Raw genomic sequence first — 72,089 nt, 5'->3', positions numbered from 1 at the left:
CATACCTGATATACAACTTGCTACGTACTATCATAATGGTTGTTTATCCAAATGATTGCTACTATTAGAAGATCTGTACTGTATATTAATGATCAGTTAAATAAAACAAATATAAAAAGTTTGTCACCATGATTTATTTATTTATTTTTCTGTAGGCATGAAAATTGCAGCAACACAGAAAATAGGGCAGCGAGGAGTGTATGACTATACTGTAATATGTCTGCATTTTATAATAATTGTCAACCACTGGAATGTGAAACTTCAACGACTAACAGAAAACCCTTTTCTATGCATATCCCATTTAGATGTTTAATCTAAAAGGATTATCTATTATGAAAAGTTCCCTGAAAGAGAAAATGACCAACAACAATACTTTTCAGATATGCCTGCCACAGGTCAGGTATTTACTGAGCATTTTATGTCAGAGCTGCCAATAGGCCCCTCTGGGGAGTGACATCCTCAGTCCCACCTACCAAGGGATTAAGTAGTCACTCTGCGGAGATCACGTTCTTGTTTTGCACCAAACCCGCAAATGCGAGTGCTGCGACCTTGCAAGGATTGTTGGTCATCTTCTCTTTTAGGGTTACATCCATAACCTATTCAACCGTTCCCTTTCAATTTGAAGACGACCAACAACAATACTTTTGGGAAAGTATACCAAAGCCGTCGCGAGGGAGCGTGAGCGGACAGCAGATGAGGGACGTCTCGCTACCACAAAACTAATCTTTGTGGTGTGAGCGTGGAACCTCAAGGACCCTTGTGCCTAATGAAGGCATAGAGGGATCCACCACATAGAGTCGATAGAACCTGGTGAATGAATGCGGAGTAGCCCAGCTAGCCGCAGTACAGATATCAGTCAATGAGGAAAACTTGAAGATGCTTCCCTGAAAGGTGAAGCGTTGGTATTTCCTGTGTGCGGGACGAATAGGGACGTGGAAATATGTGTCCTTTTAAATCCACAGTGGTAAACAAGTCGCCCAGCCAGACTGACTGGAGGATCTGGCGATGTGTGGCCATCTGAAACCTCCTCTCCCTCAAGAACCCATTGAGGTGTCTCAGGTCTAGGATGGGGCGAAGGCCCTCGTCCTTTTTTGGCACCAGAAAGTATCTCGAGTAGAACCCCTCTTCTTGAGAGGTGCGTTCTTTGAGGCGGATGGCTGGCTTGAGAAGTGATGTTTTTACTTCTTGCCTGAGGGCCAAGACCTGGAGAGGGTCACTCACGGATGTAACTGAGATCCATCGAAAGGAAGGAGGTCCCGTGCGGAACTGTAGCACCTAACCAGTCTGAGGTTTGAGGTCTGAGGTGCAATTGCGCCAGTATTGTAGCTGGTGTTGTGAGAAGGGGTGGGTCTGAGGCTGCAAGCCTTCAGGGGCCCTGCTGGGGCTGCTGAGGCTGGGGTGGAGCCTGTCTTGGAGGCTGTCTAGGGTGGTTCCGTGGGAACTGTCTCCCGGAGCACTGCTGCGTTGGGGCCCCACGTCCTGAGTTCCCCTGTCTTTGCGGGCATCCCCCTGGTATTAGTTGCCGTGGAAACATGTAGGCGGTGCCTCAGGTCGTCTCGCGGCGCAGTGGGGTTCGGAACTGTCTGGGTTACCGTAGATAAGGGTGGATGCCAGCGCTTCATCCTATCCCTCATCCTATCCCATACTGAGGCCATGGCACTCCAAAGGCAGCCCATTTTTGCTCTTCTGTTGATTTCGCTATATATATATATATATATATATATATATATATATATATATAATCTCCCAAACAGTACAGATGCATCTGAATATAACTGTGTTGTTTTTTTTTCTTGTAAAATTGCGACATTTTTAAATCACTAAAAATTATTTTTTTATACGCCTGAAAAATACACATCCATAAAATTATACTCATTGTAATCACATTTTAAAGTTAATAGTCTCTTTGTCCTCAATACTTTTTCACCCATCAGAGCATCCATTAATTCTGAAGGACAGCCTTTTCTATGCCAACTGCCTGGTTTCACAAGATGAGAACAATGGCAGTAAATTTTGCCTTTAATATACTGGAGCTGCAGTCATAACATTCCTTCAGCTCTGTAATCAGCGAAGCACTGGGCTCCCTATTTAACTTTTTATTTCTTTTCTTTTGAAAGTCCACACATGCCCTGTTGAAGTGTTGTGAGAACCTTATACAATGACCCAAGTGCTTTTTATCACCAGTTTTTATAATAGCTAACAATTTTTGAGAACTAGCAGATAGAATGGAATACCAGTAATAACTGCTAGCCTTGTTTTCTGCATTTCATTTTTCTTAAAACTATACAAAAGAAAAAACGCTCACTTAACATTACAACATTAAAAGGGCAGCAGTGTGGAGCAGTGGTTAGGGCTCTGGACTCTTGACCGGAGGGATGTGGGTTCAATCCCCAGTGGGGGACACTGCTGTTGTACCCTTGAGCAAGGTACTTTACCTAGATTGCTCCAGTAAAAACCCAACTGTATAAATGGGTAATTGTATGTAAAAATAATGTGATATCTGTATAATGTGAAATAATGTATAATGTGATATCTTGTAACAATTGTAAGTCGCCCTGGATAAGGGCGTCTGCTAAGAAATAAATAATAATAATAATAATAAAAGTCTTTCCAAAGTCTTCAATGGGGAAATGAGTTGTAGGGTTCTCTTATGTATACAGCACCACAGGGTTTGGCATTGAGCCTACCCTGGTGATGAGGTGTATGTGATGGAGCACTATGGTTCTTAGCATTGTACCACCAAAAAATTAACTATGTGAACTATACACATGAAGAAGAAGAAGAAGAAGGAGAAGAAGATGATGATACTTACCTGCATGTTGGGATGTGGGGAATTATTGTATGTTGTCTGGACCTCAAAAAGAAAGTTAATTGCTGATATAAGAGAATAATGGTTAAAGGTTTGAACTGATAAAGCAGTTATACGAATGGGTGTACACATTCATGGGGATGTTTACAGTATGATTTAAAGTTACATTTAAAAAAAAAACCTTTATTGATAAAACACCATTACCTGAGATTTAAATAGCTAAATGGAGCATTGCAGATTACAAAAAAAAATCAGTTACAGTTATAAATCCTGGTTTATTGGTCATTGCTTCAACATTGCAGTCCTGTGTTTGAATATCTCCAGCAACATTTAATTAACTTCATCTGCTTTCTGTTTCCAGTGCCTTGTTTCTTACAAGTACAGCAGCCTTTGTCTCGACTATGACAGTGTGAAAATCTCCTAATGGTGCCGTTAATAGAAAATTAGTATGTGCTGGTGTTGCAGGTTACAAACATTACCCTGTGCAGCTGTGAGTAGGTCAATTATTTCTATGTACCCTTAGTCACATACACAGAGGGAGGGAATTGTATAATTTATAAAAAGATAAGATGTCATATACAAAGTTAAATGTTTTTTTTAAATAATTAATTTTTTAATGGGCTACCTGTTTTTCAGTTTGCTATTAGTTGCTGCTTTTTTATTCTCCTTTCTTGTAGTGTTTTGTCTGGCGAAGAAATTCAAACAATACTATATTTTCAAATCTACTGCTAGTTGTGCCACTAGCCTGAGCTTTACACTTAAAATAAATAACAGCGACTACTACACTATTCCAGTTAAGATATAGAAGATAGGGACTGGTGTGGCTGTAAAAGGCGACCTCATGCTGTAATGTACAGATATGATTTAGATCAATGGTCATACAAAATAAACCTACTGGTAAAGTTCATACATTTTCAATGCCAAATATCTCTTGAGGGATGTTTAAAGACACTAATCTTAGGAAACTTCGTTCCATTTTGAAGAACAAGCTGGTAGCAATCCCCCAAAAATGTAAAGAGAAGCACAGAAGGCATGTTAATCTTCATGTTCAACTAGTACTGCTGTTTGAATGCCAGATACTGTATGACGATTTATGAAGCAAAGATAACTCTTTAAGAAGGCAATCCTCTGAAAAGTATTTACAATAAAACATTGTCTGAATGTTGACAAAAAGTACCTTTTGGTTGATTCCTTATAAGATATTGGACCGATCTGGCCAAGCCAACCCTGGCTTATCAAATACCTTTATTCTGAAATGCCCTTATTGCAAAATAGGTTGTTTGTATGCAATCCTGTCATCTCTAAAATAATGTTATCATGGTAATTAGTTTGGGTCCTATCTAAATTTGGATTACACATGATATGATCGTTCTTTTTCACACTGTAGCAAGGACATACCTTGTGTTTTCTGATTGATATTATTGTATAGCTAATGCCACTGTAGATGTTTTTACACAGTCTACGCAAAAACCACATACAGTTAAACCTAAAATAATCAAAGGAACTGAACATTTGTGGCCTCTTAATGGGTAAAAGTACCCCTGAAGCTCAAAGCACATATAAAATTCCACTTCCAGAGCACATGGATGTGACTGATATCTTTGGTCTGAGCAGGCATCCGTTATGTTTTTTGTTTTTTAAATTGAGCTTACCTTTTGGATGCTTGACTATTGCCATTGACATTTATTGCAAACTAATGCCAGCAAGCTAATGCCATCTGTTTCAATGTGACTGCCACCTAAGGCTGCCTGCGTCATCCCATCCTAGTTTAGAATGTGCCCTTCAGAGGTAGACAATGCATTTACAGAAGGAAAGTGGTTTATAGTGTAAGTTCTATTTTATTGTTAATTGGTGTCATCAGGGATACACACACTTAAAAAAAAAAGAAACAGCCTCATGGCAAAGATGAAACAAACCAATCAACGTGCTAATCTCCAAGAGAGGACAGACACTGACATGTTTCTGATTGGGTAAAAACAGTGGATGTTGTAATGCGTCAAGACTTTTTTTTGTAGCAACGACCTATAACTGATTCATGACCAAATCAAATTAAATGAAAAAGGAAGTAATGTGTTTTTAAACCCTACATATTGCTGTGTATATAACACTTTAACAACTTTGTTCATTTTAGTGGTGTATTGTACCCCTAGCAAGTTACATTTGTAATCATAATGTCACTTGAGATCTATGTGGATGGGTTAGAAGGTACCAAAAATTAAACAGCATTCTTACATATTGCTGTAATCTTCAACAATTCGCTCTTCAAAGATAAGCACTGGGGATTGAATAGTGTCTGTTTTGTTCTACAATTTGATATGTCAAGGGAAACATCTGGTTTCTTTGTATATTTATCAAGACTAAGGCTGGGACCAAATCAAAACTTTGACAACCCGCTAATCGCACTTTACAAAACTGTATTTAATAGCATTTTATTTTTATGAGTAGAAGAAATAAGATACTTACAAAAAAAAAGAAAATGCTATTAAATACAATTTTATTAAGTGCAATTAGCAAGTTTTTATTTGGTCCCAGCCTAAGTATGTGTGACGTATCTAAATGAACACATAAAGTAAACAATATAATTTAATTCACCATATTGAGGAGGCTTGGTTCAATGTTAGCCCCTGGGCAGTCTCCTCTTAATGTTGCCCAGTGAACTATTCTAAGAATGTATTATTCTCTACTCAAAATGTGCTTCCTATTTTCTTACTTTACTCACACAAGCATATATGTGAAACATTCAGCTGATGTAAAAAAAAAATGTCTATGTTTATCTAGTAGGGCTTTTGAAAAAGCATCACTACACATTTACCTTTACTGTGGTTATTTCATTAACCAAAGTCTAATATAGAATGAGTGGGTAGACTTTGTGAATACAGGCATTCTTTATGTGAAAGCAACATGAAGCCCACATCAGTGCAGTTCTATTGTATCTCTGTCATTGTGACAGAGATACAATAGAGTAGACAATACAACTCCATAATGCCCCCTTCCTTTTACAGATGCAGAGAAGAGGAAACTGTCCTGAAACTGAGGGAGTTTAGTTCAACAGGCTTCAGAATTATACAAAAACTCTAAAGTACACCATTTCCTGTGACAAGGTCAATCAATGTTTTTTAAAGGTCCATTGTAGCCTATGGGCTGAGACACTGTTTTCACATGTCACGGCTGCAGGGGTGCTACTCATCTGGTAAACATTAGTTTTCCAGGAGAAATGTTTTCTATCATGATAAATGACGTTGTAAATCTGTAATAAGCCAAGCTTGTATAAGGGTATGCATGCATTATGTTCTATAGGAGAGCTATTTGGAAAGAGTTACACTCAAATTGTTATGCTCATAAAGGTTGAGAGACTGGTACTGACTACAGTCAGCCATTGAGGCCTATCTAACTTGGGTCATACGTGGTTTTGTGGGTTGTCAGTGGCTACAGTCATTGCCACACATTAGACCTCAAGTCAGCCCTTTCAAATTCGGGAACAAAATTTAAAAAATAAAACAACCTCTGTCCTGCAGTGACAAGTTTGTCACTTAAGAACAACCCCCAGCAAATAATGATTCAATTACAGGTGCATTATCTTCTTCTCCCATCAGCAAGACCAATGCTATACTCTCAAATAATCACCATGGCAAAATCTCTAAGTGAATTTCCGAAGAATGGCTGTGAAATGGAATAGTAATCTGACATTAGTGTCACATTGTAGATTTATGTTGTTCAAGAGACATCAATACTGTCAACTTTCACACTTCAGGGAAATTTAGGCTTTGAAAGAAAGTGAATTAAAAGCAACCTTAAAATGAAGAATGTCTCCAATCATATTTTTATGGGATATGGAAGTGTAATTTCTTCAGTAGATGCTCCATATTTGGGAGCATGCATTTTAAGTAACAGTACCATCTGGGACCCCAGAGTATTCGAAAAAATTAATAAAATAAATAAAGAAATACTTCTAGGGGAAATATTTTACTAACATTATACAAATAGATACTACAGTAGTTATAGCTATAGTACCAGCAATTACAGTATCTTGTAACGGTGGTGGAAAATTATTTTTTCAGTTGGTAATATCTGTAGTTTTTAAAGTAGTTGTAAATAGATACTGTAAATGTATGTATGTATGTATTTTAAAATTTCAGCAAGTCGTCTTATTTCTGTATAGAAAGGGTTAACTCTTAGGTAAATGAATAAGGCTGTTCTTGTCTGTTGGGGCTCTTATTTTATTGTAAGCCAAACAGTAAAAATCTGTAGTACCTAATTAACTCTTTGATTACCACTTTCTATGGACATTCCATTTTAAGAACCTCGAGTGGCTATTTCGCTAAACTGGTAACTCAAATACTTAAATAAAGCATTGAACTAAGGCACAGGCAAAAAAAGGCCTACAATGTGTGTAGCCTAACATAGGAAAGGGTAATTTCTGGTTTTGGGATTATGGCATTTGTCCATAACTGAAATATTAAACATAGTATACTGTGCAAGCAGGCAATTGTGTCCAAATTGACCTGAGTTCAATTTTAAATGTGATCCTGTGTAGCTACAGGAACCAAACCTGGCATATATATATATATATATATATATATATATATATATATATATATATATATATATATATATATATATATATATACCTGGTATCAACTCAAAATGGCATATACTTATTTGTTTACTTTTTATACAAACACATCATTAGAAGTCTTAGTTACTCCATTTAAAAGTTTCAGCCTTTTTGGAGACTGGGTTAATATGCATTTCTTCTAAATATGGCACCTTGCCACAATATGTTGTAAACTAAAATACTACCAGCACCAAACTGGGTTCTTGTGATTAAAAAAGGAAGAATTATCACATTAAAATGTTAATATTGATATAACCTCATTGTAATGCATCCACGTTTCTTCTTCATATGTACAGATGTTAACCGTTAACCATATTGACTAAAGAATATACAAGCTCCTGGAGTTTGACTTTCATGCCCCATTATCCCTTACAACTATTACAACCACTGGTACATTTAAAGGCACAGAGGGCGGTTCATGGTCAGGTAAACTTGATATCCTTAATAGTCTATGGATCCGTGGATGAACAGAAGTTTTAAAGTTTCGTGAGTGCATCCATCACAATAATAACTGTTTAAAGTACACAGCACCCTATATTTATTCTACTGTTAATATTATTAGGCCTGCAACAAAGTGAAATAAAAATACATTCTTGGCATGTCCACCACCCGTTTTCGCCACCTGGATGCAGGAATAGCTTTATAAGCTCTTTGATTAGGAAACCTATTGTCTAGAGTATAACTGTCTAGGCCTGTTTCCAATGGATTTATATATGTTGTGATAGACACTCAAAGCAGGTTAAAAGTCTGGGGGGGAAAAGGAATTGTTTTACAATGCTGTCCTTCAAAATGTCATTCCGATAATTAACATGTTTCCTGGGCTGTTGTGCCATTCCTTAATTAGGATGACCTGTGTGTGGTCATGAGGAAATTAGAGGTTTAACAATAACATATTGAGTAGCAATTAACAGAACAATTTAGAGTTCATTCCCATGTCTTTTGAGAAACAGTTTCACCTGCTAACAATCAAACTGGAAATACACATTGGCTCATTACCTTATTAAATTGGCTTCTAAATGCTTGCATTTTTCAATTAGATTTTAGTTGAGTTTTAAAAAAAAAAAAAATGTAGATCCCAATTCATTATATACCCTGTTGTCTCCCCAGTTTTGAATTGTGCATCGTGAATGTCAGGTCACGGCTGATGGTGGGTGTCAGCCTAATAGTACATAGCTATTATGGTTATAAAGATTTACAATATTAGAAATACAGTACCTTCTGAGAACAATATATAAATAACAACCTCTGATCGTGCGTATATATAACGTATACCATGGCTTGCATACTAATGAACCACTTCACAGTGAATAAATCACTATGCACCACTACATTCTAAATTCCATGACAAACTGCCATTTTATTTGTTATTAGTTACAAAACCACTGCCAAAATTAGTGACATTCTACCTATTTCCTTTAATATATTTGGGGATGAAACTCCAGATAACTGGTACAACACCAACCTTCTGAGTGAAGACAGCAGCCCACCTGAAAAAAAAGTGCACCAGCAACTGTCAAGAGCAGACACATAGCAGTAGATGAGAAACAGCTAAATGAAATAGAAGAAAACAAAGACTGAAAAAAAACCTCACAAAAAAACTACAGCATGGGCTGTTAATGTACTTAAAGACTAAAGAAAAAAATATGGACATTCATTTTAAAGAAATAAATCCAAAAAATCTCAACAACATTAAGGGAATTTTATGCCAGTGCAAGAAGTTTAACTGGTGACCAGTATTCAATCTCCAGTTTTATAACACTGAGCTGGACTAAATAGATATTTTAACAGTAGTAGTTTTAACAGCGACTTTAAAATCATTAATATTGTATTCTGTCAGTCATGAAAACTTTTAGAAAAGCAGGTAAAGACAAGGCCAGACACCACACCCCGAATTGCCAGCCTGGATCTGAAGCATCTGCAGGAAACTGAGACACTGTCCCCTGACACCGCGGTCGGATTGGTGCGTAAAGTCTGGTTTGATCTTCAACTTAATCTGGCACAACGTGGATGTGAGGGTGTCCGACAACTAACAAAAACATATTTTGAGATCCGAAAGGATGAAAACGGACTTGAATATGTGTGCCTCACAAATAACGAGGTCACAAATGCACCTCAAGATCCGGCTTCAGCATCCATCGCAGGGACTCCCCTGCCTTTCTCATTGTCATTTGAAGCTCTGCCCATTTATTTATTGCAATGTATTTTTAATTAGTGAACAATGAATTAAATTAAATGAAATTAAATTTGCGACATAATTATGCTGCAGATGTATACAGAATAAAGGTTTCTGGTTTCAGGTTTATGGTCGGAACAGTCCTGATTTCCTAGCAAATGCCCTGCGTCCCGATGCATAGGAAGAAAGTCCCGATATTTACCCTTAGAAAAAAAAATGTATTCTGCACAGTAGAGTTAGTGAAAACCACACGCTGTGTTCTTCGTGCGACTGATACATCTGCTGATCACTAACTTATACTAAGGTAAAAACACTTCATTATGTTGGTGTGGGATACGTCTATTGCCACCCCCCCCCCCCCCCCCCCCCCCAGAGACGAGCGTCCCGCTGAACAGTTTCCAAATGTTGGCAAGTATGTATATATTATATTATGAACATAGCTTAAACATAAACAAAAAATGAAGAAAAAGTCTGCACTCAGTTTTATGGGACTGATCTAGTCTTTTTTTTTAGTTGTTTAAACCCTACACGTACAACAAAAACAACAAAAATACATTTAGAAGCTAAAGTCAAGGTGATTGTGGGTTTGACAGATATCTTGAAATGGTGTTATTAAGTTGTTAATAATAGAACTCTGAAACAAAGAACAAAACATTTTTTGTATACCAGTAAATATTTTCTCTGATATTTACCCCTTATAAAAGTTTACTACAGTAAAAGCATAGCAAAGTGTAATAAAGCACTGTGAAAGCATGGTAAAACATAAGTAAGCATTGTAAAGAATCAAGGATTTGATAAAGAATATTAATAAACATGGCAAACCAGGGTAAACTATGGTGCATACATAGTATAATACCATGGTACACTTTTATAAGGGACAATATTTATATTTAGATGTCCTTTCTTGTTTGTTAGGGGAACTACCTATGTTATCAATGTGAAATGAATCAGACCTGTGTTTGGAATGGTCCTCGCAGATAATGGATTTTATTATTATTATTTGTTTATTTAGCAGACGCCTTTATCCAAGGCGACTTACAGAGACTAGGGTGTGTGAACTATGCATCAGCTGCAGAGTCACTTACAACTACGTCTCACCCGAAATACAGAGCACAAGGAGGTTAAGCAGCTTGCTCAGGGTCACACAATAAGTCAGTGGCTGAGGTGGGATTTGAACCAGGGACCTCCTGGTTACAAGCCCTTTTCTTTAACCACTGGACCACACAGCCTCCCATTTTAGTTTGTGTAGTGAACAGGATGTTCTATGAATTTTGATTCCCTGCACTGAGGTCCCTGAACGGTTAAAATAAGATGATCCCCTTTGCAGACACTTCTGTTACAAAGATTTCTTACCCAAATTAATTGTCAGAACCTATGTTGTGCATTTGTGTTTTTTTAGTACTCGGTAGAAGTCAGCAGAATTGTCACTAAATATTTGTAATCTGCAAATTGAACCTCGCAGTCACATATTGCACAACTACATTACTAGAATAATACCGGTAATAAAGATCTGCCAGGATTTCATAATTAGAACAAGACATGGTCTTTTTCCAGTATAGGCTGGGACCAAATCAAAGCTTTGACAACCCGCTAATCGCACTTAACAAAACTGTATTTAATAGCGTTTTCTTTTTAGGAGTAGAAGAAATAAGATACTTACAAAAAAGAAGACACTATTAAATACAGTTTTGTTAAGTGTGATTAGCATTTAGTCAAAGATTTAATTTGGTCCGGGCCATAGTTTCATATAAAATTCACATCTTGTTTTATCTAAATCGATTTCCTAATGCTGTACTTTACGGAAATTGTACTATGATAGGTTAGGCTTTTGTTATGATATTGTATTATTTCAATAGACATTTTGTAGGTATTCAGGTATTATACCTTATCTAGGCTCCAGTGTATTTTAGTGCCACTGCTAAGATGTGAACCAGAACAAAACTCACTTAAAATACAATACATGTCCTTGCTTCTTTGCACTGCCAGTCAGTTATACAGTAAGATTGACAGGAAGATCATCCTCTTGACATTTCTGTTTATAGCTATGAAAACATACTGTACATCAATGAATACAATACCTATGCTTGTCCAACCTATTCTTAAACAAACACGCCAAAGCTTTTGAATTCACTGCTTGTTACCAGTGCCTGTTTATTAATAAAACTTGAAAATGTATCATTTTTAATTGAGCTTTATATTGATTTTATGTGAAGATCCTTGGTAAGGTTATGGCTTTAAAGGGTGCTATATGAATCAAATGTTGTTGTTGTTGTTTCTGGGGTTAATTGTTTAAATGTGGTGTTAATTATTAATCTCTTGACATACATGTTGCTTCCTCCATCTACAGCATGTTCATGGTAAAAGGTCTTTATTAACAGCAGTGAAGCAGATGTTAAAGATTTTACTTTAAATGCATGCATATTTAATGTGTGATTACATTTATAGTAGAACAAGTAGAATTTCGTAGTCATGGCCTCTAGCTTGTTTAGAACTGTATAATCAGACACTGGACCAATGCACCAATGTAGTGCATTCTGTCAAATAGCTTTTTGAAGTCAAAGAAGGATGAAGCTGGGAGTCTTCCATTCTAGGTACAGTTCTCTGATGGTATACTCTTTGAAGACATCTGTGCAACCTCTGCCCCTTTGAAAACCTGTTTGATGTCAATAACTTTGTCAAAATGTCCCAGTGGAACACGACAGGAGAGCTTCTCAGTGATGGAAAGAAGTGTGGTGCCTCTCTGGCTGTTACAATGTGTAAGAACTCCGCTCTTTGGGATTTTCATAGAGTCGTTTAATCTAGTGCTTGACGATACTATTTCCTCAATGATTTAGATGGACATTCTGGATCTTCTCTGTTTAATACCTATGGAAAGTGTTTATTCTCCCTCTTTAGCAAGCACTGTTGGAACTCAAAAGCAAAAATAAAATGTTCCCGTTTTTTATGTTAACTAGAGGATAACTGTTTGATAGTAGGATTACATATTTGAGCAGTGGCCTATCAAGGACACTACCCCATGAAAATGTTAACTGTGTCTGATTGACACACAAAGAGTAGAATATTTCCTTTACCACAATCAGATAACAGGGAATACAACATGTACTGGGGCTTTGATAAGTGAAAAGGTGAACATACTGACACAATTATCTCATTTTGTTTCAGTTTTATAGATCCCTTACATTGAGATATTTCACATGCACAGTATTAAGGATAACAATCTTCATCCAAAAACACCAGATAACTTAAGACTAAACATATCTAAATGCATAATGCATGAAATATTAGCTAAGAACTGAAATTCTTTGACAGCTTGGAAATATAAACCTCTATATGACCTCTATAGCAGCCTCTTATTATTCTCCTATTACTTGTACCTTATGAATAGGTTTTTACTGGAGTGACAGTTTCCAAAAGCCTCTACTTAGCAAGCTCATAGCAATTATAACCAAATGTATGTATAGGTATTGTTCTAGCAGTTTAGCTGTAACATAAGTCAATTCCTACAGATGTAAAATCTCATTCAGATCAGTTACATTTAACTCTTTAAGTACTGGCAACGACCTAACAGTCATACAAATGAGCAATTATGTATCATGCATTTACAGTGCCTTGCGAAAGTATTCGGCCCCCTTGAACTTTGCGACCTTTTGCCACATTTCAGGCTTCAAACATAAAGATATGAAACTGTAATTTTTTGTGAAGAATCAACAACAAGTGGGACACAATCATGAAGTGGAACGAAATTTATTGGATATTTCAAACTTTTTTAACAAATAAAAAACTGAAAAATTGGGCGTGCAAAATTATTCAGCCCCTTTACTTTCAGTGCAGCAAACTCTCTCCAGAAGTTCAGTGAGGATCTCTGAATGATCCAATGTTGACCTAAATGACTAATGATGATAAATAGAATCCACCTGTGTGTAATCAAGTCTCCGTATAAATGCACCTGCACTGTGATAGTCTCAGAGGTCCGTTTAAAGTGCAGAGAGCATCATGAAGAACAAGGAACACACCAGGCAGGTCCGAGATACTGTTGTGGAGAAGTTTAAAGCCGGATTTGGATACAAAAAGATTTCCCAAGCTTTAAACATCCCAAGGAGCACTGTGCAAGCGATAATATTGAAATGGAAGGAGTATCAGACCACTGCAAATCTACCAAGACCTGGCCGTCCCTCTAAACTTTCAGCTCATACAAGGAGAAGACTGATCAGAGATGCAGCCAAGAGGCCCATGATCACTCTGGATGAACTGCAGAGATCTACAGCTGAGGTGGGAGACTCTGTCCATAGGACAACAATCAGTTGTATACTGCACAAATCTGGCCTTTATGGAAGAGTGGCAAGAAGAAAGCCATTTCTTAAAGATATCCATAAAAAGTGTCGGTTACAGTTTGCCACAAGCCACCTGGGAGACACACCAAACATGTGGAAGAAGGTGCTCTGGTCAGATGAAACCAAAATCGAACTTTTTGGCAACAATGCAAAACGTTATGTTTGGCGTAAAAGCAACACAGCATCCCCACTGTCAAACATGGTGGTGGCAGCATCATGGTTTGGGCCTGCTTTTCTTCAGCAGGGACAGGGAAGATGGTTAAAATTGATGGGAAGATGGATGGAGCCAAATACAGGACCATTCTGGAAGAAAACCTGATGGAGTCTGCAAAAGACCTGAGACTGGGACGGAGATTTGTCTTCCAACAAGACAATGATCCAAAACATAAAGCAAAATCTACAATGGAATGGTTTACAAATAAACATATCCAGGTGTTAGAATGGCCAAGTCAAAGTCCAGACCTGAATCCAATCGAGAATCTGTGGAAAGAACTGAAAACTGCTGTTCACAAATGCTCTCCATCCAACCTCACTGAGCTCGAGCTGTTTTGCAAGGAGGAATGGGCAAAAATGTCAGTCTCTCGATGTGCAAAACTGACAGAGACATACCCCAAGCGACTTACAGCTGTAATCGCAGCAAAAGGTGGCGCTACAAAGTATTAACTTAAGGGGGCTGAATAATTTTGCACGCCCAATTTTTCAGTTTTTTATTTGTTAAAAAAGTTTGAAATATCCAATAAATTTCGTTCCACTTCATGATTGTGTCCCACTTGTTGTTGATTCTTCACAAAAAATTACAGTTTCATATCTTTATGTTTGAAGCCTGAAATGTGGCAAAAGGTCGCAAAGTTCAAGGGGGCCGAATACTTTCGCAAGGCACTGTATACGTGAAAACAAATTAAATGTGTATTGTATGGGTACCTTTTGAAAAGACCCCACAATAGAAGAAGAAGAGGAAAGCATTATGAGTCACTTGATTTATTTTGTATTGTTAAACTTAAGAAATATCTTTCATTCTTTAATTTGTATTGTTGGTCATCATTTAAAAATACAAAATAAGATGAGAAATCTGGTGAAGCCATGTTATCTGCTGTATTATACTGTAATGTTAATATACTTTAATAGTTTATTACTGTGTTAGTACTGTAGGGGCATTGGATGCCTTGAGGTGAATACTGTACATTTTAAATATTCATAAAGTGTTTTGATGCCTGGCATATGGTTGTTTATTTGCTATGTTAGGACAAGTCACTGTCACTTCAGTTCCCTATAGCATTATATCTCACTCAAAACATTTTCCAGAAATGACAGAGATGGGTGAATGAATCCTGGGTTTCCAAACACATAGGTAATAGGTATGGTTTGAATTGCTCTTTCTCTAACATATTTTAGAGAAGCTAATGGGACTAGCAGTCACACACCTGACTGATTCTTGTAGAATCACTTGAAAAAATCTCAAAGGAGCCAGTCACATGGAAATTTAGTGCTGCTGTTATTTTAACTGCAATTGCTATGGTTGCACCATCTGAAGAGTGCATTTCCTAGTTATATTGAATGAGTTACATGAATCAGTGATAACCTGTCTGATGGACCTGAGGCACCTAAGGCATTGCCACACATTGAAAGTCAGGTAGCAAATTATTATTCTGTAAGCCCCTTTCTTTCCAATGTGGTCTCCTTCCCTGTGAATAGGGAAAGGCAAACATACTGAAAAGCTATAGTTTCTGCCATTACTAAAGTGTGCTTGCAGTGAGTTGTGTACTATATAGTGTGCTTGTACACATGTCCTACATCAAGATAATTCCCCTAAACAAAACATGAATTATTGGATTGAGTTAACATAATTTGAACCTCAGTTCCTCCTTCTCTTTAGTGTTGTTCATCCTTTTTATTACTATAGCATTTATTGCATACTCTTTAGTGAGCAATCAGGATTTGACATTAACCTACAGTACATCCCTTGCCACAGCTAAAGCTATCCGTATAATGAAAAGGTTGATGTCCATGGTATATATCAACAGAGCGTGCACAAAATAGTATAGAATATAAATGACCACATTTCATGACAATTTAATAAGCAATTATTCAGATCTGTAGAGAATGTAAGTGTGACACACAGACAGGTGGATAAAAAGTAAATACAGTACTAAACAAAAAGATATGTTAAACGGTGCATCACAATTTAATAGTTTCTCTTTTGCTGTGGCCTAGAAACAAAGTCTAAGCAGGCATTAAATATTTCCATTACCATACCAAGAACTCTAACACTTAACCTTTCACCTTGCAGCAAGAAATCACTGCAATAATGATACAATGATAAAAGAGTTATGGACTTTTCCTTAACTGCCAACAAGACAGTAATCACTTTGTTATGTGTAGCTGACTGCACATTGTTGCAGGTATTAAATAAAATAGTGTTTTGCCATCTTCATATTTCCCATTTATTGTTTATTTATAACACTTTGAAGTCTGATAACTAATGTATGGTGTCTGTTTGATGTGAATTTGCTTTTAGTATATTTCACCAAATCTGAGGAGACCAGTTATACATTCATTTCACACCTAATGCTTCCCAATAATATCTATGGCATTTGTGTCCTTGTTACACGCAATGACTACTTAAGTTATTTTGTACTCTAGATGTATGAATGAGTGGTTTCACCTTTTTCTGTCCTCCTATCTTTAAAGTTCTTAAATATTTGACCCTTTTATTTCAGGCAGTTATTGCTGCTGCACAAGAGTCACGTCTGCAAGCCTTTAAGTGGTTTGTTGTTGCAATCTGTCCATTTTATTGGGTTACTAATTCAAACCTACTAACTTTATTAATTATTAATGTTCAGAGCAGACCAATCAACCGCAAGCATTGCTTTTTTAACATGGAACAAGTACGGTACGTTGATTTTATTAAGGTTGTATCACTTTAGGATTTACAGTAAATGTATAACTATGGTACTATGCATCATACTGTGTTATAAATTATGTCATCATGCTTAAAGAGATCTTGCCAGCATTTGTCCATTTCTGTGAGCTGTAGGGCATGTAACAATCCTTCTAAAATACACACAATCTTTAGTACTAGTAAGTGATGCAATAGTCTCCCTGTTTTACAACCATAAAACACCATACAATATGCTACATGTGCCCACAAAAGCCTTGATTAATTTATTTGCTTTATCTTTTCTCCATTATACTGTCCCAGTAAGCAGTTTCTTCTCAGGTAATTTCTACTCAGTAATAAATTATCCTAGAAAAAGGAAATGTGACATCTGAAAGGGCTTAACAAAAGTCTATGAAGCTTTAGCTCTTTAACTTCTTTGTTCACAAAAAGAGAGAACATCAAAGCCCTGGAGAGTCACAAGGTACTTCCTAATGCTGGAACAAGAATTCCTTGTGGCAGAAAAAGTGACTTCCTTTTGAATTTAGAAGTAGTAAATGCACATATACTGTATGTATTAAGAAAGTAAATACAGAAATAAAACCTGCATTCAGAAAACCTAGGAACCTGTTAAAGCCATGATGAAAGTACTGCTGCATAATAATACAATACTTTTTTATCCATCCTTAAAATATGGGACATTCTAATAACATTTTTGGGCTGTGGGCAAAATATTCACTTTTATTTTGTAGATTTCTCTGAATCGTTTGTTTTTTAATTTGGTTTTGTTCTTCTCTATTTTTAATGTACTGTTTGGCACAGTTGTGCCTTCCTTTTAGGTCATTCATTTTATGTGCTAGTTAATGTTCCCTGTGGAAGCCAAAACTACCTGGTGGGTGTTCTACAAGAGATACCTTAATAAACTGAATTGTGCCACTGCTGTAAAGTCTGCTTTCTCTAGTGGTTTATCTGTTTAGCAGTTGTGGAAACCCATCCAAATACGACACTCAAAAAATAAGTCCAATTGAAAGTGAGGTCTGTACTCTCTTTTGTGGTGGTAGCTACCCATTACAGAAACATTACTGGTTTCTATTTTCCATTCTAGTTAAAAAGGTCTTGTTTAATACCAGTCTTGTAACACAATCCCATTCACCGTACAATGATGCATTTCTGGTAGTTATCTTAATGGTTCATCTTGTCCGAGGATATCAGAAAGCAGCTAACGCTTCACTAGGAGACATTTTTCTTTCATCACCTGCTGAGAATGTTTTCCCTGTGAAGTTGCAGCTGGCAGAGCGAAAAAAGAAAACAAGAACAGTCCCTTGTCAACAGAAATCTTGGTGACAGAAAGTCGCTTCAGGATATAGATTATGCACATCCATGTCTACAGCGATCAAGGTTTCATTGTTCTGGAAAGAGTACATTTACTTGAGAAAATTGCTGTGGTAAAAAATAGTCTGCTTAAAAAGGAAATTAGTTATTACATACACACACTGTTTAGATTTCTATCAATTTTTACCAAAGGCCACATAATCCTGAGGTGATCAATAAAATGTCATGATTCGTGACCCTTATTTAACATGGAATTTGAAGTGGTTATTATCATATACAGTACAGTATTTGGTGGTTTAGTATGGGCTAGTGAATAAACCAATACCCCGGCATGTGGTAAGGGACAGCAAACTGATTAAGTGTCATTTTATTTTTTTTATACTATATCATTTTTATATTTATTTAAACAATGCCATTCATCATTCAGTGCAACATTATTGGTCTTCAGGTACAAAGTACCTCCAGTTAGCAGCAAAATTCATAGGCATGTCAGCATGAAATGATGTGGGGTGGGAATACAAGTGTTTGCCGTATTTTAAACTGTTTTACAGCTATGTGTAGCAGTGCCTGTAGTATATGAGGAAAACAATATATATCGCAAAAATAGTTATTTCAGGTTTGATATGTTGAAGAAAGGCTACAGTACAGCACACATTAAGACAATAATTAGGTTTATTTGTTATCAAAGTCCTTCAACTATACAACCAACTTATGTATCCTGTAGTTAAGCATGTACTTTAATTATCTTGTAGTACCTTACATAAATTAATAATGTTTATTCATAAAGCACCTTTTTATATAATTAACAATACAAGTAGTTAGACAGGCCCCACACCAGCACTTACAATAACATTCTCCAATTTATATTGTCTTTTTTCTAATAATGTCTGTATAAACTGGATCCACAGTGAGGTTTCATTAGATGGTGCTGTTGATTACCAACGTAGGCACTCTGACTGCTCTAGCCTGTGTTACAGCTCTAGCTGGCAATGAGGGTTGAGGAGCAGATTCTCAGCTTCTAAACCCAGATGCATATTACTGTATGTTCTGATAATTTGAGCATAATGCAATTACCTAATGTTGTAAAACAAAACAGTAATTGCATGTAAAGAATGTTTATATCTATGCAAACACTGTAAGCAGCTAGTGGAATAAGGAATAATACAAAAGAACACCTAGTTACAAGATTTATGTCAAACATCCTAATATTCAAACACAAGATTCATTATTCTTTTTTGTGCTAAAAACGTAAACAGTACAAGAAACCTGCTGGGTTGAAGACCCTTGGACTTACCAGTGTAAAGGATTTGAATTGCCTTTTAGGAAAGGAAATGACAAATTATTTGTTCCCTTGGATTTGAGAGGCTCATATACAAGCTTCTTAACTTTATCCTCTTGCCAATCTAAATCTAAAAAAGCAAAGATTTGAAAAACCATTGCCCTGCCTTTTAATCATGTTACTTTGCTAATCTTCTTTTCATGGTTATGTAGAAAAAAGGTTGAGCCTTTTGAACAAGCCAAATACTACTATAAATGGTCATTGTGGTTTGGGTGCAGTGCTCTTATTTTAATTGAATAGGACATTAACACGATTCTCTGTGGATTGGTCTAGACACTAAAGATACAGATTAGACACATTCAGAAATGTCACAGATAATACTTTGGAACGGCTGTTGTTTCTCTTTATTTATACAGTCTATTATAAACCACTGGCGATTCAATCTTTGCTGCAAATACTGTGACAATTTCAAAGAGGGAGGTTTGTGATTTATCAGACTAACATCAGTGCTGATACTGTGATTCTGCAATTAGGGTATTTGGAAACCAGAACTGGTATCTTATCCAGAACTGTATATTATATTTTGTAATGTTGCTATGGAGAGAAAACAAAAAATAAAAACATTGGTAACAATTTAAAGAACGCCATTTGATTATGTCCCTGTCTGCAGGTATTAATATTGTTTTGATGATAGATCCCTTCTCAGAGAAATGGCATCCATATTTAAAGGTTGCTGTCATATATAGTTCCTTCACCTTCCAATTATCCTTGTTCAATTGTCTGCTGATTTCATAACCATCCAACACATGTCAATAAGGACATATGAATAGCTGTGGGTGACAGAATCCTACGTGAACCTAACCTCAGGCTCTTGGCAGATCCACTTTAATTTTTTAATACATCTCACACCTGAATATTAGACCATATCATGTCATTTTCAATCACACTTCACTATAATGTGGAAGCCGGATTGTGGGCGGTTCATGATTAAATCTCACAGTAAACATTGCCTCTACTCTAAATGTAATACTGTAAAAATTAAGTAACATTTTTCTCTGCACAAAGTTATTGGTTTTTTTCATAATTTGTGACATAAGCCTGTTGTAACTCAAGATTACAGGTAGCAATCTTTCTATGCAAACCATTTCTTATATAAAAAACAATGCTTTCAGATAAATCTGTTGCACACATTAAAGCCATTTTCATTGACATACCATGTAAACTGTTTAAGAATTCTTTATTCTTAAAAACTATAACTTGATTAGTTTATTTCTGTCTACCAGATGAGTATCAATTGTGGGAGTTTATATGGTCCTAATACAGGTTTTGTAACTAACAGCTTTTTAATCTATTGTTCACTTCTAGGTCAAGCCTAAAATCAGTAAATACACATTTAGCTTACATCAGAATTATCTGGGGCTATTTGGCTTTGGCACATGAGTAGGTCAGTGTTTGATAGATGTTTCAGAACACCCTTGTATCTCATTTTCAGATGTTCTTGATTTATAGTAATTAATTAACCCCTGTGTTGGGTACTCTCATATCATTTGAGAAGTAGCAGGGCTTCACTGAATCAAAAATTGAAAAATTGCCAAGGCTTTCTAGATTTTCCTCCTTTTTAAACATCAAGCCAAGTGAACAAAAGTCTACATGGCCTGTGGACAGCAAGTGATAGATTAGCAGGATGCCTTTCTTGACAGGTGGAGACTTGACTAACCATAACATTTTGTTAGCCAAGTGTGTGGTCCTACCAGGGAGAACACAGTCTACAGGACCACCCTTCTGTGATCATTGGTTTGGTTTATTTCACCCCCAAACCCCAGTAACTTAAATCGAGATCAGTTATGAAAAGGGTGATCTTTTATGCACTATTCCGATATAGCTAGCATGTTGTTATACAGATATTTCAAAGGATTTCTGAAGGAGACATTTTAAATTAGGGATTCAATTGCAAAAGTATTGTGACCTAAAACATTCCAATAAAGCACATTTCTGAAATACTGTAAAAGCACAGAATTAATGTGGTTGTTGGAATTTGGATAATTGTGTCTGTAGAGCACATCTTTAAAGTCTTAATGAAACTAAATACAATAAATTGCAAACTCAAATCATTGCTTAAACATAATTTGAGAAATGGGTTGTCTAACATCATGCCTGTTTTCTTTGCAATTTAACAGATGCCATTTTTTTATATTATAAATATTTCAGAACTTAAAAGAGCTTTCCCTGAATGTGATGATGCAGTTTTAAAACTTTATTAGTGCAAATGGCACTGTTATGTTCTTATGTTTTTATGTTACTATATCCGTTGAGTTACAGATGTCAGGGGGAAAAGATAACTTTAAGTGGAATGTCATTATGACTTTTAATTGATTTAAAATACTGAATGTGATTCTGAAGCAAACATTAAATTTAGGTTGTTCCTAATGAGAGACAACTATGTGTAACAATCAGACTTTTTTGCAGGCACAAAACTTTGCAGTGAAATGCTTAATTAACGGATTAGTGACACCTAAATGGGTTTGCATATAGATTAAAGCATTCCAGTTCATCGCAACTCTTCTGCAAATCATCCATCACTCTGATTGAAGTTTGCTCTCCTGAGACATGTCAACCCTTTTTTGTTAGAAATCAGATATGTGTTGTATTACCATTCTGGATGTTTGCTAATTTTAAAAATATTATTTATGACTTGCATGAAAACATTATATGCTGTTTATACATTCTCGGTGCCACCATCACATTGTTAGACAATAATGATAATATAAAGAAAAATAAGAAACGAACTTCCATGAAGATAGCCAGTAATAAAGTAAAACAAAATCATGTCACAGTCACTGTGCACACTGTGTTTTTGTTTGTCTGTTGTGAAGCTAGTCATATACTGGTATTCATTTACAGTATTTGATATAAACCCAGTCTCTTTTACAGTATTCGATTAGAAATACACACTGTCATGGCTGCACTGGGAAGACAAATATCATTAAAATATATAAATACATAAATAAATATAACATTATTACTTATGTTTTAATTGGCAATTTGTTTAATTTACTACCAAACCGTTATATGCTAAACCACAAGTTACAAAAGTGTTGGTTAATTATACAGAAAGTTGCATAGTTATTATTATTTATTACTATGGCAGACGGCTTTATCCAAGGCGACTCAGGGTTACATTTACAGTAAAAGCACAGTACAATTGTAAGGGATATTATCAATAGGTACATGGATCACTGGGTTTCATTCACCATACTCAAAATAAAGAATTATTAAAGTGACAGCATTATCATGGAGCACTTACTGTCTTACCTCCCACGTGTTTTATGTTTTGGCCATTCTTGCGTTTTATGGATTTCTTTATTGCAACTTTGCACATCACTGGCCTGGTTAGGTAAGATTGCGGTTTATTCCTTACTCTGATGTTTGTTTTTTTTGTTACGTATTTTAAAACAATTATAAATCACAAGGTGATCAGCAAAACATTTAAACAATTGTTTGTGACAATGAATAGTTAACTCAAATTTTACGCTATCTATACATTATTGTTTTTAAAAATAATTAAAGAAGCACCAGCGGTTGATTTAAATAGTTTGAAAGTTATAATGTAAAGTTGTGCCCAGTGTTTATAGCGTCACAAATGAACTGCATTTTCTATTGAATATTGTGTCAAATTTGGTGAACATGCATTCTTATTGGACACATACGTGTGAATAGTACCCTGTGATATTGATAGAAAGTGATGCAGTACAGTAGTCGGTTGTCATATTCCACAACTGAAACCAATACAATATATCTATCTGTGTGTCTTTTTTTGGGCCCCAGGAGGAATCAATCATTCATTGTCAAGATGCATTATGTTTTGTTTGTTTGTTTGACAGAAGGGCTGTACGGTAGGACTTAACCTTGTTTTGTTATTTGCAATTGAGAATTTAAATGTTTTAAAGATTACATTTCCAGTTTTACTTCCAGGTGCAGAAATGCTGACATCTCTGAACACATTCTCAAGACAGCTATTTTAGAATTGACTAAGCCACAAAAATGATTATACAGTAGTTGCTGTATTACTGTCTGTGTTTGTTTGTTTCCATTACCACAAAATAATAGCCTAGCTAGCCCCATTGGAACACCGAGGTAGTATCTATAATATACCTTTTTTTTTTTTTAAATATATTGTAGGTGTATCAATTAAAAAAAAAAAAAAATCTGGTGCGCATATATATGATGTATGTCTACCAACTACACTATGCTGCAATTTATCTTTTCATTCAAAAACTGACAGACCCAGTTGGAATTGTTTTCTGCATGCTATTCCCCAGTGTAGAAGCTGCTTATCTGATTTCCAAGGTCTTTTGATCCAAGGGAAATGTACTTTTAACCATTTTTTGTTAACTTTCTCATTAAAACACTTTTTTTATGAATAACAAATGGCAAAAGATGCAGTTTCACCTCAGGAAGATGGATCCATGGAACAGCTGGAAAAGACCTATACAGTAGTTTCATATTCCGGTTCAATAGCTTTTGCAATTAAAATGTGCATGAGAAAACAAAACGTTTTGAGCCAAAACATGTTGCATGCTAAAATAATCAATAACCCATAGTTAAGGATCTTGTAGTTATGGTACAGAAACACTTTCAGACATGTCATTTAATAAATAAAAGCCTTGTGGGTAACATTTCAAAAATATATTGGAGGCTGTAAGAATGTATTAGCACTTAAATGTTGAGTGATACCTGATACATTTCATTGGTTCCTTTTTATCTGTATGCAGTATTGTGTATTGGGTTAGTGAGAGTGCAAAAGTAATTTTACAGTACAGTACATTTGGAAAATAGCTCATTGGCCTGTGTCCTTAGAGATGCCTTATGTCTTCTGATGTAAAAATGTGCTGTACTTTTCAACCCTTTTCAACAGCACAGTAATTGTGGTGCCCAGTCTCATGAAAGAAAAAAAAAGTAATTAAAATGGTCATTCTCTTTTCACACACAAATGGGAAGTAACCAAAAAGTTTGTGTCCCACAATATTTGTCATTTGTATGCAAAAATATGGTTTGCTGTTTCCAAATCTTTAATTTAGCTTTCTGTGCACTCATCAGAACTTTTCTTTTCATTAAAACTTCTTTGCATCGCTCAGAGGTTTTATGTACACAAGTTACCTTTCTCAGAAACTGGTTTGCTAGAAATCAAACAGTTACACTCTTGCAATTATTGAAGAGATATAAAACTACAATATAGTTATGAAAGAAAACAAAAAGGGTTCGCTGAAAACCTGAAATGTACCTTTAGGGCAATTGAATTCAGAGTTGAAAATCAAAGGCTGTGTATTGTAGCTTTGTAGAGATTCTATTCCTGATTTCCCTAAACTAAGTTTAAGCCTTGCATAGCTTGCCTCCAATGACATTCAAAAGAATCAGCAAAACTATCACACAGCTGTAGAAAACACAAAGGGTCATTCTGATTAGTGATGTTATGCTTATGTAGGTCTGCAGTGTTTCCTTGATTGAAACGTCAAGCACAGTTAAATAAACACACCGATGAAGGAGTGACACTGACCAGAACATGAGCTTGGTTGTTATCTCCATACAGTTAAGCTAAGTAGAAAACTAAAATACATTTGTCTCAAAGTTTCATGCAAAAGTAAATAAGTAGGTTTTATTTTATTGTTTGCTTGCAAGCTGAAGTGAAATAATAAATACAACTAAGAAAGGGGTAGTTGTTTCAAAACAGAACCAAAAATAAAGAAAGAATTAAGAACTCACTTATATCCAGAAAGACTATATTATATAACACACATAACATTTAAATTAATAAGAATGTAAACAATACAAGAACATAAGAACATTTTCAAATGAGAGGAGGCCATTCGACCCATTTACTGTAAGCTTGTCTGGTTCATATTGCAGTGGCCTTTTTGTCCTTTTCCCAATACGACTAGGGCAGTTGAGACAACAGTTTATGACTTTGAAAAACCATGGTTTAAATTACCAGGGCGCAGTCCAATGTTTGGATTTTGCTGCTGAAGCTGCGATGTTGATAATCTGTCTTTCTATGGATATACAGTAACACAGGCCTTGACTTTGTAAATGCTTTTTTGAGGTGATATTATTTTTACTCCAACTTGTGCAACTGCTTGACGAAACCCATCCAGAAAGCCAAGAGGTTTGGAAAGCAAATTCTTTATAACTGGCGATAGCTCTAGACGACTCACTTTGCTTTTGCTTTTTTTGTAGCATGCACAAAGAAAACAGTTTCTTGTTATACAACCTATACTCCGCCTTGACCCGTCATTTAGGTTTTTGCTTAATCCCCACACCTGTGAAGACGGGTGCATTTATAAATGTGGCTTAATTGCCTGATTAACACTTCTACCCCTGACCTCTTTAGTTGCCATGTTTACTCAATCATGTCCACCTGAACCTGTAGTTGCTCAATTACGTTAAATTAAACTTGAAAACACATTTATGTTAATTATTAACGTAAATGCTTATTTTAACCATTTTACAGCACGCTATGTGTTGCTTATGTTGTCATGCATACAGCTTACAAACCCAATGCTCTGGTGAAAGCCATGGGTGATTCTCATCCATGGTATAGACTGTTGATACTTTTGGGTGTGCAAACCATTGTTTATTGTTGATGCTTTAGCTATTTTTTTCTGGATCATGGGTATATTAGTTGTTTAAGTGCATATATATATATATATATATATATATATATATATATATATATATATATATATATATATATAAAATACAATAAACATGATAGGAATAGAATTAAATAAAACTGACACATTCCATGTAATAACAAAATTAAGAATCTACCCTATGTCAGTATCTCTCTTTTGAAGCTAATTTATTGTGGGTAAAATGGGCATTGAAATCCATCTTGTCAAAGTTATGACCTGAGGTATCATGCTGCAATATGATCTTGACCTGATAATAAACCTTCTCACACAAGCCACATGAAGTGGGTCATTATTCTTGAATAACACAGACAATATTATTGCCATTGTTACTGGTTTTCTGCTTGACATTGCATTGTATGCCAATCAATTTTTTTACCCTGATTGGAAAAACTGAATGAAGATGATTGTTAGAGTGAGATTTTAATGTATTTAATCACTTAAAGAGCTATTTTCTATGGATGTTATTATATTGGTTACCTTAGCTACTGTAATGCAAACCTGCCCATTGCAACACTGTCCCTGTGGATATGAGAGAAATATACTATATCAACATATATGTGCCTTTCACTGATAATATTGGAATGAATAAGTAGTAAATTAAAGCACAAGTTGAACAGGCCAAAACAAAAACATTTAAGACTATTTACTATATGCATATTTTTAAATGTCCAAGCTTTTTAAAATTAAATTGTTCAGAGTTTATGTTATATAATGTTACTTTCTTGAATGTTTTAATTAGGTGCCAGGCATTCTGCTGTCATATTGGGGGGGCGAGTCTATTAAAAAGCTTTTTATAAATTATTCCTGTTTAATTATAACCTCAAAGTTTCATTTATTTTTTATTGCAGCCATTTTATTTTCAGTACAATTTGTACTGTGCCTTTTCATCCTGCTTTCTACCGTACTGTCTGCAGCTTTGAACAGAATTCTTGAGAAGATCAAACAGAATATAAAATGTAAGATGATATTTTAACATATGCAGAATAACACAAAACATTCCATCACTTAAGTTTGATTCAAACTGATGCTGGATGGATAATTTACGTCTTTGTAGCATGAAGCCCTAACATGTACTATTAGATTGTTGTATTATTGTAAGCTTAAGTTTATCCCTGTTGACATCAGTTACAGTCTTAATAATAATTACCATATTCAAACACATGGACTGATGCTTCTGATGATGCAACAATTCTCTACCTTGCATGACTATGATAGACCCTACTTACAGTACCTGTTCTTTCACAGTGCTTTTGCATAGTACACACATTATAATGGGAGTATTGCAAATCTCATAATGTAATGATGAACGCAAAGCAGTCGCCATCCATTCACATAATAGTAAAACAGAGGGCTGTCTCATGTCTTTATTTTTCACTTCATTGGTCTGGCAGAATTACATTATATAGAATTCCTTGCATGCCATTGAAGTACACATTCATTGCATGAGCTGGCACCAAACCTCATCCTTGCAGCCATCAGCTGTTTGAAACTACATGTGCTGACAGCAATGCGCATAATGAGTCCTCTCCATCTGCTGTTCCCTTTAACCTGCAATGAGATTTAAAGGTTTTTCATAGCGTAAAGTATTTCTGAGCCATTTTTTTGTGCTGTTTACAAACTCATCTCCAAATCATCCAAGGCATATTTTTCATATTATTATTATTATTATTATTATTATTATTATTATTATTATTATTATTATTATTATTATTAACAGATATTTTTGTTTGTTTATTTATTAGAAATATGAATTGAGTCATCTCCCTATTAAAGACACATTTTGTTTGTCACTTGACTGGCCTTATTGCAAGGTTTTAGTGTACATACTTATTACGGCTGGAGTATTGAGTATTATTGCCAAATAAACTAAACCCATGTTTCCTCAATATATTTACACAGTATCAAAAAAATTGAAGACCATGTTACAGTCTTGGTCATGTCATGAAAGCCAATGTGAGAGTATATGAAAATACAAAACATACTACAGATTATGACGTGCAGTGCATTAGTTATATGCACATTTCTATTATTGCATATAGAAATATGCAAATTACCTTCTTGAATATACAGAAGGTTAAGAGAACAGCTCCCTGCAGATTAATTGGTTGATTTATGATTCTAACTGCAGTACTTTTTAAACTGGTTAACTAGAAGAAACCCTTGACTTGGGAAAAGTATTAATTGTTTTACAGCTACTTGGAAATTTATCTAAAAGGTGTGACAGGATAGTAAAAAAAATAAAATAAAAGGTTCACAAAACCGAGGTAGAATACCAGTATAATATAAACCACAATGAACCTGAACTTAAAATCATGTTTTCCATGTTTAAAGGTGTTTGTCAGATATTAAGATACTGTACCAGTGCCGCAATGGGATTACTATAGCCACAGTTATTATGGCTCAAACAAACTTAACTGTCAACCACCCGATTATTTTTCAGGATCTGCGGCATTAAGGTCATTTTACTGGGTAGAAACACAAAACCACTGTTATAATTTGTTACTGTCAATACCCTTAGTCATTTTGAATATTAAACACAAGCTTTCAGACTCTTGACACCTCCTCTTGACCCAGACCTGAGTACGTGGAGGAAAAAAAATAGTGGTTAAAATGACTAATCTTCGGAATATGAAAACGTCACAGCTATACTGCTTCAAGAGCTGTCAATCTCTATGAATTTTCTTATTCCCACCCTCCCAAGCCATTGATTTATCAACATTCAGACTGAACCTGCCCCTGGGATCCATAGCAAACAGCTATTAGTTAGAAAGCCGAGTAAACTCATCAAGTCTTCCGTTCGTTGTAACGGCAAATGCAGGTGTCTGTCTTTGATACTGAATAAAGTAGGAAAGTTAGACAAAAAACAAAAATGCTACACAACAGGTTTGAAGTTGCGTGAATTTGCCGAAATGCCTGGCAATCGCAGTGCTGAAAAAACAAATCATGACTGGAGACAAAACAAAGACAAACTTAAATATGGCGAAATAAAAACGAGCTGATAGAGGAGGAATGTGTTTATGGCCCGATGTAGAAAACATTTAGTTTGAATGGAGTACAGTACTTTGAATGACTTTAATACATACTGTAACTTGTTCTAAACTTCAGTACAACACATTGGTACACTTGTAAAGTATGTGTGTGGTTATGGTCCTGATTAACAAAACAAAATGAATGTATGTGTACGGCTGGAATGAATGCAATTGTATTGCAACATATGCAAGATGCTTTGTTTGCTGGTTATTAGATGGCGCACTGTTGTTTATTGGTTTTTGTTTTAATTGATGCAAGCATCACTGTTTAATACTTTTCTTTTAAATTTTAATTGACAACGAATTTGTAAAAGCCAATGCTCCTGGAACTATTGTCTAAGTATAGTTTTGGAATGAAATGTTCAGTAAAGCAAAGACGATATGTTCTTGAATTTGTTTGGGTACTTGATAAACTAAAATAAAATAGGTTATATATGGGATGTGTAACTTGATTGTACGCTCTGTTAATTAAAAGTATTTTAAACACAAAAAGTGTTTTCCTAAAATTGAAGTCTCAAAAAGGGGGGAGCGACTTTTACGCCAGTGCGACCTATAAAATGATGTTTACCGTACATATCAGTTCATAATACTGGCGGTAATCTTGCAACCCCCCCAGATACTCTCCCCGCTTCCTGGTGTATAACAAACCAAATGTACTGAAGCCAAAAGGGACAAAACCAAGGCAAAGCTGTAGACTAACTTTAAATAATTACTTGAGAAATCATGCCACTTTTCTGGGCTGCCATTAAAAAGAATTATAAGCAAAACTAAAAGACTCAAGTAGCGTTAAAACAAGGCTGAAGCACTTGGGAGTGGACAAGTCCAAACATTTGCCAATGGCAAAACTAAAAGACCAACATCTGTGGGGAGCTATTTAGAGGCCCAAGTTCAGTTAAAATGTTTTACAGCAAACTGTTGCAGATTCAGACTGGATGTTGTTATACATCTTATGCTGCAATGTACAAACATTGCGCAAAAAATAACTGGGTGGGAATTCTGCGGTCCCGGAGGGTTATTACATTGCAGGTTTAACAGGAAATAAATAAATAAATAACTTCTGACTGAGTCTGGGCGGAGGCGTAATTGTTTTGATTAAACTGTTTAGAAAATAGATGGAACAAAGAGCTGGACTGGAAGTACTCCTGTTCTGTGGTCTACAGTATGTGGGTCAAGTGCATTGTTTACAATGGACATGAAAGTTTACTAAAGACAGCCTTTTACACAGAGCAATGTCCCATGTCCCTGCTGAAGGGATTGGCTCTTTACGGCAACATATTTGTAACACACACTTTCCCTGACAGGTGAAAAAACAGGAGTAGAGCATACAAGAGAGGGTACACAGGTGCATTTGTTGTTTTTCTAGCTATTGAATGTTTGAAAGCTATTGAATGTTTGAAATACATTTGTTAATCTGGTTCTTAGAAAAATAAAAACGCCATCAATAGAATAAAATAGTTAAATAATACTTTAATATGAGGTGTTTGCCTATGAGACGAACAATGTATCTTAATATAAAATAAACTTGATTATACTGCATTTGTATTTTTAGCAGTATTAGCAATAAATCTTTTAAAATTTATCCCACAATATCACGATATGGAAATTATTATCAATATTGAACAATATTGATATCATATCAAAATATCGATATTGGTGCCCACCCCTACTTAATAGAATATAAAATAAATGTACATAATAGGAGTAAATTGCACACCACTTAACAGAGAGACACATTTATATCCAAGATTTTGTACACACACACACATGCACAGATGGTTACAAACAGAAGGCCAAGATGGTATTTCGTCAGCAAAAAAAAAAAAAAAAAAAACTTACTCAGAACAATACATTCTAAATAAATATTCCTAACTTTTATATTGTTAAAATAGTTATAATCCTTTAAGAACATTTCTTTACAAGCGTACTTCAAAATGAGGCACAAACTGTATAACTGTATATACCACAGTAGTTGAAGTGCAACATAATACAAATTCACTGTCATAATTACCAGTAAGACAGACTGTAAAAACAACTTGTCACCATTTGGCCCTGCTTAGTATATAGACACAGAAAGGGAAACGCTGTTCTGTCAGACAAAGTGACAAAGGAGTAAAAGGTTAACTTAGAAATCTGGGTTCTGTCTTTAGTCTCATTCTGCAGCAGTGAATCCTCTAGTGCAGCAGTCATACATTGTTGCCTTTGTGACTCTTGCCAGGAAGAGCTCAAAGTAGAAAACCTCACATGTCAGTGTTGGCTTCAGGGTTAGCTGAAAGCGCACTGCATCAAATGGTTTTAAAGGACCTGTTATGAAAGTTTACATTTCTATCAACTTGCCTGAAAGGCAGAGATCCAGTCACTGTTACCAGCATTTTTACTGTGAACTGTTGACAATGTTTCTGAAAATAACGTCACTCTTGTATAATCTTTTACATATAAATAAGTCTCTGCTCCACTCCCCTAAGTCTTGTTGCAATGTTTTCATTCTTCAAAATGAAATGTTAATTGGAAATCCTGTCTACTTTGTGGACAATAAAGATCCCTGTTCTTTTCCAGAGTAGTCTTTAAACGCTGTTTCATTACATGTTGGCAAATCATTCAAGCTGCAAAACAAAGTACTGCCTTTCTCCCAATTTGTAAGTGTAATTTAAGATTCTCACTGTTTATTGTAACTCAAATGTGCTGTGTAAATGACACCTGAGAATAGATTTCAGACAGAAGTCTAATTAATTGCCATTACGCAGCAAATAAATAAACTAACTGATCGTGGGAATTATACATTTAAAATACAGTATTTATAACTGAGAACTTCTGATGGAACGAATATATATATATATATATATATAGAAAGGTATAACGCATTTAACCAAATATTCACCATCCCAATAATAGTAAATATGGCCCTAAGGGGTAGTGTCTCCTTCGGATGCCGATGAAAAATAAAATACTTTGTGTCGGGGGTGGGGTTGGCGGGGGAGGGGGATAATCTACGGCTCCTGACCAAGTTCTTCGACGCACATTCTGCAGCCCTGGTCTATGTCTAGCTGTCTTTTGTGTGTTGTGATTGAATGTAGTGGAAGTTCACCTTCAGTTACTTTGATAGTTTCATAGGGCGTGCTCCGTCACAACTCAAAGACATTTTACTCTTGATAATTTTAAAAGTGAAATTCTGCCACAAGAATCCTTTCACATACTGTGCTAAAATGTGTGTTTTTTGCTTTTCTCTGAGACAGACAGAACATTACTGACTGGCCCCTGTTATCTGTTGCATGTAATAGTATATCTTCCTCAGTTCCTTTGTCAATTTAAATAGGTGTTGAGATTTTCATTACAAATCCTATAGGGTTGGGACCATCAGTACAATGCACTGAAAACTGAGCCAATGGAGGTAATAATAAGCAGGCCAGGTTAAAAACGTGTACTATAGTAGTCCAAACTGATGCAATTTTTGTTCCACTTTTTGGAAGTACCATCATTGTTGATATTTAGTGCTTAGGAGTGAAGCTGCTTTGCAATCCAATTGTATTTGCTGTAGTTACCTTTCAATTTTAATCAAGAGTTATACAAGTTAGATTCAGTGAATCTCTGTTAACTTATTACCTTAGTTATTATTATTATTATTATTATTATTATTATTATTATTATTATTATTATTGTTATTATTATTATTATTATTTGCAGCTCCAGAGTGTTACCCAGGTGGATATCAAGTCCTACAGAATCCTTACCGCAGATGAGCAAGTGCGGAACCCAAGCTCCTGTGTGGCTTTCTTTGAAAGAGGCCTCCCTGCCTCGCCCTGGGGACGTGAAGCAGCTGTCAGCCTGCGCCACATGGCAGTTCTTCCCGGGAAGCACCAAAGACTGCTGTTTGTTTAGAATTCCAGTCTATGTAAGAAACTGTGGAGAGTTCTTTCTTTATTTTTTACAACCAACTCAGGGATTCCAATGACACACCCTTTTATTCTTACGTGATCCAATCACCTTTAATCCTAATTAATGGGCCCACATATTGTTTGCCTCCATTTTATTTATTTTTTTGTTTCATATATTAACAAAAATGGTTTATCTCCTTGTGATAAACACTGTACTAGTCCCTACAGAACAATTTGACCCAAATAGCGTTTCTGTCAGTTTTTAATTTTATTTTTTGAACTGAATCCAGTGTATCCTTAATTAATGTACGTTCATCATCAGCTAACAAAACACATTCTGGACTGCCCCAGCTTGAGACAGATGTAACGTTCAGCACTACATTAGTTAGGTGTTTAAAAAATATGTCATATTTTCTCCAAAGGCAGGGCAGAAACTTGATAATCAGTGTAATTATTTTCGAATCTTAATGCTGCATACTAATTCACTGATGGAATATTCATGAAGGTTTTCTTTCCACTGAATGAGCTGATCTGAAATGAGTTACCCAAAACTGAGATTACCTAGAGTCTTGCTGGGGCTCTATCCTAGCTGTTGATTTGAGTGCATGGAATGTAGATGGCAGCTCAGAAATGTCACCGCTGCCAATCATTCTTCAGCACTTCATTTATGCCACACTCCCCTGTTGTGAAAATATCAAACAGCACAGGAGAACTATAAGGGTTATGGATTGGCAGATGTTAGAGTGGCATGACAAAGATGTTCCTAGCAGTGGAGTATTAACAACGATTAAGGAGGAGTAGTAATAAGAAATATATAGAAGAGGAAAGCATATGTTTAAATGCGCCACCCCCATATGATTCAAACCATGGACAAGACACATGTCAAAGCTATACACTGCATTTTCATGTATAAAGTCATATATACAACCAGTATATGCTTTAATTAGCAATTCAATAAGAGCAACAGAAATACCTGAAATAACAAGAGAAAAATAATATTACAAAATCATATTGTTTTTTAAATTTGTTTTGAGGTTTTAGATAAGGTTAAATTCAATTAACCTATTTTGGTTGCCATGAATGTATTCTGTATTGATGGACATCCCTAATATAGACAAAGTATATTATAGTGTACGCCCATAGCTCCATAACTCTTAAACGACTGCAGGCTTAGAATTACATTCGCATTTCTTTACTGGTCCTTTCCAGATTAGCATATGGGGTCTCCTGTGGAGAAGTGGCGGTATTAGCGAGTGTTTACAAAGCAGTGCTTGTTTTAATTCCCTTTTCTTTTAGCTGTTACAGAGGTTAAACCTAAAATCTGCCCTCCAGGAGAAGTTGAAGTTAATGGTGTTTGCCAAGGTAAAGTGATGTTTCAGTAACACTTTAGTTTAGGTAGCCGTAATAAGTGGTTATAAACAATCTATAAACATGTTATTAGCTATGTTATTAACCAATATAAAGTATGATTGGAACTAGTAAGACTGTTATAATACACTTTTGCCGTTTTTTTCTTTTCTGCAACACGTTATAAAAATGTTATAATATAGATTATAACAGTATGCATAATGTCATATATAACAATATCTTGTGAAAATGTCAAGGTCAATTTACAAAGCTATTTTAAAGTATCTTATAAGACGTGATAATTACATATATTATAAGTATTCTATTATATAGGTTATTGTATGTTTTATAAATTACTTTATTACAACTATATATAAATATATTAATCACCCCAAGAACTTTTCATTCACTATTTTAAAGCATGCCACAATGCACTTTGGTTTCCTACCTTTATATATAATTTGTTCCCATAGCTGCCAATCTGAAAAGGGCACTTTTTAAAAATAATTATTCACTGATGATATCAATGAAAACATACAGCCTTTTTTTGCCTGTTTTCATACCACTTTTTTTCTGATTCAATGTCTGTTGATGTATATTAAGTATTGCCATTAACAATAATTGTGTTTATCAGAACATAATCTTAGAATGAAAATGACCAATTTGATCAACCCTTAGAACATACGCCATGGCAAGAAATATCTGTACTTTATTATACAACACAAAGCTTTCCACTGCCCTTATTATTATTCATTTCTTAGCAGGGCAACTTACAATTGTTACAAGATATCACATTATACATTATTTCACATTATACAGTTATCACATTATTTTTACATACAATTGCCCATTTATACAGTTGGGTTTTTACTGGAGCAATCTAGGTAAAGTACCTTGCTCAAGGGTACAACAGCAGTGTCCTCCACTGGGGATTGAACCCACAACCCTCCAGTCAAGAGTCCAGCGCCCTAACCACTACTCCACGCTACTGCCTTGCTAACATCTCTCAAATTCTTAATCACACATTTACAGATTCTTCCAAATTCTAAAGAAAAAAAGTAGTATGAAAACAGGCAAAATAAGGCCTATTGTCAAATAATGTAATATATTTGTGTTATATATTATTTTATATATGCTTAAATGTATTAAATCTACATACATACATATGTCATAGACTTATTCCCACAAAGCTGTTCCGTTTGCGATTGCATGGAATGTTTTTGAAACATTTAAACAAAGATCATGATCAGGAATCAACATGAGGTTAGGGAAGGAACTTCCTATGCCATGTGGAAGATACAATCTCAATCTCTTTTGAAGAAGAAGGTTGTTAACCCTGGGATCCTAAATGAATGCCAGTGCAGGTGCAAACAATGAAAGCCTGTGAAGCCACACAGCCCCGGTTAGTTTACGATTCATTAAGGATATCTGAAAGGCTATCACTGACTATTAGATCATCTTCGCTGGGTGTCATTGTGCAGTATATGAAATAACATTGATGTATTCTTTTTATGTCAATTAATTTTTTCAAGAAAATCAGGCTCAGTTCACTTTTAACGCATAATGAACAATAGGTAACTAGAAAAAACAATAAATAATAAATGGAGTATAACTAACAGGGTGGATCAACTGCAATACCTGTTCGGTTTCAGTATTATTGGTGATTAAACCTTAGCTGCAGTTCTAGCTCATTATGTCAACATTACATAAGCAGACCTACAGCTGAGTTAAATGTAGTGATAGGAACCTTGGCAGTAGTCTAAGAGGTGGATTAAATTAAGAAACCACTTCATAGCATCCTTAAAGTGATTGATTTTGATGGATTAGTGGCTTGTAAAATCAACAGCCCAAATTATATTTATACCAAGCAGCCTCGGAGAAAATAAACCCAGTCAAATTGCTGTAAAACTCAGTTATCCGATAGATTACTGTGTTACTGAAATCAATCATATGTGTTCAGTATAATTAATTATGGATATTATAGTCTGTTTTAATTTTCAAGTCATGTTTATTCAGGTTTCTACTTGTTTTTTGACATGTCCAAAGTAATATAGGTGTTTGTATGTCGAATTTAGCAAGTGAGGCGTGGAGTAGTTCATTTGTACTGAATTTCAACTGACAGCCTCCAGTTTAATCAGAGTGCAGATAAATAGCAGTGGAGCTGCTGCTTGTGTGAACTACAATTTGAATGTATTAAGGTGACATGAAAGCAGCACTTTGAGTAATCTTAAATGTACAAGTACTGTAAGATTTATGGCTGTTACATATCTGTTTTAATTGACAGATAAAGAATGCAACAACGATGGAAGCTTTCTTGTGATACTACAGTTTGGTAATCTGGTGCATTTAAACAAGGATTTCTAAGCTTTATCTAATGATTCAAGTTTTTTTTACACAATTTACATCAGTAATATCCAGTATCCTGTGTATGTGTGTGTGTGTGTATGTGTATATATATATATATATATATATATATATATATATATATATATATATATATATATATATATAAATCAGTGCTTAGAAATTCTGGTTAAAACCCCTCATCACAGGAGGAAAAATAGCTTGAACTATTGCCCTAACTTTTTCAAAGGAACGCCCTTCACCTCGACTCCTCACAACAAGAGAAAATGGCTTAATGTGAAAAAAACTACTGAACTACTGAGCGATTCTGTGAATTACAAAACATATTACAAAAGAAAGATGCTCCAAAAACTAAAATGGTGATTAAAACGCCACTTTTACTGTTTTCTGACTTTCTGAAATTCAAACAAATTCAACTCAACGATGTAAACAAATATGACGGCAGGGACCTACACTGTATTATGCAACAGTCAGCAAGCCAGACTGAGAGCTGTATGCCAAAAAGACTTTGATAACTATGCGGTATGAACTTCAGAAGCATTTTCTGTTATTTATTTATGTTATGTTATTTATTTATTTATTTATGCTGTATTTGCATAAAATATATTGTATTGTGTATTGTAGAAAATAGAAATACTGGTGCTACAAAGATGCCTCAATCAATTCCAACACAAAAACACACACTCACACACAGCAGAAGCTGAAGGGTTAGGGTTTTTATGGGGGCCGCACACCGAGTGGGCGAGCCGAGCCAATCCAGCGGAGTCAACTCAACTGCGGGCACGGCAGAGCCGGGTCCCGGTGGAGGAATCACGCATCTGTCTTTACTCTTTTTCTTTTTTTTTAGCTGCAGAGGAAGAAAAACACAAAACAGCAATGCTGCAAGGTTAGGAAATCAGACTACAATCGCAAGGCGATGTAGGCTGTTGAAAAGAAAAGGTTACACTGGAGCGCAGCTGTGCAGCGTTTATAACTCAGACTTATTTAAATTTAATATAAAATACCTACAAATAGCTGGAATATAAAAAAAAAAAACATGGCTTTTTAATTGATTAGTAGAAATTGATTAGTATTCATGATAGTCTGCTATAACAGTATTATCTTAAATAAAAAGCAACAATGGCATTTATTATTGCTTAACCTTTAAGATTATCATATTACATAAAAAATATGTATTGGCTGAAATTCCAAATCAATTCCAGATAAGAGGACTCGTTATTTAATTCACTCAAATCTAAACATAGTTGCTGGCTTTTTTAAATATGTTTTCTATTTTGTCAGGATACCACCTGGGGAGAGTTTATTTGACATAACACCGCTAGCCACAGGAGGGAAAAAGAAACATTACTGCAGGTGCCAGAAGGAGTACCAGTGGGGGGGGGGGGGGTTATTTGACCACTCACCTTTATCTTACTGCTTCTCAAGCGACAATGTGGATTACACCTCAGTCATCCAATTCCTTGACGTTACCTCTGAATATATCAATACTCCTACAATCGAGACTGACATTCTGAAACGTGAAGCAGTACAGACTTTAGGAAGCCTAACCAAGGTCATCAGAAAATGGGACAATGTGATGCCATCCCGACAGCAGCAAGCCATAGGATGTCCTTCAGAGGATCAGCATATTCAACAGCCATTAGAAAGAGATTTTGATCAAACAGGAACAATTAATAATAAAACAGGGCCGGGCATTACATTAAGTTGAAGAAGAAGACAAGATTATTATGAATACCTGCCAATCTTCACACTCCAGAGTTTCAGTCAGACTGATGTGGAGAGCTTTATGTATTTCTTTCCAGAGGAGCCCTGCGGCTCAGCCATCATGGCCTACTCCAAGTGGCCTGACATCAGCTAAAGCCTTGGAGATACGCCAGCAGGTCCTTGCCAACTCCACCATTGGGGTTGTTTGCAAAGACCTGTTGGGAAGAAGACTGGATGAAGCCATTAACATGTGCATGTTAGACTTGCAGCTGAAGGATGATCTGGCTTGGGGGGAAGCAATGGCACCGTTTCTTGAAAATGAGTGTGAGAGAAGGGTTTTGGAAAATAGGACAAGGCAGCCCTTCATGTTAGGAGGATCAACTTGATCTACCAAAGAGGCCATCACTGCACTGAGGTGTCCTAAGTTCTGTAATGGGAATGGACTCTGTACTGAATGGGTCTGCCAGTGCTTTCCCAGGCACACTTTACATGACTGCAGTCTTTCCAGCAGTAAGGAGAAAGTTCTTCAGATTGGATTTAACCTTTGTTCTAGCACTTGGGTTCTATACCTTTGGGGAAACTTTGTTTTTCTGCATTGCGGTACTTCTTTCATAAAGGGGGATATAGTTATAACTAGTGATTTAGTGGAGCTGGAACAAATAATTGAGCATGTTGGACAACCCTAGTCTCTGCCCCTGTTAGGCATTTTAATGCACAGTGGTCCAGTGATTTAATACTGACTGTCAGACATTGGCATTGAAAGTACTTCATTCACAGAGGATGGTATAATCCTGGGGCATTGTAGGTTGTACTTGGATTCCATAAATAACCCATAAAGAGAAAGGTCTAATGTTTTTTTTTGTTTTTTTTCTAGAGATATCTCTCCCTAATAATAGTATATATCTAAGCATGACAAAATCATCCTGTAAAGATATGATGCAGGGTTATATAAACCCTGCAGGATAAATGTGTCGGTGACCTTTGCGTTGACATCTGACCCAAATGGCTGCCATAATGAGGTCATGTTGTCCAGTAAGCTTTGGTTTTTGAAACCGATTTAAAGTTCAGTTTTACACTGTTTAACACAAGGACAATGAGTTAATAAACAGATCACTCACATTTTTTTTAGTAATACCTTTTTATAAGGACCAGCTTTTGAGATGACAATGAAGAGATTGTCTAAAGGTTTCTTTATAATTGGTTATTTAAGAAATTATGCTGTTCATTAGATTTTCAATTGAAAAATGTTATCTCACTAAACTAAACCAGCACCCATTTTATGTGATAAGCACAGCTGGCTAAGTACGACAGCTACTATTTACCTCTAACAGGTAAGCAGATGGTACTGTATTTCCTGTCTGTGTAGTCATGGATGTGGATCTAATTTCCTCTAGAGTGCTCTTTGGAGCAAACACCTTCTTAAAATATGGCAAGTCTTAACAGGTGTTCTTGGTTCAGTTAACATTAGAAGGTTTGAGGAGATTTGAATGCACAGGCGAACAAATCTGGTACTTGACCCAGTTGTGAATTGTTTACTTTTTTCAATGGATAAAGGCACAGGATACATTATGAGCATGCATCTTGTACAAGGTGTTTAATACCTTGGGGTGCCTTTCTACTAAATATGTTTTAACGTAAATTAGAAATCAAATTAACACCACTGTGATGTGGAATGTTATTCATCATTGTGGTATATATATTTCATTATTTATGTTGGTTGGAACAGGGGGATGAGCAAGAGGTGGATTAATAAATTGGTATATTAGCAGGATCAAAAAAAATGTATACTTTATTCAGCAACCCTCTTTATCTGTATAGTTGTTATACAGTAACATTCTCACTACCTACTTTTCTTTTCTTTTCTACAGTAATTGGTATACACACTAGAGCCTTGCTACCCAACCTTATCCAGACGGGACCCGACAATAAGTGTTAAGTTCAGGTCGGGTCGGGTGTAGTTTGTATATTATAGTTCGGCTCGGGTCTGGTCAGTGTGTTATCAGTGAGTGGATTATGGTGTTTTTAAATTTTAATTGAGGGTTTTTTTTTTCTTCATCTGTGTGCAAGTGCTTCCTAAAACTCACTTCCTGCTTCCTTTTTCACCAGTCTAAAAATATCTTGCGAAAGTGAAGTGCTGCCATGAGTGGCAAGGACTTCTAGTGTGCATGTCAGTTATCCAAAAATGTGTACGGAGGAGAGATTCTCTACATTAAAAATATTGAGGCTGATGTAGTAAAAAAAAAAAAAACTATCAACAGGAGAATGTGTAGCAGTGGAATGTTCCGTTGCTGGGAATGGTACGTCTAACGCCACTGTTTGGAAAAATTACAATATTGTAGTATTCAATAATAAAAGTCCATGTGGCTTTGTACAATGCAGCTCTTGCAAAATATTACTGAATATGACAGAAAGAAGACAGGAAATTCATCAATGCAGCGGCACACTGAAAAGGGATATGTTCATCCTGAGGCTGGACCAAGTCAGTCGTACATGACTTCTTGTTGTCCAAAATGATTACACAAATTTGCAAGAGCATCTTATTGTGTGGCTATTTATGGCAACAAAGTTTTGAATAAGTCTGTTGCTGTCTTCTTTTAAATCAGTGTTGGATTATTAGGAAAGGAAGTAAATTATTCATTTTTTATTTATTTATTTATGTTTTAACTGGAAATCGGGAAGAACCTCTACACGGAAGGTACTTAGTTTCAATAGCGTATGTTTGGAATTATGATATTTGTGGAGGTGGTCGGGTCAGGTCGGGTATGCAAATATTTCAAAGGGCTCGGGCTCAGGTCGGGTCTGGATTTGTTTGGTTGGGTCGGGTTCGGATCAAGTTTTAAATTTAGGGCCGAGCAGACCTCTAATACACGGCCTTCATAATTTCTGAGCCAAAGCAAAGTTTATCACTGTTGGAGCCTTTTTTATTTCCATTTATTATTTAACACATGTGTGGTAAAAAAAAAAAAAAAACTACATTTATTTGAATAAGCAGAACCTTCACAGAATTCACAGACAGTATTGACAACAAGGGCATGGAGGAAACACATTAGGTAATAATAACAAGCGTTAAAAGTACTTATGTTATTTATGTAATGCCTAGTTCAATTTCACCACACAAGTGTTTGTCCAGAATGTGCATTCCTTGACAGTGGTACAGAAGTTAGGATCTCTAGCCTTACAGAAACATGTGTATCACTGAGATAAATAATATTAAAATAACTACTGTACCATACCAGCAATATAATGGATTTGAAACTAAGACACAGATAAGGGTGAACACTGGCACAGATACCATTGTACAGTACTGCTCTATATAATGATTATGTTTAAATATATTTTCTTTAATTTGATTATTTCAAGTAAATAATCTGAGTGTTTTAAATACTCTGCACATGGGACAGATATTAAGAGCGTAGGAGTGCACAGATGACTGTACTATATGCCCTTTGATTGTCTACAGAAAACAAAACAGGATGAACAGCAATGGCTTTATTAATGTGCAATTAAAGATTTATGGTCAAATGTTAAAGCAAGGCCATTTTCGTAACAACTAGCTCCTGTGTCAAAATGTATCCCTTTCTGTTACTTTCAGATGGGCTATTTTTAGGTTAAAATTAAAAGATGTACTTAAATAGTGTATAATGTACTTGTTTGGCGCCATATGAACAGTTTTTTTTTTTCCCCTGGTCTTGCATGTAAGCCATTTACATTGTGATAGGTAATAAAAAAAAACACACTTCAGCGTGAAGTACATTGCTTTAGTGTTAGTGACAGTTTTTTTTTTTTTTTTAAACAAAAAATCTGTTTTTCTATGAAGACAAATATGTTAAGTAGATAGTATAAGGCATACATACTCAGTGAAAAACATGATTTAGGATGAGCCTGTGCAGTCTCAATTGCTTTGAGTATTTATCATCTCCAACGCTGACACCATGCTGTAATTTCTGAGCTGTCAGTACAACTTTGAAATTCATTCTGTTTACTCCCAGTAGCCCATGAGAAGTAGAGCAGAAAGAGTCCTATTACATGATGCATAAAACAAAATTACAATTACAGAAAGCCCTATATTTACCAGAAGAACAACACGGAATGACACCAGTGTACTAATTACCTGCAGACAGGGTCGAAGTGGAAATATGATATAATATATAATATTAATAGTTTTGTATTTCCTGTGTAAACAGGAAAATTGGACTCAAAACTTTTAGCACGCATTTAGATCTGTGACATACCCATGATTTTGTTTTTTTTGTAAATCTAGTCCTTTTGGTATATAATGTCAGCCTAGGTAAATAGACTAAAATTAGATCAAAAATTGGCACTGGAGAGGAAGGGATGTGAACAATTGCTTATATTTACAGTACCTGTATGACCTTGTCCTTTTAGTGCTTGAAGTCAATAATCTTACAGTGGAATGCCATCATTTTACTGAAACAGCTCTTTGAGGTTTGAATAAATTAATCTGAGGGTAACAAATCTTTAGTGTGCGTTATACCACCTGAGATCAGTAGGGATTCAGATGTGTAATAATGACTATCAAAGTTTACTGAATGCTTGATTTATAGAACTGGAAATATTCTCATATTTACCCAGGTGACCCTACAGCAGGTCACTCCTTCTGATTTGTATTGTATTATTTATGTTGTTGTTTGCTTTGTTACTTTTATTTGTTTAAGGGGGGGGGGGGGGTCATTCCTTCCACAAAAGCAGCTACATGACATGCACTCATATTTAACATGTGTGCGTAGTTATTTCTATTGTTTCTCATTCAAGGTCATCCCCCAGAACTAACAGACCTGGAGAACAGTGGTCTGTGTGACATACGAGTGTACGAGTGCAACAGTGTCCGTGTGTTTGGTCTTGGCTTCATGGACTTTGGTGACCAGATTGATGGTGAGTTACCACCAGAAACTCAGCTCTTGGGTTCATAATTAATATGGTAATTACACTGTGAAAAGATTTGTGAAAAAAAAGTTTATTTAACCCTTTGAGGTCCATTTATTCAGTGCCTGTCAGGCGCGTCAGGTCTAATTTATTTTCACACAAGCTTTTTATTTTACACGCACTGTTAAAAGTAATTTTATTCACAGCAAAACAGGTTTAAAAAGCACTGCATATCAACATGACGCTCAGTACTGCATCTCCAGCCCTGCCCCACTCCTTGTTCACTGTATTTATCACATATCTCTTCATAGTCGTGCATACTGATAAATCATCTCTTGATCACTCGAATTATCACCAAACTCCTCAATAATGCTTTCCAAGTCATTATTTTATTACTATAACATCTCAAAAAGCTTGGCAAATGTCTCAGCCATTGAAAGCTTTTCTCTGCTTTTTCTGGAGAAAAACCGACTAGGGACCTGTGATTGACGCCTTTTTGATGATGTCGGACCTGGTCCAACATAGGACTGCAAATGGTTTAGGTAAGCTGTTGTAACACCAATTGGTACAAATAATTTGGTAACTGGATTATGCAAAATGATGATATTATAAGGCACAAGTATTTCATAGCTCATAGTACTTCATAAATATAAATAGAAAACTGTGCACTGCACAGGCACAGAATTAATTATATATATTCTACATACTTTGCCCATACTTTGTAAGCCTTTAACTGTAGTTTTATGCAGTATAATTATTGTCAGCTGGTATTAATCAAATATGTTGCATAATGGCTTTAGGTGATTCTGAAATCTGATAGCTCTGTTGTTTAGTCCATAATCAAAAAAATGTCATCTCCCCAGATGTACATGTATTATTAAAAGTATATATAATAACAAATCCATGAAAGAAATGAGAATGAAAGGGAGCTAATAATGAATTCCAGGATGAAAGTAAACCTGTATCACAGGGTGAAATCGTTGCATTTAGTTATTAAACTTGTACCTTCTCTTTTAGAACTGTTTAATTCTACCCCTGCAGTGATAAGGGATGCTAAAATTATTTTTTCAGTTTCTCGGTAGCTTCCTGGTGACATTTCAGATATTGTATGCTGACACCCTGTGGTTAGAAAACCTGTAGCACACCAGCTTGGTGCAGGTATTATCCTGAACAGGGCTAATGATACAGTCTTTACATGCACTGAATTAGTTTTTTAACTTCTGACTGCTGCCTGCCTTCAATTAAAACTACTGCTTCTTGTACTTCACAGTGGTATAGCAGCTTAGCAACATTTCCCATGCTGTTTCTAGCAGACTTATACTGCCCGCAGTGTCAGATCCTCATCCATCAACAAATGATTTTTTTAGGGTTATTTCTATTTTTTCTCTTGCTGCATTGTGTAAAGCAAACCTCTGATATCTTGCGAACTGAAAAGAAAAACATGGATTAGTATGTATTAAAACACATGAGAGAGGTTCCGCCTCTTCAAAGGCCCAACATGTAATAGTAGGGGGTTCCATCGCTGAGGAGATCCGACAAACAGGAGGCCTTTCAGGTGACCCGACATACGAAGAGGGATACCGTCTCTGAGGTGACCCGACATACGAAGAGGCTAGCAAACCAGAAAGAAAACAAGCCCAACATAAAGAAGAGGGGTCCCACCGCTTGGGGGCCCTGAGATAAATAGAGGCATCAGAACCTGAAGAGAAGAAAACAAGGGATCGTGCATGCTAAAGGCGGGGTTTGCCCAGGGGTCACCTCTGCCTCATGGAGAACCCTCCTCTAAGAGGTAAATGAAGGAAAGCTTACAAAGGGTTGGAGAAAGTGGAATCACTAACCCCCCAGAGCAGACCAATGCAAAGGTGGTTGAGATTCTAGAGGAGGAGGAAACGAAAAAACACAAGACAGCTAGATAGGAGTGACTGATGGCTAAATAAGGAAGATTTAATTGATGAAGGAAGATGATAGGATGCAGGGGGGCCTAGCTCCACTCCCCGAACCACAGTTAATAGGTTAACATTTATTTATTAAGTAACACTAATACTCATTTTTCAGTTAATTCTGTTTATTTTTAACACATAGGTGGGAGAGAATGTTGATCCAAGTTAAAGCACCTATTTGTAGTATTTTTCCATGTGGTTATGTACAGTTGTGCAACACACTTGGAAAAGGGTTACTCTCTTAATGGGAAAAAAACAGGTGCACTGTAATGAGTGACACAACTAATTTTTTATTGAGCCATTGATTAATAAGTCTATTTTATACAATCCTAGCTGTGGCATAGTCATGTTGGGTGTAACAGGGCAGACTGTGCTGACTATCTGGCGCATGCGTGGTACTGCAGGAAGGGGGCAGCAGCCTCGTAGATCCGCCTGTCAGTCATGGCAGTGACACGGAGAGGTGGGGAAGAGGGTGTGTTGGCTTTCCCTCTCTCTGAGTGGCTGAGAGGCGAGCCTTGGGGGATTGCTGGGCCCATAAGTACTGCGCTTGGTTATGCATTCATTATTATTTTGAGCACCTGTGAGTGCGCCAGCTTTTAATTATTACCAGTATTGGTATTCCTGTGGTCCTGTGTACCGTTGCCGGTACTCAGGCCACGGACAACAGCGCCCTCTATGGGCTAAAAGAAAAAAAAACAGCTAAAATAATAAAACTGGGCACCAGTGCAGTGTTTTCAAATAAAACGTCTGTCTCCTGTGTGTGTCAGTGAATTGCCCACCACCCTTCCACAGTGGGATATAACACTAGGTTGATATTCACATGTAAGTACGCTACGTGTCTATAGACTATCTATGTGATAGTCACAAAGCCTACATATATCTCAAGTTTCTTTTGTAATGTATCAATATTGCAAGTCATCCAGGTGCACGAAGAACTTACTACTATGTGATTCCAGTTGTATTGGAAAGAGGCCATTACACGCTGAGACAGCCCATAATTGAGCTTTGCCAAAATGAAACTGGTTTCTTATATGTGTCTTTCTATATCCTTCGGATGAGATGTAAAACTGAGGTCCTATTGTAACTGTCTGCAGCAGCAGCAGCAGTTATTGATGCATAGTTCACCCCCAAGTCTCTGAATGTTGCCTTGGATAAAGACGTCTGCCAAATAAATAAATAATAATAATATAAAACTCTCACTGAACAATTACTTTGTATACAGTGCTCCTTCAATGTTCAGACACCCAATCATTGATTTTTAGATGGAATAGACCTAGTTAACAAAATATATGAAATCTTATAATATCTACATCAGCAGATAACGAAAAAATGAGCAAAGGTATTGAGACAGAACAATACAGTCCTGCTTTGACGCTGACAGACCTTTCTGAACAACACAGATTACGTTTTCAATGATCATTCTGTGTCATCTTATACACAGTATGTCAATGGTCACTGGACATTGGGGGTCCAGGAGATCACTTAGGCTACATTCCTCAGTTCCAAGGCCCTGGACTGTGTACTTCCTCCTTTAAATAACATAGCCAGCGAGATGGTTGACTTCATCGTCGATGACAAGCCATTTGGTCGATGGGCAGTAAAAGTAAGTCATAGTTAAATTAAATTTGAATATTTAATCATTAGGATCTTTTTTCATAAAGATTGATGTATTATACAGGAAAAGGGTTATTACCTTACACATTTGTCAAAGGATAACTCGGTATGGTTTACCAAGCCAATGGGTCTTATCACCTTAAACCTAAGATTGTATATGATCAGCTAGTTGCTGGTCTAGGCAAAACAGCCCACTATATGTCCCAAGAAAAACAAGTTTGAAATTAGGAGGGACAAGCAGTGTGACAATGCCTTGTATTGGCCATGCCAGTTATAGATTTTCACAGTCAGATAGATTATATTTTTGTATTTTAAAACTGCATCTGCCACATAAATGTTGAATAAAGAAGTGATACATCTTGCTCCAGTGTGTAACTGGCTAGTTGCGAAAAAAGAAAACGCAACGGCAGCAGTTTGTCTGACACTGTGTTATCTATTTAAAATTGACACATTTTTAAATTCTAGGCAGCGGTATTTGTTTATGCATTTTTATGATGTGTCCTAAAAAAAATATTTGTGTGCCTGGGTTCAGAATGACTGTAGAAAATGTGAATGTTTCTTAATTATTATTTTTTTCTTTAAAATGATGATTAACAATGCAGTCTGGTTTTTAATTTCATGACTGTGTAAATCATACAACATGGTTCACCAAAGAGATATTATAAATTGTGTCAGCTTTCCAAAATACCATTTGAGTCGAAAGTTTGCTTCTGTTATTAATGAGTATTGTCCAGTTTTTGGTATCTAGCAATTTGTTAGCTTGCCCTGAGTAACTCACAAGAGGGTTCTTTATTATTTTTTTTTGGATGGGATCTGCATGCTGATTTTGGCAGGCAGTACATATATGAAAATTTATAACGGAAAACATGGCTTTCAAAACTTTATAGATAACTAATGACGGCTCCCTGAACAGTGACTCCAAGGTGGTAACCTTATATGATGGTGTGTGTCGGGCCTGTGACTCATCGTTAACTAGACTTTGTAAGTTAAAGGTAATTTAAATGAATGAGGGATGTGAAATACAACGTGTTAACGTAAATTGTTTTATTCTGTTATATTTGGTTTGCATTTGCATTTTAAAGTAATAACAAAAGTTGAACAACTTCTGATTCCTACAGTATTTCCACCAGTCGTCCACAACAGTCAAATTATGCATGTCTGAAATATATATAGCATGTTGTCACCCTGAATTTTGGGTGTCTTGTGAACCAAATATTTCCGTTGACAATAGAAAAATAAATCTTTAGAAAGAAAGCATAACTAAAAGCATAAGATGTCCTTTTATCATCAGTTTGTGTGTGAATGCAGATGTACATGTGTTGGGCAGCGGGGAAATGATATACAAACAATCTCCTGTATTGCAAAAACAGAAAACCCAGAACACAGCTCTTGAAACTTAAGCAATTCTCCAAACACTTTACAGCCAGCTTCAAACACGGCACACAGTGTAGTTTTACACTTCAAACACCCAGGGAGGCATGTTCAAGCATCCAGCAATAATCAGAGTGGTTATTAATAGAGATGTGTGTTCACAGATTGTAGAATTCACACAAATGTCTACGGTGGTAATACTCCAATACTGCTGCTCTTGAGTGCAAGAGTATTAATAAACTAACATTGAATCTGGAGGGAACATTTCAAACTTTTAATATTATCTCAATTTCTAATGCATTTCTGGGAGAGTTCAAAGAGAGGTTACTTGGTGAGGTAAGGAAGAATCAGTCTGTTTCTCATTCAGTCATCTGAGTGTTTTTCTGCACATGAACATAAACCTCTAGAGATTTTTACTTATTATATATTGCATTTATGTGGTGCTTTTTATACAAAAGTATCGCAGAGCACTGTACAGTACATAGCAGAAAAAAAGAACAAACCACAATACATTTGTATAGCATGTCACACATACAACTGCCATAATCAGACCATTTAAATAACATATTTAAATAACAGTATACACATAATACAAAAACAGCCATTTTAAAGTTACATTAAAATCCACTAAGATAAGAAAGCCATTTTATATAAGTGTGTTTTTAGTCTTGACTTGAAAACTGTAACAGTCCCAGCTTCTCTGACAAACGAAGGCAGAGCATTCCATAATTTAGGAGCTCTACAAGAAAAAACCCTACCTCCCGTGTTGCTTTTATTGACCCTAGGAATAACCAGCAGCTCTGCATCCTGTGATCTCAGAGTGCGGTTTGGAAGATACGGGGTCAGTAATTCCTGCAAGTAACTAGGTGTTAATCCATTCAGGGCCTTGTAAATTAACAGCAAAATCTTAAAATCAATTCTATACTGCACAGGGAGCCAGTTTAAAGATTACAAAACAGGGATAATATGGTTTTAGTCAGAATTCTAGCGGTGGTATTCTGAACAAGCTGCAAGCTGGATGGCACACATTTTGGGACACCAGAAAAAAGTGCATAAGATGCTAATGGACTGACAAAAATATATTTTGTTTATCCTGTTATTGAATATACAGTACATTTAGTGGCAAAGTAAATGTTCTACAGAACCACTTATCACATGGGGAATATTCTTGGTTTGCACATGTAAGTAGTTGATTTTACACTGTATATTCTTCAATGTGTTCTATTTTGACTTGAATTTTCATGCTCCCACAGCACTGCTTCTATTGCTTTTTAATTATTTAGTTATTTTTTTAGGAAAAGACATGTAATATAGATGGATTGTGTTATGGAGAAGGGGATTACGCCACCAGCCCATGTCTTCAGTGTAAGCCTAGCATTTCAAAGTTCACCTGGTCTGTAAATGAAAGTAAGACAAACATTTTATTTATTTTTTTTTTGGGTGGTGTAGTTTATCTTTTTAAGTTCTCAATATCATCTGTCACCAGAAACTTCTACAAACTACAGGGATTGTATGTAATTGGAAAAACATAGTGTGTGAGTACTCCTTAGCACATGCCCTTATTCTTTATATACTACAGTAAGGCCACCTATGTAGTGTTATAATTAGCACTATAGTACAAGGAGAAATGCAGCTCTGTATAAATAAATTAGCCAGCAGGGAGAGCGTTATCCACACTACTTTCAGTAGGGTCAATTATGGCTGAAGTCAGCTTTGAATGACAACTGAGATGGATCCCCTGGGAAACATGGGTATTTTCATTATTTGCTATACATTTTTTATTTGATAGGATGTTTTGGGCTATATCAATCACTAATAGGCTTAGATTTCTGGGATTTCAGATTATTTATATTATTTACTATGTCTTTCTCTTTCCAAACGATCTGACCAGTTTATGGTGGGGCATATTATTAATTAATGCTTGCCTTTAATAATATCACAGTATTTACATTTAACCCTTTGCTTACCACCATGTGAATTGTTGTGGCTCCATAGTAGATACTTTTAAATGTTATGTCTTGTTCTTTCTGGGTAGGTCATTTTCTTTTGTAGGCTTTTACCTTCGTACAATATGTTTTCAGTTGCTATTATATACTGTGTAGGTTTTATATACCAAGTTTATATGTATTATATTGTATATTGAATATGTGCTGAAACAGCTGTATGCATGTAATGTAAGCAGCATACAATTACAGTAATTAACCTTCTGCCCAAGTTTGCTAACAATCCAAACTGTTTTAATTAATCATCACATGTAAAGGATATAGGACCAGCTTTACCAAGGCTATAATTATGCAAGTTATTCATAACGTGTCTGGATGTTACCTCATGCAATCTTGTCTTCTTTCTTCTTAGACAATCGGCCTCCTATGTTCCTATTGCAGACGTTTTCCGGTGAAAACTTTGTCTACCAGTTCATAGCCGTGGATCCCGAGGGCTCTGCCATGCTGTTCCTGCTAGAGTCAGGGCCTCAGTATGCTTCTCTCTCCCCTGCAGACCTCCTCATCTGGAAAGTCCATTCGGAAGAAACACAAATCTTTGAATTTACAGTGTCAGATGAATGCAATGCACAAAGCAGATACTCTGTAGAGGTAACAACTGACAGTTCTTTCTTAGTCTCTTTAATGTCTGTATAGCATGTGTGGCAATCATAACCAGCACATGGACATTCATATTCGGTAGCTTCTGAACAGTCATTTTATATTTTTTTCAAGTGTGTCGATCAAACGTTCACACAGATTTGAGTTTACAGTATCTGCAAGTCAATCAATAAGACATGTTATGTCTCTTTTTTTTTCAACCCAAAAGACAAGATACAGCTTGGGGTCTATTTATCATGACCTCATTACACTGTATTTTTACTGTGTGTAGTAGTGTTATTAAATAGGTCAATAAATCACCATTAGGGAGAAAAAGGGGTAGGAATCATGTTAATATTAATGAATCCTACTAGTTTAAAAGGTCTCGGCATGTACATATTGCTCTGCTTAGATCATCAAAATAAGTCAGAGATGTCTATATGGTATCATAGACCTCTTTAATCAAGAGAGCATTACCAAAATGAAGGGCTTTGTATTCACTGTTGAATAATCATCATGATAATGATCTGTTATTGTCTCTGTTTGACCAGAATACCTGTTAATATAGATTAGGGCTGATCAAATGAAATTCCTGGCATAATAAAACATCTAAATAATTACTGTTAATTATTATTTGGATATTAATTACACAGTAACGGTACCATGTGAAATCTACCATTCCAAACCTAAATGTTCCCATACACATATTTTACACAGAGAGAAATGTTGTACATCAGGAGTTGGCTTTGACACATCCAGTCCAGGTTAATTACTTTACAATATTATTCAACCAATTAAACCCCTGACTAGGTTCTAGAGCAGTTAATCCTAATTATATCTATTAAACCTGGAATGGAACAACCCTCTCTATGACCGGAGTAACCTAATCCTGATGAAGAATATAATTGGTTTGCCTGGTTCTGAGAAACACATTCACAGAGAAAGTAATACTGTGTATAATTCCATACTGTCCATAATTTATATGATAATAGGATGAATTTTATGTACCTATAACTTTTTATGATACAGTTTTTATCATACTTTTCCACAGTAATTCCCAGAAGTTTATAAAATCCCAACATGTGAAAGTTTATGACATTAAACAACTTGGAGGATGACAATTAATGTACATGTATCATGCAATAAATAAAAAGCAGTATTTCTTTTTAGGAAGATTGAGATTTAGCTACTTTATGTGGACACATTTTAACTACTTCATACAATATATTGTCAAGTGCACTAGTATTTAACAAAAAAAGCCTACATATTTATCAAATGTTATGTACAGTAAAACGTGTTTCAGATGGGTGATTGCAGTAAATCTTCCTTTAGCCTCCAGATGGGAGGCAAACAGATGCTTTTATTCTGCTAACAATTACTTAATAGGATTCCCTAATAATATTCTGTTGCTGTTATGAGGATTTAAAAAGGGAGTATAATTACCAATACCTGATCAGTCTATTGTTATTACAGTCAAACAACACCAGGTCAGGGTTAATGATATGCATTTCTAGTTATAACTGCCTGTAAAGTTTGTGTTTTCTCATGCAGTTTGCAGTGAAGCCATGTGGTTGTTTGAATGGTGAAACATGTGTTACGAATATCAATTTCCCCCCAGGAAGTGGTGAATATCTCTGCATGTGTCCCCCAGGATTCACAGGAGATCTCTGCCAGGAAAATATTGATGAGTGCATATCAAATCCATGTGGAGGAGGCACCTGTGTAGATGGAGTCCATAGTTATTTGTGTGAATGCCCAGCTGGTCTCAGAGGTACTCCACCTTCTTACATACACCAGTTATTAATGTTTAACAGTCAGTTGAGATTAATTTATGGTAATCATACATTTCCACTTTCATGTTTAAAGCAGTGTTATATGCCAAGTCATAAAATAGATACACATGTAGTAGATTTACATTAACAAAAAATTAAATTGGAGAATTTAAATAAAATTAGAAAAAAGTTCAGTGCAGCTATACAGAAACAATCAATCATTGTGAGTTTACAAGGGGTATGATAGTGAAAACACCGCCTGAAAATACAACTGCGGTCGCTAAAGCCTACTGATGTGTCAAGCAACAGACTTGCTTCAGAAGCAGAATCACAAATAGATTCTGAAAACATTTAAACTCTCAAGTTCATTGTTTGTACTTTTTTGTTGTTTGATCTTTGGGATAATACCATCAATCTTTTTCTAGAGTGTGTTAAGGATACAGCTACCGTATAAATACATGTTGTTCTCTAATCTCTAAACAGAAAGTGATCAGAACACTGTAGGTAAGAATGTACAGCAACAGTAAACTGAAATTAAGTACTTGCCAAATTTGAATAATTTAGGATAAGGATGCATCATCTCTTAAAGCTGATGTGTCATTATGGCTTTACACATTTCGAAGTCAGCACTGTTAGAAACTCCCAAAAGAAAGACTTGGTAAAATAAATATTTATGGCTACGTTTGTTGCCAAATGTTTTTGGGAATCTGAAAAGTCAACTCAGATTAACATCTCAAGTCAAAGGTTTTGGTTTGCCTTCTTCAGTGACCTGAGGGACTGTTGGAAATGAGAGGCATCACAGTGTGTCATCTTATTCAATAGCTTTGTTGATAGCTTCACTTGGGTCGTTCTGTGTTCAACATTAAAGTAGCGTAATATTCAGACACACAAGGCAGAAACATGATCGTCTGTCTCTTTTTTTTCTGCTGCCTCAGGCCTTTGTATTAAAAATTTAATAAAATAATGAAATGATTTGGCATCCAGCCGTCTTACATTGATATCTCTTATAAGTATGTTGTAAATATTACACAACCTGCTGTAGCTGAAATGAGGTACTGGTTTTGATTTTAATATTTTACACAAGTTTAAAGTAAGTTAGCATAATCATTAGCTGAAAAAGGGTAACCTCCTATAAATATACACTACCGGTCAAAAGTTTTAGAACACCTCCATTTTTCCGGTTTTTATTGAAATTTCCGCAGTTTAAGGTCTCAATGTACTCTGAAATTAAAGCATAGAACAAATAAACAATTGGAGATAAAAAAAGAAATCATGGAATCGTTTTGTTTAACAAAATTTAATCTACATTTTTGACTCATCAAAGTAGCCACCTTTTGCAGATATAACAGCTGAACACACTCGTGGCATTCTTTCTACAATGGAAATCAAATATTGTTCGGAAAGTTCTTCCCAACACTGTTGCAGAAGTTCCCATAAATGTGTTGCACTTGTAGGTTGCTTTGCTTTCACCCTTCTGTCCAGTTCATCCCAAACCAGCTCGATGGGGTTTAAGTCTGGAGACTGTGCTGGCCATTCCATGATTTGAAGCCTACCGTCTTGTTCTTTTCTTCTAAGGTAGATCTGACATAGCTTGGAGGTATGTTTTGGGTCATTATCTTGCTGTAGGATAAACCCCTGACCAACTAGGTGTATACCAGAGGGTATTGCATGGCACTGCAAAATGCTGTGGTAGCAGTTTTGGTTCAGGGTGCCACTCACTCTGTGCAAGTCGCCAACTCTGGATCCAGCAAAAGAGCCCCAGACCATCACGCTTCCTCCTCCATGTTTGACAGTTGGTGTCACACACCGAGGAACCATCCTTTCGCCTACTCGACAGCGTACAAAAACCCTGTGTGATGAACCGAAGATTTCAAATTTTGATTCATCGGTCCATAAGACCTTCTTCCAGTCTTCAGTAGTCCACTGGCGGTGCTTCATGGCCCAGGCAAGCCTCTTTTTCTTATTTTGCCATCTTAGCAATGGCTTTCTTACTGCCACTCGACCTGTCAAACCTGCAGCTCAAAGTCTTCTCTTCACAGTTGAAACTGAGACTTGCTTACTTCGACCAGTGTTAAGCTGTGCTTGAAGCTGTTGTCCTGTGAGCCGCCTATCACGCAAGCTGTTGACTCTCAGAAACTTGTCTTCTGATTCTGTTGTGGCTTTGGGTCTGCCAGACCTCTTCCTGTCAGAGTTTCCTCCAGTTTCCAAGTGCCTTTTGATGGTGTAGGAAACTGTACTCACTGACACCTTGGCTTTCTTTGCAATTTCTCTAAAGGAAAGACCTACACTTTTAAGGGTTATAATGGTCTGTCTGTCTTCCTTTGTTAATTGCCTTTTTCTCGCCATTATGAGAGCAATATACTACTTCCTGCAGTACAATACTGTCCAAATAATGCTTAAGAGGGTGGAGTAACACAGTCTGTTCCAACACTGCTTTTATACAGACAGAGGGTTTGTAAGTAATCAACAGAAGTTGGGACACCTGTAGGAATTGTTAGCATCAACTTTCAAGGCTTAATTTACTTCCATTGCTGCAGAACAGCTGTAAGTTGTTAACCCATTACTTGTTCCCTGAAAAAGGCCTTTTTGTATAACTCTGAAATGTACATTATTTTTCAGTTTTTGGTAACCTAAACTTTTTTTTTTAACCTCTGGCAGTTTACCGCTTACCTTTGTACCATTTCAGGTTATTCACTGGACTTGAACTGCTTAATTTCCATTGCAATGTGCTGATTCAGAATGTTCTTACTGTAATTCCACCTCAAAGTTTACTGAAGTGACTTCTGTTTGTATTCCAGTTTGGTTTACTGACAAAACATGGCTTTATATTGAGCAGTCTAAAATAAGACAATGACAAAATAATTAGTGTACAGAGTGGTGTACAACTGCTTTCACTGCTGAAGCAATAGCAAAGTGCATTAATGAAACTGTGTTGTCCACCGTGTCATTGATTTATTAGCTCTTTTTAACTTCACAGACAGTCAAACTACCACATGAATACACAAATGCCTAGATTAATACATACTATTGGAGAAGATCCAACATGTAATTTTGGCGTTGCTACAGAGTAGTTTATCTTCATACAGGAAAATAAATTGCAGATTTATGTGTCATGCAATCAAGATCATAATCTTGACCCAACGATGTGACTTTATCAAAATTAAACGTAACATTATTTCCCATGAATTACTCTTCAAGATTGTTTGTTTCCCATCAACATGCGGTGTAAATTAACTACTGTACTGTAGCTTTGTTCTAGTGCTCACAAGTGAATATGGTTCAGCACTAAACTATGATTGCAGAACTTGAATGAAATTATCTAGGTCTTTGGGATTGAAGGATTTTCGATAAACGTTTAAAGGCTGAATGAGGTCAATAACATAAAACGTTGTGATCTCCAGTTAAAAATAGCCTAAAAACCAATTTAGCAAAATAGGTAATCTTTCCGAAACCTTTGAAAATGCAGTGATTGAAGTTGTATTGCAGTGGCACTCGGGTTGATTGATTTTCACATGTCAGGCTTTGTCACTGCTTCATATTCAAGTGGTTGTGGCATATGTTCACATTACCTGCATCTTTTCTTTTCCGTTCTGCTTTTTGAGACCTCCATGGTGTTTGAAGAGTTTCAGCTGATTGCTTTTCTGCTTTGCTTATTTCAGTTTCATGGTTGGCTTCCAAGGCATACACTTTTTGGTTTATTTGAGTTGCCATTTTTGCAGGCTACTCTCATCAATCACAGCTTCACTCCAGCTTTATTCCAGCTTCGAGGGGACTTTCACTTTAGTTCAATAGCTTAAACTTCTGAAGTGGAGGTGTAAGGCTGTTCTCTAAATCCATGTTGTACATACATTTTCTATCTATCTATCTATCTATCTATCTATCTATCTATCTGTCTGTCTGTCTGTCTGTCTGTCTGTCTGTCTGTCTATATATATTGCACTGTGTACCCTGGTACCAGGTATAAAACAATGTAACACAAGAACATTTTTTTGTTTTTACCAATTTCAAATATTTTACTTACTATTGATAAACCAGATCTTTCTGAAACTAAAATACAGCTGTGTCATTGATATAGCATGTGTGGGTATAACACAGTAGAAACTGATATCTTAAGGGAAACATTTTTTGCAGGATTTCTGAAAAATAAAATTAAAGAAAATGTGTTCACAATGTGGCAGAATGGTATGACCACCACCAGGTGGCCAAAAGGTGTAATTCTCAGTTTTTGACAATGTCTTAACCAGTGGTTACCAGTGGTTTCCAATGACAGTTCCAAGTGCTCTAAATGAGATAAACCAGTAACAAAAACGTTGTTAAAATAACGTTAAGGTTGCAGGTCAAAATCACAAAAGTCAGGAATTGGGACGTTAAGGTTGCATGCAACCTTAACTCACCCCTATTATGCCTATGCTTCGCATCAGATATGACATCATACATGACATCAGTAATAACATCAGCAATGACTAATCACATAACAAATGCTCCACCAAGACTGTCCAGAAGGACATTACCTGGGTGTGTTTATTTGTATGCAGAATATTGTTTAGCTGTTCTTAGAAACTCATATGACAATAACCAGACAAAGAAGCACAGTTTGGTCCTCATTCTCCATGGCACTGTTCTAGAAAAAAAACAAAAAAAAAAACATTCATTTTGCTGAGTGAGATATGTATTCAAATGCATTTGGTAAACCAGTATGTGGCAATGCCATATTGCATAGTGGCAACTGTGCCAACTTTTGCATTGGAAGTAACAGTAGTAATTATGCAACACCTGTATCACGTCTATAGACAGTAGTGCAAAGAGTGACCTGAGTGACAGTGAGCACAATGAAATTGCACTTGTTTTGTCTATGATTGTATGCCAAGAAGCATGATAGCTACAGTCCAGCACAGAGAATTTTTTTTCCAGTGTAATGTCCATCTGGGCAGTCTTGGTGGAGCATTTGTTATGTGATTAGTTATGTGAACATTCATGTTAAATTTAATGACAAAAACAAGAGACATATTCCTCTAGACGATTAGAATTGACCTGTGACCTAAGCAAAGACACCTTTATATTGTCTTTTTTTTTAACATATACTAATATCCAGGTATTATAACAAGGTCTCCTAGTTTATGATGACATCACAGAAATTCTCCAAAGGTTATTATTTTGTTAATGTCGTTCTGGGCAGTCTTGGTGGAGCATTTGTCATGTGATTAGCCATTACTGATGTCATGTATGACGTCATATCTGATGTGATGCATAGGCATAATAGGGGTGAGCTTTTTGTAGGCCTAATGTAATGTAAATAATCATTTTAGGCCTATTATTTGAAATGTTTGGCCGTTATTGATAGCTGCTCTCTATACTCATTCACCTTCTCTCACTGACTGGCATGGTTTTTATTATTTATTTACTTGCTCTGTACAGTACAATATGATTCTTTGTTACGCTTGTGAAAAGCTTGAAATGTTAGTTATGATCTGCATTCGGTGTGCATTCTGGGAGTTGTAGTTCAAACTGGAGAGTGTTCTGATTGTATTGTTACCGGTCCAGGCAGAACTACACAAAAACAGTTACCAAATCGTACAACTGTGTATGCGTAGCATTCGTTTTTAAAAGTATTTTTTTATATTAAAATACACATTTTTAAAGCTCCCCATCCTCAAAAGGCACTAAAGACTACTTCGATGCAGTAACTTGCCAAATGGGAGTAGTAACTGTCCAGTAGTTTTTTTACCTAGAGGTGAATAATAAAAAACGCTCTCCCAGCACCAAACTTACACGAAAAACCACCTGTTTTTAAAAAGTGCTGTAGCTCAAAAACTACCAGACAAGAATAACACAAAACTTGTAGAAAAAATTCAGCCTACCAATCAGACCTGAAATCCAGAACGGCAGGCAGATTGATTGAACTTAACCCCAGTTTTGGAGCGGCACAAAATAGGGACTTATAATGGAAAGAACATTGCAACCATAACTACTGTCCTGCCATATTATATATATATATATATATATATATATATATATATATATATATATATATATATATATATATATATAAATGCTGTCTAAATGCTGGGTTTATTTCGTGCAGTCAGCTCCCTGTGAAATAACTGTCCAAAAATCAACTGTAGTGTCATTGTAGCACATACAGTACCACATTCTTCATAGCACATTTTAATAATACAGACCAACTTCATTCCCTGCATGGCCAACTAAAACACTAATAAAGGTGACATATAAAACGTTCGCCTAGGCTTTACTTCATGCTTTAACTCAGAATATGTGCTTAATTGTTTGATGTCATAGATGAAAGCTGTGTTAATACCCTGTTGCCACACACAGGTGTGTTCTCAGATGGATTCTTGTTTAGCAATGTGCACGTTTATCATACAAGTAAAATAAATTGTTTCCACCTGCAGTAAAGCAAGACTTGTATTTAATTAGAAATGGGTTCGCCCACGACAGTGAACTCACAGCACATCGGTCACTTACAGACGACCATCACAAACTCCAGCGAAGTACTTATTACTAATTTCTTTAGATAATGTCATGTGTCAGGATGTAGAACATGTCTTATAGAGACCTTATTCAAGTCTTTACATCCAGAATCCAGTGTTAAAAGTGACTCTGGTTTGAAAAGTGAACACCATAGAACATTTTCAAGGAAAGACATCTGTAAAGACATCGTTATAACTAAAGAGAAGTTTTTTTACATGCTCAACAGTCATTGCTGGAATGTGTAGATACAGCTCAGGTTGTATCGCTCACTAAACACAGGAGCAGATTACACTTTCTGTAGCCTACACCATAGCCTTCAAATTCTAGAGTTGTTTCTCGGCTGATAACATTGACTGCTTAGTTAGCCCAAGACAGTACTGTCAGCACCGCTTATTGCTACATCCTAGATGAATAATTGAGTACACCTGCACTTTCTACCCTTTTATGTTGCCTTATTACAGTTGAGAGCCTTGCTAACATCACTGACACTGCAGTTACTGATGCCCAGAGTGCACCAGATGTGTTATCCGGGATGGAAAGTGTCAGGCTTCAGCCTCCAGAGAAATCAAAAGAGGCTGAAAAGGGTCCATTCGTGGTTAATGCTCCAAGAACAGGCAAGTGTATCCCAAGTGTTGTCATTATTTTCTGTGTGTTTACAGGGGGGATCATATTCATGCTGCAAGCCAAATAACAAACAAAGCAAAATGAAACAGCGCAACCGACAACAGTTTGCTATATGAAAGGTTCTTTTGAGTTACTGTTACTTCAATAGCAGTTACTGAAATATTACTGCTTCAGGGTTTTCTTTTTTAGTTCTACTGTCTTCCGAACACCAGAAGTAGACATTTTAAATTGGCTATATTATGATTGTACTTTTAACTTTAATGATCATACAGTCCTTCGGGATTTAATGTAGTTTAGAAGACAATGGGTATGATTTAAATGGTATTATTGTGAGTTTCTGAAAAGTTGCTATCCATATGTATTATTCTGTGGACATGTTCTATAGATTTAAATGAGTACACAAATGTCCATGTGTGAAATTAACTTAAGACAACATTCTGGTGGACTATATTATTATGTTATTGTAATATGTTGATTTGTTTCTTTAGCTGATTTAACACCAACCAGTAATTCAGATCCATTGTTTCATTTTCTCAATCAGTGAATGTAACCAGTGGTAAAATGGAGCACCAATTTAAATGTTCATCCTACTGTAAGTTTGTCATGCAACTAAAAAATCTGACTCAGATAAGATTGGTTCAAAAGAGCTGATACTTACTTTTCTGTAGTGCATACTTAATTGTGGACTCAACCCATCATGCCACCTACATTACACTTCTAGAACAGATGCAAACAGAACAAAAATGTGGCCCAGTGAGTGCTACCAAAGACACTGTGATACAATTCACAGCTTGCAAGAAGAGACTGTTTATAATTGTTAAACAAAAGAATACATGCTTTTAAAAAGAAAAACATACTTTCCCAGTACATAACCATTCCTATATTGCAAAGGTCTGAAACAACTGACTTGAGAGGTGTTGGATTTTTTTCATTATGAAAGTTACTTCACCATATAAATTGTACTAAATCTTCAAATATTCTACTTTTATCTGCAGCTTAATGTACTCCCACTTTACTGTGGTTATAATGGTTCTTCTGGCAGGATTCCTAACATAATCAATAAAACAGCACTACAGTACCTGTCAGAGGGCCTCATTCGCTAAACAGTGCCCGCAGTAAGTCCCTTTACTGCATGATTTCTACATCTGCTGTATTCACTAACCAGTGGCAGGCAACCTAGTGCATGGAAAAAAACGTGTGGAAAATGTACCACGTCATTTAAATATCATGAATAATGTTAATGTGTGGAAATGTATGCAAATCACATCATAAAATACCGCAAGGGAGGCATTTGATATGAAACCATATTCACTTAAGGGCGCTAACTTTACTAGGAGCCTCAGCGTGTGTTAAAAGTACCGCTTATTGAAACCAGGCAGTGTCACAGAACCAGCAGAAGAGCTGCACAGGACAGCGAGAAGAAATCAGGGAGAGAGTATTTCGGACCAGGCAGACGTTACTAGGGCTGTGTGAGGAGGAGGTTATAACTAGATTGAGCACAGATCATACTAGCCTTATATGTAGGGCCCCGGAAAATTCACGACATCACAAGAAATGCTTACCGTGAAAAATATGCATTTTATTTTCCTTACAGTATTTTCCATCACTCTTCACCTCCCCTGTTCATTTCATACTTTTATCAAGTAGAAGCAGTGCTATAGTAGCTGTACAAGTTCCGGCATTAATGCCATGCATTTGGTTACTAGGGCAACAGGGTCAAACAAATACCGGCTTCATGATTGGTGAATTCCTCATACTGTACAACGACGTAAAATTCGAGGCGGGAAGCTTAAAATGATTGTTTAGATATTGTTGGTTTATTAGTTTGCAGTGTATGATTAACATAAAAAAGCAGACAGCTGACAAATCAAAAAAAGCTAAATTAATTTCAACAGAAGATCGCGTTCAGAGCTACGAAAAGGGGACATTGCACGCAGATGCTGGGATTCTGTTTTGCTCAACTTGTAATGTGTCTTTTGATCATCTAAGAAAAGGTACTATTGACAAGCATCTTGACAGCGCAGTACACAAAAACAAGAAAACCAAACTTCAGGCTAAACTATTACCGAACAAGCAGGTCACAATCACAGGATTGTTTAAAAAGAGCACAGAAAGTGGAGCAACACGTAATGTCAACACATTTGAATTATTGGAAGCCTTTAGTGCAGCAAACTTACCGATACAATGGCTGGTTAATGAAACATTTTTTTAATGTTGTTTTTAAAAAAATCTGTTGTTTTGTTTGCTTGTTGCAGAGTTAAACATAAATGTTCCATTAACAATTACTTTCTCTGCTTTGACTGTCTCGCGGGCCGCTGTGATTTGGGACGAGACCCCCGCCCTCCTCCTACGGAGCGCATTTATTTTGTCCTTTATGTTTCATTGAAGTTAATGTTCTCACTGATTCAGCACCAAAAAGCCTTTCATAATTCCCCACCACTTCTTCTGCTAATACATTTAGCTCCTGGTCTGTAAACCTTAGATTCCTCACTCTGGCCTCCCTGGTCACTGTCATTGTGACAAACTCAGAACCGTACTTAACTTTTCTTTCGAGCGTCCTTATATATATATACTATAAACAGTGTGTGTAAACCTCATGTATAATTTTGCGTGTTTAATTCTATGTGCTGAATTCTGCACGTTGTGACAACTTGCAAATTAATAATTTAGTGTGCTTTATTTGTGCATATAATTAGCTTAGTGAATAGAGCTACACCTGGTTCATTTTTACGCACAGTGTGACTTCCCCCTCCCGCGTGCACGGGGGAAGGCAGCAGCAGGGCTGGTAGGTGACGTAATCTAAACACATACAAAGGCATAAGGCCGATATATGCTCCTTGCAAAGAAGCCGGCTGTTTTGTACAGCGGTATCGGCGCTATGCTTTAGTGCGAGAGGTCCCGGGTTCGCGCCCGCCCTCCGCCTTGTGTGTGGATTGCCTCACCCTGTGTGATGCGCCTGCCTGCAGGAACCAAGATTGCTACGCTAGCACTAATCACTGTTCTGTTGTTTAATGAATGACTTAAAATCTCAGAACTCACAAGGAAAAACCTGCAATTTCAAAATATGTAAAGATGGGTTATGCATAAAATAAATTGCTCATTGGAAATGAATAAGAGAAAAATGATATTTAGGAGTGAAATTGCGTAATTATATAATGATTCATTTTTTTTTTTACTTGTAATTAAGTGTGTGTTTAATAGAATCTCTACAGTTAATGTTATGTTACATCAAATATTCAGCCGCAGGTGTTAGTATCAGGACTGTCCATAAGCCATGAGACACTCTTCTGATACAATTGAGGGCAGAAAATGTATGAATTTTGAAGGCCATTATGCTGGCTATACATTTAAGCATCGTTTGTATTATCCCTTTCTTCTGATACAAAAATAAATGAGTGGGACCAGTCTTTAGATCAGAGGACTTAGTGTTTCCTATTTACCCCATTTCTGATCTCTGAAGGTTAAAATCTTTTTTTTCTATTGACCAGTGGATGTAATACAGTACCACTCGCAGTGTAAAACAGTAGGTGCATAGTAAAACATTCTGACATTCTGACCGTCAGAGTTTACTGAATTCTTTATTCATAGCAATAGCAATAGCAATAGCAATACAGACACATCTCTGTAAATGACCTGTCATCACACTTTAGATGAAATGTAAAGGCACATGACATAATCTGTCATTTGGACGCTTCATAAATCTGCCTGTTTTCTAGGCTATTTGTGCTGACCTTGTTGAAATGGTACAAACATTGTAAGCAATAAACTTTTAAATTTGTAATTGTAAGACCAATGAATCTCTTTAAAAAAAAAAACAGCTGCTAGGATGTTTTCTTGCCACAGGCAGATTATTGCATTTGGCAACAAAGCAAAGTGAAGAGTCTTCTTTAATAAAAGTAACTGCATTTCTTTTACAAGCTGATAACAGGAACATTTTTAATGTTCAACAGTGGTTTATTAACGTAGTCATGAATGATGCTTGGCCTCTAGCTTGCTTTATTCCTGGATATGCATGCTCAAATTTCCGCTCTGGTGCCTGTTTTTAAAGCCAAATGATGGTTTAAAATCAAAGGACTGAAATGTTTAGGACAAGTACATTTAGTTACTGTGATCTCAATTCAGAAAACCATCAGCATATTTCACACTAATGTGCACTTCATGATTTTTGACTAATGTGGCAATTTACCTAATTCATCAGTCTCATCTTTGAGGTGCAAAATGGAACAGGATTTTTAGAGAACACGTGATGCTGAAACATCAGTTTATTCAGCAGAGGTTGAGTTGGAGGTGAAATAGCAGGTCACAGTGGGAATCCTTCTCATTCATTGCCATTTAATAGCTGACTGTGACAGAAAGACAGTGATTCTTGGTGGTAAATCTCCCTCCTGACCTGTGAGGGCGCTAAGTAATGGGAACAGAGTACTCTGGACTACTTGGCCTGACACTTTGTTCCAAGGGTTAAAAGGAAGTCGGTCATGTAGAAAAGAGACAGAGCTTCGGTACACTAACTCATTGACCCGGAAGGGAAATGATGTGGCAGTCGCAGATTGGAGGAGCAGCAGCAATCGTTTACCAAGGGGTCATGAGTGACGGTATAAATAGGGGTGTTATCTGTTCCTTCGTTTTGGTTATTGTAAAGTGACCTGGAAGGACCTGTGTTTGTTGTGGAAATAATCGTGAGTGTTTTGTTTTGTACTGTCTATTTGTTGCTTGTATCACTGGACAGCTAACACGTTCCGGAGCTGTCGCCAGAGGCCAGCACAAACCCGGAACAGCACTTCACTTGTCTCACACTAACTTGTATTGTACCACAGTACAAGTTTGTGTTTAATGTGGGGATACAATAACGGGACTATTATGTTGGGACCAGCTTGGGGATTATAAACATAAGTAACACACTCTGCTGTATTACTTACCAGCATTATTATTTGCCATAATTTTAAGTCACCCTGGATAAGGGCGTCTGCTAAGAAATAAAGTCAAATGATTATTTAGAGATATCTCTAAATCATTTTCAGATATCTCTAAATAGTTGGAGATATCTTCAAATATTCAGATATCTCTAAATCATTTTAAGATATCTAAAATGGAGCTTTAAATGAGATATTTAAAATACATTTTCAGATATCGTTATATATCTTTTTAAGATATCTCAAAATGTTTTTGAGATATCTTTAAATACTTTTCTGACATCTCTAAATCATTTAGACATATCTCTAAATAACTTCCTGTTCATTTAAAGATATCTCTAAATCATTTGATGATATCTTGAAATGACTTCCTGTTCATTTAAAGATATCTCTAAAGCATTTGAAGATATCTCAAAATAACTTCCTGTTCATTTAGAGATATCTCTAAATGGACAGGAAGTCCATTCAAAACAGAGCATTTTCACAGGAAGTCATTTAGAGATATCTTCAAATTACTTCCTGTTCATTTTGAGATAACTGTAAATGAACAGGAAGTTATTTTAAGATATCTTCAAATGATTTAGAGATATATTTAAATAATATGGAAACCATGTGGATTTTGCTAACATGGTATGCCAAACTGTCATCTTAAAATGAGGGTTTTAAAGATATCTCTAAATCATTTGAAGATATCTCTAAATGACTTCCTGTTCATTTAAAGATATCTCAAAATCATTTGAAGATATCTCAAAATAACTTCATTTTTATTTATAAATATCTCTAAATCATTTAGATATATCTCTAAATGAACAGGAAGTCATTTCAAGATATGTCTAAATTACTGCCTGTGAAAATGCTCTATGTTTTGAATGGACTTCCTGCCCAGATATCATGCTTATACATGCTTATACATTTAAAACAGAAAATTCAGTTATTTTTTTTTTTAAAGAGCAAGAACGGATCTGTGTACAATTGGTCAACTTTCAGTTGAACCTGACCATTTTCATTCCCAGAAAAAAAGTTTAGTACTGTAATCAAAGTTGGGTATGTTTTAAAATACAGTTACATTAACTTGACGACAGTTACGCTGTAATTATACAATATGTATTACATGTAATTCTCACAAAATTATAAAATCTGGAAAATAACACGAGTATATGTCAATATATGGATTGTGCTAAGTGGGTGTAGTACATGTAGTTAACTGACCTGTATTTTGAAGAGTACCCTTAAAGTGTCTATGTTCTGATCTTGTTTATAGACTGTGTATATAAATTAAATGTCTATGAGTAGTTCAGAGTGTCTACTGATTACCCTCATTCAAAGAAAACATACACTTAAGTGTCTGTTGTATTCCTTAAGCACCAATAGTTAAAAGTTTCATAAACCGTATAAAAAGGATGCACTGATTAGTCTTATATGTGTGCTTTAAGCATTGTAATGCATCACCCCTTGGCTCTCTCCATCTGCTTCTGGGAATGTATGTGAATTCCATATGGATCTCAGCGGAGATATTTTGCCCTTAAAGCCGGGAAAGGGTTATTACTGTGCACTCATAGGTCCTGAAGAGTGAAGAACACTGTGAGCTCAGATACTGTGCATTAGTTAACCCTAGGTCATCCCTGAATTAGACAGTAAAAACTCCCTGTGAGATTAATGACTCATTACATATCAAAGCAAACACAGTGTTATTTAAAAAGAAATGTGCAACAATATTGAGTAGAGGCCACAACAAGCGTATGTAAGTAAGTGTTATGATCCTGTTTATTCATGAAACGGCTCTCAGTAGACATAACCAAAAGGCAGCCATGAGTGAGGAACATGATGAAATAAGGAAAACATTAATAATAGATTTTCAATAAAATAAACGTTGATTTATAATGTGCAATAAAATTATTATTTTTTTTTTTTACAGGCCAGTCCCCTGCTGCACAAAGTACTACACAATGTTCCAGCAGACCATGTTATCCAGGGTTTCAGTGTATCGACCGGAGGCCTCCCTATGTTGGCGATGTTTGTGGCCGCTGTCCTGCAGGGTTCTTTGGGAATGGACACAGCTGTACGAAGATACCCAGAGCTGGTAAGAATGCAGTCTTCTTTGAAGTAGAAGCTGGGCTGCTCAAGGTGCCAATCAAAAATACAAACAAGAACACAAAAGTGAATCCCAGTGTTATCTGTATGATGTTCTCTGTGTGTAAGTCATGGGTCGTCAGGCTAATTAAAAGATTTCTATTGCGTGCTCCCAGATTCATAAAACATATGTCCTGTCCGCCTGCAGGGTTATTTCCTGTGTCGAATATTTAGTTTATTCAGTATGTTTGCTGGAAAATGTATTGAAGAGGATTTTGTTTTTACTATGCATTTATTTACAGTATGTGTAATACATATATCATTTTCAGAAACATAATCAGGGAAATACATTAGGGCTGTTTTAATAATTAAAGCATAAGAGCACCTATCCATCCACTTGCTCCTAATTTTCAGTAGTTTATTGGTGAATGAATAGAATAGACTCTTGTAACTTATCAATTGCAATAGTTCTTGGGGTTTGTTCTTTTTGCCTTTTGGTGCATGTATTTAGTTCTGGCTAGTTTTACAGTATAGCATTAAGTTTATTGTTTTTTCTTTGAAAGACAGTGCGGTCTTGTGTATTTAAAAAATGTAAGGAAAATAAAGTTAACCAGCACTGAAGATAATTCTATAAACTGTTTGGTGCTGTGACAGGGAAGAAAAGCCCTGCATATAATTAAAGGGGGGCAAGGCAAAGCCTTGCTTGTAAATGTATTGTAAATACTGTATTGTTTTGTTTATTTTAAATGGGTGTATGTATTTTGCCTTTATTTAAAAACTATATATTATGATTTAAAAGGAAATGTATTTTGTGTTTTGTGTTTATTTAAAACGAGTATGTTTTGTTATTGTTTGGTTTAAATGTGGTCTGGCAGAGGCGGTGTTAGCAGTTCGTCTCTGCCACACAGCTCGTGCAAATGCACATCGTCGGCAGTCAGTGATTATTGACTGTCGGCCATGCAAACTAAAACTCGTGTGACCATCTCCATATTCAATAAGTTAGTGCTAATTCAGAGATGGTCACAGGTATAAAAGTCTACAGCTTTTGTTGTTCCGGGTGGGTGTTCGAGAGGTGTGTGTGAGAAAGGCAGGAAAAACGAAACCAAAACCAAAAGTAAAAAGTAAGAAAACAAGCAATTGCTACTCGTGCTGGGCAGACCAGCATGGTATTTGTTTGGGGTTTTGTGTTTTGTGTTCGAGACTTGTTTTGTTTAAACTTTTATTTGGATTTCAGATCAACAAATTAAAGCAGAGGGTCTCTCACAAATGCCACCACTCCCAGTCTGCTCTAGATCTTGCTTGTTCAGGTATTATTGAAACTTAACTGAGACGGTTCTGTGAGAAAGCAATTGGTTAGACTTTACACACATGCCCATTACTTCAGAATGCAAGAAAGAGCGCAGTATCAATGAGGCCTGTTCACAAAAGTAATTTCAAGTTTTTAAAGTATGTTTTTATGAATAAAATACAGTTTAATATTCATGTAAAAACTTTTTTTTTTTTACTAATAAATAACAATTACAAACTTTGTTAATAAGGTCCAAATTATAATTAATTGCCATTAACTAACAATACTTTATTTTGCGTGTAGCAGGGCGATTGCCCTGCACGTGTATTTAGTGTGGATATCATTTGTATGGGGAAATGGGTTTATTGTGTGTCGTTTTGGAGTTGATTTATTTAATTGAATTATTGTTTTACAGACGGGCGCTCGATTGAGACTTGCTGCCTGCTAGGCTTGGTTGAGGGGAAGGGCAGTAAGTGATTGGCTGTGCTGGACCTCAATCAGCAGGTGGGCGGGTCTTGATTGAGTGTCCGTCAGTTCAAAAGCATCCGTGGGAGATGGTTCGAGGCGACTGTAACGCCATGACAGAGGGGAGCGGCGTATACACGGGAGGAGAGGGTCCGCGCTGCAGGAACGACAGCTACGCAACCCTGAGACTGCAAGTGGTGCTTGTGAAGGCAATGCCCAGCCAAGGCCGTATGAAGCAGCACGAGTCGTTGTATGAATACCGGCTCATGAGTAGGTTAGTTAGGGGATAGTGATCCCATGTGATGTATAGCGAGGGTTACGTAGTGTAGCCGGTTCCGGGAGCGGGACGCCTCGTTTTAAGGCTAGCGCTCGCCCTCTGGGGCACCTTTTATTTGTAGTTTTTGTACTGTGTTTTATTTTGCCTATTCTACAGCTTGCTGTATGTGTCCTCTGTGCGTTACCATGGCTGGTAACGTCACATGACCACCTTTACTTTATTTTCTGTTTGTTTGTTAATAAATCCTGCGCGCCTGTGCCGGCGTTTTCAACAACACCACGTCTGTCTCTCTGTATGCTAAACACAGCGGCTATCCACGCAAGTGACGTAAGACCCGGTCACATAGCGTTATAAGCTATTTGCAGGTATCCTTGTGGCAAGAATATGGATTGTTCTGCTCTAAACACATGTCGCTGTAAACCAGGATACACTGGTCATAACTGCCATGTTGGTAAGCCGCATTTCACCATTTCTTACTATACAAAACAACACCAGAATCACTGGAAATAAAGCTTCATACTTAGAGATACTGCAGTGTATGAAGGCACACTAGCACTAAAGGGGGAGTCTCATTCAAATTGTATTTCTTACCTGAATTCTGCTCCCCTGGTTAACTATGGACTCTTTTCTATGCTGGTAGGTCCCTCACATTTTCATGTCTGGCCCTGTGTTGTATGTTAGTGGTTTTGTTATGTTGTTTTCTCTTCATCTTTAAAGGTTACTGTTGCAATATATATATATATTAGTACAGGATTAAATGCAGTAAAATAGGGGGCAGATAAGAGCAAAATAAAGCACATTTAAATGAAGGGTGATAGTGTCCCAGGATACAAACAGAGGAGTTCTACAGGTGCTGTTTGAAGAGGTGAGTCTTAAGGAGGCACCGGAATGTGGTCAGGGACTGGGCAGTCCTGACATCTGTAGGAATGAGTGGAGATGTGCTGGGAATAAGAGAGGCAGGGGTCCAGGGTGACACCAAGGTTCTTAGCGGAGGAAGAGGGAGAGAGTGTGGTAGATTCCAGATGAACAGAGATAGAGAGATCAGAGGAAAGAGGGAAAGAAAAGGAGGTCAGATTTAGAGAGGTTGAGTTTGAGGTGATGCGAGTGCATCCAGGAGGAAATAGCAGACAGACAGGTAGAGATACGGGAGGAGATGGTGGAGTCAGAGGTGGGGAAGGAGAGGAAAATCTGAGCATCATCAGCATAGAAATGGTATGAGAAACCATAGGATGCGATGAGGGGGCCCAGGGAGCGGGTGTAGAGAGAGAATAAAATAAGATCATAAATAAGACATCAGCTTAATCATCTCTCAAACTCCAATATCATTTACTACAGCTGCTAGTTGTGTAAATCTGTTATAAAAGATAAAATACATAAATTCATATATTAATGAAAAGAACCTGACGGAAGATAAAAGCACATTGTTAAATTAAAGTTACTGTACTTCACAAATTGCAGTTCATGTTAGTTTCTGTGAGGTAGAAACGTGCTGTATCAGATAAGCGGCTTTTAAAAGCTGATAAGCGACACATTTTTATGCTATTTTTGCTAGTATGTTTATACTGTGGGGTCGCAAATTCACAACCACCACCCTCAATGTGTATAGTGTAGAGATATCTGCAACATTCAGTTAAAAGGCAGAGCAAGATATAAACTGAAGAAAAACATGTACAATATTTTAGAAATACTGCGTGGGGATCACATTTAACTTTTACCTTGGGGTTCTGAATTTGACTGTGGGGACTAGACAGTTCAGAGCAGAGTAAGTATTTATGAATGTGGCCTTATTACTATAACCTTGCTTTAGAGGTATGGTGACACCATCTTTTAACTGAGAATCTGAAAGCTTTCAAATACAGTAAAAATATAGCTAAAATGAAGTTCAGTGATATATGCAGTATATGGTTTTGACCCCTTTTAGATAATGTAGATTGCTATAGAATATTTTATAGTTAACGGGGTATGGTTGGTTAGTTTTTAAGGCCACCCTTTATTTTAGTCTTTTAGTAATAGCCATGGGGGGGGGGGGGGGGGGAATTAAAATGTAAAATTAGAATCGGCAGTCAGAGATTAAACTCTGAAAGTAATAAAAACATTGCACGGTAATTGAAAAGTACAGCGTTTTAGCCACAGTTGAATTAATTCATCAAATGACAGTAATTCCGTAGGTACTTCTAATTGGTGGATTATGATAACGAAGGAGTTCATTGCTTCCATTGTATGTCATAAGTATGATGAAGAGGGCACTTCAACCATTGCCTTCAGCATAATCCTCTTACACCTGAGTGAGACTAAAAGCACAGCACTAAACTAAAAGTAATGCATCCTGATACACTGGAGAACAGTACAGCGTCTCGTGTCATCAGAAAGTGTCCGTATGAAAGCCGGTGCATCAGGCCCAATGTCTGTACCTGTAGAAACGGGTATGCCAGAGTAGCCCGTGGCAGAAAGATAGGCTTGAATTCAAAATACAGTAGCAAAGAATCCCAGTCCACAAGGTGCATCTTTTAAAAAGACAACTATGGTGTGGTATATATATATATATATAATATATATTTTCTCCCCAACAGATTTGAAAATATTAAAGTATTTCATCATAACACAGCTTCAGGTTTGAGATTGACAAAATATCGAGGTGGAGTGGTTAATAAAATGAGTAAACACAGGTTGGTTGAATGGGTCAGACCTTCACATGTTTATTAATTTTTTATTTTTTGTATTGCAGCTACCGATTAGACAAGGATAAAACAACACTATGCGCTATGCACACTGAATACATTTTGCATGGAGTCCTACAGCACTGTAGTCTTACCAAGAAAGAAGGTGATCAAAAGAAAATAATTGTTATTAGCTTGTTCTTATGGACTTTTTCATTCACTGTAATGTAATTTTACATAGACTATAAATTATAGATTAGTATCACTTTCAAAAAACACAAGGAGCCCTTTATACAGTGCCTTACAGAAATGCACTGAATATAGATTAGTATAAAATGAGGTTGGGCTTGTAAATGAAGCAAGTATGTTAGCAATTATAAATCCTGAACTTGTGTTTTTTTACATATATTATTATAGCACACTTCATTTAAGCAGTTTCTTTCTGGAAATTTGAATTGCTTGTGAATCATAAATCAAGTGTTTAAAATTAATAGACATGTTTGTGTATGACTGAAATATATGCAAATAAATGCTTTCAAGCAAGGAATGGAACCACCACGATCACAGTACTGCTAGGATAAGATGCTTGAGCTTGTTGCAATCACAACTGCATTGTTGGGATCAGAATTGCTTTTGCATAATAGTCACCAATTACATTGCTGGTGCTATAAGAGCTGCGTGAGGTGTGTTATAAAAGTTGCTGTATTTATATAATATTAAATTATATGACTAC

At 36.2% G+C, this 72,089-nt stretch overlaps 1 pseudogene; it reads left to right on the top strand.

The window, feature by feature from the left end:
- Positions 1–37,229: 37,229 nt before the first annotated feature.
- LOC117426679 (von Willebrand factor D and EGF domain-containing protein-like) lies at positions 37,230–66,706 on the top strand (annotated as a pseudogene).
- Positions 66,707–72,089: the final 5,383 nt, after the last annotated feature.

Source organism: Acipenser ruthenus, chromosome 11 (assembly GCF_902713425.1).
Source record: "Acipenser ruthenus chromosome 11, fAciRut3.2 maternal haplotype, whole genome shotgun sequence".
NCBI lineage: Eukaryota > Metazoa > Chordata > Actinopteri > Acipenseriformes > Acipenseridae > Acipenser > Acipenser ruthenus.
The sequence above is the reverse complement of the archived record's forward strand: the minus strand, read 5'-3'. Positions and strand labels throughout refer to the sequence as shown.